Genomic DNA, 57,500 nt, shown 5'->3' with positions numbered 1-57,500 from the left:
TTTTCCATCTTAAAAATATATCTAAATTATGCCATATGCTCTCATTGATAAATGCGGAACAGTTAGTTCATGCGTTCATGAGCTCAAGGCTAGATTACTGTAATGCTCTACTGGGTGGTTGCCCTGCACGCTTAATAAACAAACTACAGCTGGTTCAAAACGCAGCAGCTCGAGTTCTAACTAGAACCAGGAAGTATGACCATATTAGCCCAGTTCTGTCAACACTGCACTGGCTCCCTATTAAACATCGTATACATTTTAAAATATTGCTGATTACTTACAAAGCACTAAATGGTTTAGCTCCGCAGTGCTTGAGCGAGCTCTTAACGCATTATAGTCCTTCACGTCTATTGCGATCTCAAAATTCGGGGCGGATGTAGTCAGCCGGATCCGGGCCGTATCCAGATCATATGATGGACCTGACACGCCCACAACGCATCCCTGAAGTGTCAGCAGAGATTGTGTCTACTAGACTGTCCCCTGTGAAGGCCTCGTCGACACAACAGCCATCAGCACTGATCCTCAACAAACCAGTCTCCATACTGGCGTGACTCCGGTCTTCAACCAGAGGAAATGGATAATATTCTGATTGTTCCAAACCAATCTGACTTCTGACCTGTAATGCTGCCTGGATCATAATCATACACTGTTCATTCATTGGCCAGAGGAGAACTGAGCGACTGAGCCTGGGTTCTCCAAATGTTTTTTCTCTCCATTCTGTCACTGATGGAGTTTTGGTTCCTGTCACTGTCGCCTTTTTCCACCTTTGTTGCCACTGGCTTGCTTAGTTGGGTACATTAAATTTAACATTTAATTTAATATTCAACAATATTATTGGTCTCCTGCATTGACACCATTATATGAGAACTGAACTGAGCTGGACGATGACATCACGGTTTTCTCCAGAGCGGCTATATATATAAATGAACTAAATTTAAAAACATTTTAAACAAAAATGAAACATCACTGAACTTACTTAAGCTGGACTATGACGCTATTTTCTTCTAGAAACAAACTTTTTTTGTATTATTTTCCGGTTATCTCTGTAAAGCTGCTTTGAAACACTCTGTGTAGTAAAAAGCGCTGTATAAATAAAGGTGACATGACACACACACACACTGCTCGAGTTCATGAGGAACTGTGTGTGTTAGTGAATCTGCAGGGCTGATAGCGCCACCTGCCAGAGAACACACGAACACACGAACACACACACACACACACACACACACACACACACACACACACACACACACACACACACACACACACACACAGGTCTGTTTTTAGGACTGATCAAATTTTTTGCACAATATTTCCAAGAGAATGAGGCACATTTGCCTCCTATATTCCCATCATCAAGCTCTAATATAAGTGTTGTCATTTCATTAAAATATAATAATATGATCAGATATAGGCCATATATTTAGTTAGTTTTTTGTCATTTTTGAAATGTAAGAAAAGTAAGAAACTTTAAAATCAGTTATGAAGTTGCTGTACACTATTTATCAGGGTTTATTATCGTTAACTAAACCTATATGGGCCCAGGACACTAGGCGGCCCTTCATAACGTAATTTATCAAGAGATTTGAAAGGAAGTCCATAAAACAAAGCATTACAATAGTCGATTACAATAGGGGCTCTATGTTCTATAGGGGGCTGTATATTCTATAGGAGCTGTATATTCTATAGGGGCTGTATATTCTAAAGGGGCTCTATGTTCTATAGGGGCTGTATATTCTATAGGGGCTGTGTATTGTATAGGGGCTGTATATTGTATAGGGGCTGTATATTCTATAGGGGCTCTATATTCTATAGGGGCTGTATATTCTATAGGGGCTCTATGTTCTATAGGGGCTGTATATTCTATAGGGGCTGTGTATTGTATAGGGGCTGTGTATTGTATAGGGGCTGTATATTGTATAGGGGCTGTATATTCTATAGGGGCTCTATATTCTATAGGGGCTGTATATTCTATAGGGGCTGTATATTCTATAGGGCTGTATATTCTATAGGGGCTGTATATTCTATAGGGGCTCTATATTCTATAGGGGCTGTATATTCTATAGGGGCTCTATGTTCTATAGGGGCTGTGTATTCTATAGGGGCTGTGTATTCTATAGGGGCTCTATGTTCTATAGGGGCTGTATATTCTATAGGGGCTCTATATTCTATAAAGGCTGTATATTCTATAGGGGCTCTATGTTCTATAGGGGCTGTATATTCTATAGGGGCTGTATATTCTATAGGGGCTGTATATTCTATAGGGGCTGTGTATTGTATAGGGGCTGTATATTCTATAGGGGCTCTATGTTCTATAGGGGCTGTATATTCTATAGGGGCTGTATATTCTATAGGGGCTGTATATTCTATAGGGTCTCTATGTTCTATAGGGGCTGTATATTCTATAGGGGCTGTATATTCTATAGGGGCTCTATGTTCTATAGGGGCTGTATATTCTATAGGGGCTGTATATTGTATAGGGGCTGTATATTCTATAGGGGCTGTATATTGTATAGGGGCTGTATATTCTATAGGGGCTCTATGTTCTATAGGGGCTGTATATTCTATAGGGGCTGTATATTCTATAGGGGCTGTATATTGTATAGGGGCTGTATATTCTATAGGGGCTCTATGTTCTATAGGGGCTCTATGTTCTATAGGGGCTGTATATTCTATAGGGGCTGTATATTCTATAGGGGCTGTATATTCTATAGGGACTCTATGTTCTATATGGGCTGTATATTCTATAGGGGCTCTATGTTCTATAGGGGCTGTATATTCTATAGGGGCTGTATATTCTATAGGGGCTCTATGTTCTATAGGGGCTGTGTATTCTATAGGGGCTGTATATTCTATAGGGGCTCTATGTTCTATAGGGGCTGTATATTCTATAGGGGCTGTATATTCTATAGGGGCTGTATATTCTATAGGGTCTGTATATTCTATAGGGGCTCTATGTTCTATAGGGGCTGTATATTCTATAGGGGGCTGTATATTCTATAGGGGCTGTATATTCTATAGGGGGCTGTATATTCTATAGGGGCTGTGTATTCTATAGGGGCTGTGTATTCTATAGGGGCTGTGTATTCTATAGGGGCTGTATATTCTATAGGGGCTCTATGTTCTATAGGGGCTGTGTACTCTATAGGGGCTGTATATTCTATAGGGGCTCTATGTTCTATAGGGGGCTGTATATTCTATAGGGGCTGTATGTTCTATAGGGGGCTGTATGTTCTATAGGGGCTGTATATTCTATAGGGGCTGTATATTCTATAGGGCTGTATATTCTATAGGGGCTGTATATTCTATAGGGGCTGTATATTTTATTAGGGCTGTATATTCTATAGGGTCTCTATGTTCTATAGGGTCTCTATGTTCTATAGGGGGCTGTATATTCTATAGGGGCTGTGTATTCTATAGGGGCTGTATATTATATAGGGACTGTGTATTCTATAGGGGCTATGTATTCTATAGGGGCTGTATATTGTATAGGGGCTGTATATTGTACAGGGACTGTATATTCTATAGGGACTGTGTATTCTATAGGGGCTGTATATTCTATAGGGGCTGTATATTCTATAGGGGCTGTATATTCTATAGGGGCTGTATGTTCTATAGGGGGCTGTATGTTCTATAGGGGCTGTATATTCTATAGGGGCTGTATATTCTATAGGGGCTGTATATTCTATAGGGGCTGTATATTCTATAGGGCTGTATATTCTATAGGGGCTGTATATTCTATAGGGGCTGTATATTTTATAAGGGCTGTATATTCTATAGGGTCTCTATGTTCTATAGGGTCTCTATGTTCTATAGGGGGCTGTATATTCTATAGGGGCTGTGTATTCTATAGGGGCTGTATATTATATAGGGACTGTGTATTCTATAGGCGCTGTGTATTCTATAGGGGCTGTATATTGTATAGGGGCTGTATATTCTATAGGGGCTCTATGTTCTATAGGGGCTCTATGTTCTATAGGGGCTGTATATTCTATAGGGGCTGTATATTCTATAGGGGCTGTATATTCTATAGGGACTCTATGTTCTATATGGGCTGTATATTCTATAGGGGCTCTATGTTCTATAGGGGCTGTATATTCTATAGGGGCTGTATATTCTATAGGGGCTCTATGTTCTATAGGGGCTGTGTATTCTATAGGGGCTGTATATTCTATAGGGGCTCTATGTTCTATAGGGGCTGTATATTCTATAGGGGCTGTATATTCTATAGGGGCTGTATATTCTATAGGGTCTGTATATTCTATAGGGGCTCTATGTTCTATAGGGGCTGTATATTCTATAGGGGGCTGTATATTCTATAGGGGCTGTGTATTCTATAGGGGCTGTGTATTCTATAGGGGCTGTGTATTCTATAGGGGCTGTATATTCTATAGGGGCTCTATGTTCTATAGGGGCTGTGTACTCTATAGGGGCTGTATATTCTATAGGGGCTCTATGTTCTATAGGGGGCTGTATATTCTATAGGGGCTGTATATTCTATAGGGGCTGTATGTTCTATAGGGGGCTGTATGTTCTATAGGGGCTGTATATTCTATAGGGGCTGTATATTCTATAGGGCTGTATATTCTATAGGGGCTGTATATTCTATAGGGGGTGTATATTTTATAAGGGCTGTATATTCTATAGGGTCTCTATGTTCTATAGGGTCTCTATGTTCTATAGGGGGCTGTATATTCTATAGGGGCTGTGTATTCTATAGGGGCTGTATATTATATAGGGACTGTGTATTCTATAGGCGCTGTGTATTCTATAGGGGCTATGTATTCTATAGGGGCTGTATATTGTATAGGGGCTGTATATTGTACATGGACTGTATATTCTATAGGGACTGTGTATTCTATAGGGGCTGTATATTCTATAGGGGCTGTATATTGTATAGGGACTGTATATTCTATAGGGGCTGTATATTCTATAGGGGCTGTATATTCTATAGGGGCTGTATATTGTATAGGGGCTGTATATTCTATAGGGGCTGTATATTGTATAGGGGCTGTGTATTCTACAGGGGCTGTGTATTCTATAGGGGCTGTATATTATATAGGGACTGTATATTCTATAGGGGCTGTGTATTCTATAGGGGCTCTATATTCTATAGGGGCTGTGTATTGTATAGGGGCTGTATATTGTATAGGGGCTGTATATTCTATAGGGGCTGTATATTCTATAGGGGCTGTATATTCTATAGGGGGCTGTATATTCTATAGGGGCTGTATATTCTATAGGGGCTCTATATTCTAGTACCCAGCTTGAGTTTTCTGAGGTGAAATACAGAAGAAATACAGTAGTTTGGGTTTAGAGCAGGGGTCGGCAACAGGCAATATTTTCTGGCCCGCCGGATTATTTTGGAAGTCCGTTTTTTTTTTTTTTTATCAGCCTATTTTTATTTTACAATAACGGTTTACAAATAGGCCCCGTGTATCATTCAAAAATGAAAAAACGAATAACGACTCGTTTTCCAATTTTCTGATTGTGCGCACAGATCAAAAATAGAAAAAAATGAATAACGGGTTTAGACAAATTATAATTTTGAATTTTAATTTAACACCTTAGCAGACATATACCAATGAAATCATTTTAAACAGATCAAGTACTATTGTGGTAACAGATTACAGCCATTTTAATAAGGGTGTGAATAGCAATCATGCTCTCCTGTAAGTCTCATTCGCTTACAGTCCGACTTTTGAACTTCTTTTTTATTATTATTTATTCGGGTATAACACACTGATAAATAATATGTATTACCTGATAAAAAAATATTTGCATTAAATGCTGCACAAAACTCTTCCACTACTTGAGAAAAGCTGCTGCCGTATACTGTGTGAAACTCTCATAAGGAATCATGCGCCGCGGGATTAAATTTTAAAGTATAAAGTCGGAACTCTGGTGTACCTAAACTTTGGACGGAGCGTGCGGTCTGACTGACAATAGCCCACTCCCGACATCTTTTGACAGCGTATCCGCACTTCATCATTCTGACCACCTGTACACCAGCTCTGAGGAGCTGTTTGGTACTAAACCCATTGTCAGTCAACAACATTCTTTTTTTGCAAGGATGTTTGAAATAGTTCGGCAGAAAATAGCCCACTTCATTAGTCAGTAGGGCAATATGGTTTTCGTTTATGTTGCTAAGAAATTTGAGTGATAAGCTTTGTCCTATTTAATTTATGTTATTTCTATTTCATAAATTTTTTCTGTGACATTTTTTTCTCTGCAATTTTTGTATAGCATTTATAATTGTTATAGGCTACTTAATCTCTGTCTTTCCGTTAGAGACATTTGAATGTGAGATTCTGGAAACGAGATCTACATTTTGCGGACCCGTCAGGTCGGGAAATAAAGCGAGTGAACACAGAGCACAGAACACCGCTTGTATTTTAAGCGGTTGCTGAATAGAACCTTGTGGGAGCGGGACAGGGAAAAAAAAAAACCAGTCCCGCGCAGACCTTAAACCTCAGGTGTGTGTGTCCCAAATAAATAATAACAATAAAAAAGGAATAAAGTTCAAAAGTCAGACTGTAAGCGAATGAGGCATGATTGCTATTGCCAAAATATTGTAAGCTACACATTTATTATTCACAACATTGAAATGGAAAGTGAGACAGAGTTCATTAAGAGTATTTAATTTGCATCCACAGGCCTACTCCGTGTAGCTGGCCCGCCATCTACTGGCTAAAAATAATAGTCGAAGTTACTTGCCGACCCCTGGTTTAGAGAGTAAACGATGACAGAATGTTCATTCTTAAGGATTAACAGGTTCATGGATACAGTATGACAGTGTTTTAATCGCAGTATATTTGATTTCCTTTACTGGTATTATTGATATGAAGACGAAGCAAAGCTCTTCGGTGTTGTGCAGATTATTCCAGACCATGCAAGGGTTAATCATTCAGATCAGTACTCAGGAGACATATAATTTAATCATTTTATTATCTTTGATTTAAAAGACCATTTATTATAGTGATTTTACATGCATTTACAATCTTTTAAACAGTGTTTTATTATATTATTTGTCTTATTCTATTTTTAATCTCATTTAAAAAACCCACGATACAGTATAAGGAAGTGTAAAAGTCTCTCTTCTGAGTTATTTGCACAGATAATCGATTCCAATCATTAGTGTTTTATTCACTCGTCATAATTCTGTCATGATGATGATGTGCAAATAAATGATTTTCATTAAGATCAAGATCACATTTGTTCATAATTCACCTCAAAATCCAAAGAATGAACAGCTACTGATCATTAAACCCATTTCAGGACCATTAAAGTAGTGAGCTGCACTGTAATATTAAAAAAATATTATATACCATCAAATAATTATTGTACATGCTTTAGTTAACATTAGTGTTGTTCATTGATATCAGATGAAACATTATTGTAAACCGTTACTCTATGTGCTTTAATGTTTTACAGGAATGAGAAGCTAATAAGACTCAACTTTGAGAAAAATCAGAATTCAATAATAACTTTGAGAGTAAAATGTCAATAAATCTGTTTGGTCCTAAAACAAGCTTCATATTCTTATTTTGAGGAGAAAAAAACAATATGAAGCCAAATCAGCGTCTCACAGGAATAGTTGTTAAAAATTAAAATTCTGCCATCATTTACTCGCCCTCAAGTTGTTTCAAACCTGTATGAATTTCTTTCTTCTGTTGAACACAAAATAATATATTGAGTATTGAGTTCTATAGCAGGAAAAAATACTATGGAGGTCAATGGGGTCCAACTCTCTGGTTACCGACATCCTTCAAAACATCTTCATTTGTGTTCAGCAGAAGAAATTCAGACAGGTTTGAAACGACTTGAGGGCGAGAAAATTACAGAATTTTCATTTTTAAGTGAACTATTCCTTTAACATCCGTCTGAATGTAGGATGTATTGATTTCAGGACAAAGCGAAGCTACACTGCAAAAAATGCTTTTCTTTCTTAGTATTTTTGTCTTGTTTCCAGTCCAAATATCTAAAAATTCTTAAATCAAGAAGCATTTACTAGATGAGTAAAATGAAATAAGAAATTCTCTTGTTTTCCGCTAAATATGTTTTTTTAATTAAGTGAGTGTTTGCTTAAAACATTTTTTAAAGATTTTTTTCCTTGCCCCATTGGCAGATAATTTAGCTTGTTTTGCGCAAAAACTCTTTATTTATTTATTTATTTATTTTTTATCAGAAAACGATACAATTACATAATTTAACTTCTCTAGTAAATGCTTCTTGATTTAACAATTTCTGGATATTTGGAAACCAGACAAAAATACTAAGTAAGAAAAGTAAGAAATGTTTGACCTGTCACTTTTTGTAGTGACAGGTCAAACATTTTCGTATGCATTTTATCGTATTCGTCATTCGGTGGCTGTGAATTGTCAAAGCGTCTCTCAAAATAGTGGCTACGGATGCGGAAAACACAGAAAATCTAACCTGATCCGAATTTCTTTATAACGGATGAAAGTTTCGGAGGCAGTGTGTAAACGTGATTGACGCAAAGTGAGGTCCTATTTATTTTTTGACGTAAGAAAATTTCGGAATCAGTGTGCAAGAATCTTAAGAGTTTAAAACCTGAAATAAGAGCATCTTCCCGAGTGTTACTGGACTGATCTCAGATCAGCGTGTGGATGTTATTGGTCTGATGATGTTATTGGTCTGATGACGTCATCTCTGCGTGTGGATGTTATTGGTCTGATGATGTTATTGGTCTGATGAGGTCATCTCTGGGTCTGATGAGGTCATCTCTGGGTCTGATGAGGTCATCTCTGCGTCTGATGATGTCATCTCTGCGTCTGATGACGTCATCTCTGGGTCTGATGACGTCATCTCTGGGTCTGATGACGTCATCTCTGCGTGTGGAGACTGGCGGGCCGGTACACAGGAACCCCCGGGTCGTGGAGCGAGGGAAGGCCTTTAATGGCGTCCGCTGCCTTCTCCGCGATCATGATGGTGGGGGCGTTGAGGTTCCCGCTGACCACGCTGGGCATGACGGAGGCGTCCACCACCCGAAGGCCCTGGACCCCGTGCACCCGCAGGTCCGGCCCCACCACCGCCCCCCCGTCCCCCGGGCCGCCCATCTTACAGGTGCAGGACGGGTGGTAGGCACTGTCCGCTTTACGCCGCACGAACGCGTCGATCTCGGCGTCGGACTGGACCCCGGGGCCCGGCAGAACCTCGGGGCCCCGGAACGCATCGAAGGCTTCCTGAGCGAAGATTTCCCTCGTCAGCTTAACGCTTTCTCTGAACTCCCACACGTCAGCGTCTGTGGGACGGAGGACCTTTATTAGTATCTGGTGATTTGTAGGGGTGACACAATATATCGCAATATGAAAATGCAACATTATGTATCGTGGATAGTGACAATGTGTATTGTGGATAGATAGTGTGTATTGTGGATAGATAGTGTGTATTGTGGATAGATAGTGTGTATCGTGGATAGATAGTTTGGATTGTGGATAGATAGTGTGGATTGTGGATAGATAGTGTGGATTGTGGATAGATAGTGTGGATTGTGGATAGATAGTGTGGATAGTGGATAGATAGTGTGGATCGTGGATAGATAGTGTGGATTGTGGATAGATAGTGTGGATTGTTGATAGATAGTGTGGATTGTTGATAGATAGTGTGGATTGTGGATAGATAGTGTGGATAGTGGATAGATAGTGTGGATCGTGGATAGATAGTGTGGATTGTGGATAGATAGTGTGTATCGTGGATAGATAATGTGGATTGTGGATAGATAGTGTGGATTGTGGATAGATAGTGTGGATAGTGGATAGATAGTGTGGATTGTTGATAGATAGTGTGGATTGTTGATGGATAGTGTGGATTGTGGATAGATAATGTGGATAGTGGATAGATAGTGTGTATCGTGGATAGATAGTGTGGATAGTGGATAGATAGTGTGGATCGTGGATAGATAGTGTGTATTGTGGATAGATAGTGTGTATCGCGGATAGATAGTGTGGATTGTGGATAGATAGTGTGTATTGTGGATAGATAGTGTGAATTGTGGTGTGGATTGTGGATAGATAGTGTGGATCGTGGATAGATAGTGTGGATTGTGGATAGATAGTGTGGATAGTGTGTATTGTTGATAGATAGTGTGGATTGTTGATAGATAGTGTGGATTGTGGATAGTGTGGATTGTGGATAGATAGTGTGGATTGTGGCTAGATAGTGTGTATTGTGGATAGATAGTGTGGATTGTGGATAGATAGTGTGGATTGTCGATAGATAGTGTGGATAGTGGATAGATAGTGTGGATCGTGGATAGATAGTGTGTATTGTGGATAGATAGTGTGTATCGCGGATAGATAGTGTGGATTGTGGATAGATAGTGTGTATTGTGGATAGATAGTGTGAATTGTGGTGTGGATTGTGGATAGATAGTGTGGATCGTGGATAGATAGTGTGGATTGTGGATAGATAGTGTGGATAGTGTGTATTGTTGATAGATAGTGTGGATTGTTGATAGATAGTGTGGATTGTGGATAGTGTGGATTGTGGATAGATAGTGTGGATTGTGGATAGATAGTGTGGATTGTGGATAGATAGTGTGGATTGTGGATAGATAGTGTGGATTGTGGATAGATAGTGTGGATTGTGGATAGATAGTGTGGATCGTGGATAGATAGTGTGGATCGTGGATAGATAGTGTGGATTGTGGATATATAGTGTGCATCGTGGATAGATAGTGTGGATTGTGGATAGATAGTGTGTATTGTGGATAGATAGTGTGGATTGTGGATAGATAGTGTGGATTGTGGATAGATAGTGTGGATTGTGGATAGATAGTGTGGATTGTGGATAAATAGTGTGAATTGTGGTGTGGATTGTGGATAGATAGTGTGGATTGTGGATAGATAGTGTGAATTGTGGTGTGGATTGTGGATAGATAGTGTGGATTGTGGATAGATAGTGTGGATTGTGGATAGATAGTGTGAATTGTGGTGTGGATTGTGGATAGATAGTGTGTATTGTGGATAGATAGTGTGTATGGTGGATAGATAGTGTGGATTGTGGATAGATAGTGTGGATTGTGGATAGATAGTGTGGATCGTGGATAGATTGTGTGGATTGTGGATAGATAGTGTGTATCGTGGATAGATAGTGTGAATTGTGGTGTGGATTGTGGATAGATAGTGTGGATTGTGGATAGATAGTGTGAATTGTGGATAGATAGTGTGAATTGTGGATAGATAGTGTGGATTGTGGATAGATAGTGTGAATTGTGGTGTGGATTGTGGATAGATAGTGTGGATTGTGGATAGATAGTGTGAATTGTGGTGTGGATTGTGGATAGATAGTGTGTATTGTGGATAGATAGTGTGTATTGTGGATAGATAGTGTGTATTGTGGATAGATAGTGTGGATTGTGGATAGATAGTGTGGATTGTGGATAGATAGTGTGTATCGTGGATAGATAGTGTGGATTGTGGATAGATAGTGTGGATTGTGGATAGATAGTGTGGATTGTGGATAGATAGTGTGAATTGTGGTGTGGATTGTGGATAGATAGTGTGGATTGTGGATAGATAGTGTGAATTGTGGTGTGGATTGTGGATAGATAGTGTGAATTGTGGTGTGGATTGCTGATAGATAGTGTGGATTGTGGATAGATAGTGTGAATTGTGGTGTGGATTGTGGATAGATAGTGTGTATTGTGGATAGATAGTGTGGATTGTGGATAGATAGTGTGGATTGTGGATAGATAGTGTGGATTGTGGATAGATAGTGTTGATAGTGGATAGATAGTGTGGATAGTGGATAGATAGTGTGGATTGTGGATAGATAGTGTGGATTGTGGATAGATAGTGTGTATCGTGGATAGATAGTGTGGATTGTGGATAGATAGTGTGGATAGTGGATAGATAGTGTGGATTGTGGATAGTGTGGATTGTTGATAGATAGTGTGGATTGTGGATAGATAGTGTGGATTGTGGATAGATAGTGCGTATTGTGGATAGATAGTGTGTATCGTGGATAGATAGTGTGGATTGTGGATAAATAGTGTGGATTGTGGATAGATAGTGTGGATTGTGGATAGATAGTGTGAATTGTGGTGTGGATTGTGGATAGATAGTGTGTATTGTGGATAGATAGTGTGTATGGTGGATAGATAGTGTGTATGGTGGATAGATAGTGTGGATTGTGGATAGATAGTGTGGATTGTGGATAGATAGTGTGGATAGTGGATAGATAGTGTGGTTTGTGGATAGATAGTGTGGATTGTGGATAGATAGTGTGTATCGTGGATAGATAGTGTGGATTGTGGATAGATAGTGTGGATTGTGGATAGATAGTGTGAATTGTGGATAGATAGTGTGAATTGTGGTGTGGATTGTGGATAGATAGTGTGGATTGTGGATAGTGTGAATTGTGGTGTGGATTGTGGATAGATAGTGTGAATTGTGGTGTGGATTGTGGATAGATAGTGTGGATTGTGGATAGATAGTGTGGATTGTGGATAGATAGTGTGTATCGTTGATAGATAGTGTGGATTGTGGATAGTGTGGATTGTTGATAGATAGTGTGGATTGTTGATAGATAGTGTGTACTGTGGATAGATAGTGTGTATTGTGGATAGATAGTGTGGATTGTGGATAGATAGTGTGTATCGTTGATAGATAGTGTGGATTGTGGATAGTGTGGATTGTTGATAGATAGTGTGAATTGTGGTGTGGATTGTGGATAGATAGTGTGTACTGTGGATAGATAGTGTGTATTGTGGATAGATAGTGTGGATTGTGGATAGATAGTGTGTATCGTTGATAGATAGTGTGGATTGTGGATAGTGTGGATTGTTGATAGATAGTGTGGATTGTTGATAGATAGTGTGGATTGTGGATAGATAGTGTGTATTGTGGATAGATAGTGTGTATTGTGGTGTGGATTGTGGATAGATAGTGTGTATGGTGGATAGATAGTGTGGATTGTGGATAGATAGTGTGGATTGTGGATAGATAGTGTGGATAGTGGATAGATAGTGTGGATCGTGGATAGATAGTGTGGATTGTGGATAGATAGTGTGTATCGTGGATAGATAGTGTGGATTGTGGATAGATAGTGTGTATCGTGGATAGATAGTGTGGATTGTGGATAGATAGTGTGTATCGTGGATAGATAGTGTGTATCGTGGATAGATAGTGTGTATTGTGGATAGATAGTGTGAATTGTGGTGTGGATTGTGGATAGATAGTGTGGATTGTGGATAGATAGTGTGAATTGTGGTGTGGATTGCTGATAGATAGTGTGGATTGTGGATAGATAGTGTGAATTGTGGTGTGGATTGCTGATAGATAGTGTGGATTGTGGATAGATAGTGTGAATTGTGGTGTGGATTGTGGATAGATAGTGTGGATTGTGGATTGATAGTGTGAATTGTGGATAGATAGTGTTGATCGTGGATAGATAGTGTGGATTGTGGATTGATAGTGTGAATTGTGGATAGATAGTGTTGATCGTGGATAGATAGATGTGAATTGTGGTGTGGTGTTTTAGTGTCAGTACTGCATTAAACTGCTATATATAATGTTGAATATAATGTATAATAATGCAGTGGGGGAATATTTCTGTCCTGATAAAGCCAAATGTCTGATGTTACCAGTAAAAAGTGTCCAACACTATATTAAATATATCTAGTCAGTGACAGATTAAGCGTATCCCTCTATAATAATGCTGTATTTTCAGCCTCAGAATCATGGATATGTTTATTCTGGTTTCTCTATTGTCCTGCTTTGGGTTTCCAGCATTAAGTCCAAGCCTGTTCATTTACACACACAATGTAATACCAAAAGTAACATTTTAATCATAGTACACTTTTTAATAACCTTTTTCCATATGTCTTGGAGTATGGCAATAATATGGGATCGTGACACAAGGGTCTCATTACACCCCTAGCTTTCTGCGTAACTTGGAAATGATCAACATTTCAGAACCTTTTTCTCCACTAGGGGATGAAGAGTGATGAGATTCCCTACTGTGTGAATCAACTCTAACCCGGACAGCAACATAGAGTCGGCCCAGATCCGGCCCACATGGATTCCACACGGCCCGGATGTGGGCCGGATGTGGGCCGACACTGTGTTGCTGTCCGGGAGTAAACGCACCGGTGGAGAGGTAGTTCGGCTGGATGATCGGGTGAGCCTTCGGGTCTTTACTCTTCAGCTTGATCCACCCGACACTCGTGCTCCTCATGGGTCCAACGTGAACCTACACACACACACACACACACACACACACACACACACACACACACACACACACACACACACACACACACACACACACACACACACACACACACACACATGTCTGATTCATTAGAATGATGAAGTCTGTCAGGAGATGACATCACTTCCTCAGCTGAAGGTGTTCACACATTACTGTTCATTTCCTGAACGAAATCTGTGACGGATAATGTTTGTGTATGACCTAAGATGAGGCGATAAGGTCAATAAACGATAACTGTGACTATATTAACATGCAATATTGATAAAAAATAATTAGAAAAAAGACTAAAATATACACTACCGTTCAAAAGCCAAGTGGGGTCAGTAAGATTTTTTAATGTTGTCTGCTCACCAAGGCTGCATTTATTTGATAAAAAAAAACAAAAACAAAACAAAAACAGTAATATTGTGAAATATTATGACAATTTGATGACTATGACTTTTGTGATTTTAATGACTTTTCTATTTTAATATATTTTAAACTGTAATTTATTCCTGTGATCAAAGCTGAATTTTCAACATCATTACTTGAAGAAACATTTATGATTATTATCAGTGTTGAAAACAGTTCTGTACAATTTTGTTTCAAAATTCTTTGATGAATAGAAAGTTCAAAAGAACAGCATTTATTTCAAATAGAATATTTTCTAACATTATAAATACTTTTGATCAGTTTAACTCATCCTTGATGAATAAAAGTATTGATTTATTTTATTTCTTTCCCCCCAAAAAATGTAAATTCTTACTTCAAACTTTTGAAGGGTAGTGTTTAATGTTACAAAAGCTTTAGATTTCAGATAAATGCTGTTCTTTTGACTTTCTATTCATCATAGCATCATTAAATAAAAATGTAAAAAACTGTTTTCAACACTGATAATAATCATAAATGTTTCTTGAGGATCAAATCCTGAAGGGTCCTGATCATGTGACACTGAAGACTGGAGTAATGATGCTGAACATTCAACTTTGATCACAGGAATAAATTACACTTTACTGTATATTCACATAGACAACAGCTGATTTACATTATAATAATATTTCACTGTTTCTACTGTATTTGTTTGTATTTTTAATCAAATAAATGCAGCCTTGGTGAGCAGAAGAGACTTCTTTTAAAAACATTTAAAATCTTACCGACCCCAAACTTTTAAAGGTAGTGTAGTTCAAACATTTCTTGAAGTTAAATCCCCCAATCGGAGCTTTCCTGTTAAAAAACATGTTTTCTACCCAGTGTGTTACTTAATATTAGTAATCTGGCAACCCTGTGCTCTCTCTACACTGCTGTGCCGATCGTCTGAAAACACACACACACACACACACACACACACACCACACACACACACACACACACACACACACACACACACACACAAGCTGCAGTTCAGTGATCTCCATTAGAGAAATTCTGTGGAAGCGTCGTTCAGTCGTTCTGTTCCTTCACACACACACACACACACACACACACACACACACACACACACACACACACACACACACACACACAAGCTGCAGTTCTGTGGAAGCGTCGTTCAGTCGTTCTGTTCCTTCACACACGCACACACACACACACACAAGCTGCAGTTCTGTGGAAGCGTCGTTCAGTCGTTCTGTTCCTTCACACACACACACACACACACACACACACACACACACACACACAAGCTGCAGTTCTGTGGAAGCGTCGTTCAGTCGTTCTGTTCCTTCACACACACACACACACACACACACACACACACACACACACACACACACACACACACACACACACACACACACAATCTGCAGTTCAGTGATCGCGTCGTTCAGTCGTTCTGTTCCTTCACACGCACACACACACACACACACACACACACACACACGCTGCAGTTCAGTGATCGCGTCGTTCAGTCGTTCTGTTCCTTCACACGCACACGCGCACACACACACACACACGCACACACGCACACACACACACACACACACACACACGCTGCAGTTCAGTGATCGCGTCGTTCAGTCGTTCTGTTCCTTCACACACACACACACATATGAGGTGTGATTTGTGCACTTTTTGGCGATCGCGAAGCAAACTGAGAGGTGAACTAACGTGTATACGCTCGCCAGTCGTCTGGCCAAAATCCCATAGTAATCAGGCGTCAGATGTAAGATATGAGACGTTAGACGTCACGGCCACGTGTTGGAGCTGCGTTCAAAGTGCGCGGTGACGTGGCGGCGACGTAGCTGTGTAAGGAATTTTTTTACTTTGCGTGTGGATAACGTACGTGTGGATAAACGCCTGGATAACGTACGTGTGGATAAACGCCTGGATAACGTACGTGTGGATAAACGTCTGGATAAAACTGGCTAAATTCTATTTTCTTTAATATTGTACCTTTTTAATTTGGGATATGATCATTCATAACACACTGTTTTCATGTTTTTATGAGTTGTACAAAAGTGTAGGCCTACACACTATTAGTAATATATCTCATGTATATATGTTTATATATTTATTTATGTGTATGTTTAAAGGTAATATTGTAAATAAAAAACAGAAGTAAGGTTAAAAAAATAAAGGTAGCCTATTAATTTATTTTTTAACTGGTCATTGACTGATTTTAATTTACCTGTTAAACGTAATGTTTTATGGGTTTCTCTGTCTGTTCTGTATGCATGTCTCCTCAGCTCATTAATAGGGACTTTATACAAAAAGAACATGTTTTTCTCGTAATAACGAGATGTTATGTCATTAAAACGACATATTTTCTTGACCTTATAAGGACATATGTAGTCATGTACAAAATATGCCTTTATCCACATAAGATTGAAAGCCTATCACGCCTTTATCACACTTCTACATTCAAAAAGCTTAAGCAAATAATAGCAGCCCCCAATCAGAGGCGAACAATTAATCAAATTAAACAAATTAATCAATGAGGCCCTTTTTAAAAAATATATTTTATATAGCCTAGGCCTATAAGTTTTTTTATATAATATATAATATATAATATTTATTTTTGTTAATAGGCTATACCTTTATTACCTAGAGATATAATTAAACAAAAAGTAGTCATCTAACAGAACATAGCCTAAGTTGTTTATTTTTTACAACATTATGTTCTTATTTTGTTTAATTAACGAAATGTCAATATTCGTCTTTATAACAGAAAATACAATACAAAAATCTTTAAGATACAGCCTACAGTCTTCACATGCCGGATTGTCACCTTCTAAACAGTCCTTTGTGTGGTGGAATAAGCAATGCTATAGAAATATATTGTTAGTTTCTTAATTTAAACTTTATTTTATTATTTTATTAGTTCATTAACTAATTATGCTAACTCAACTAATTTAATGTAAATAGCTGGATACTAATTACCTACTAATTAAATAATGTCAAATAGTAGGCTATTGATTAGAGTTGCCATAGACTTGTCTAGACTAGTCATTCATTTAAGCAATTAGGACTAATCGCACGTTTATATTCAATCCTGGCTGCATAGGCTATAGCCTTCCGCGCTCAAGCGCATGCATAAAACTTGCCGCAAAGCACCGGCAAAAGTAGGCTAATGATAATAAATGTGTCTGAAAAAAATAACGAAGCATTTTAACTGTTTATTAATAAACTAGTCTTTTCTAAATCAATGTAGGCTGCCAGCAAACATATCAAACAGGGCGCGCTTTCATGATCTCCGTGAATTGGAGCGCGTCTCAAAAATAAACTGAAAAACAGTGTATAGACAAGCCTCACAGACATGAGAAATATAGCTATCTATATAAAGCTTATAAAAAATGTCCACCAACGAAAAAAATACGGTACCATCTGATTATGTAATCCTGTCCGTATGAAAGGCGCATCTAGGCTACAGCGGAGATGTATGGAGTTTTATTTTATTTTACAAAAGCGCAACGTTTTCTTCTTGTTGTGAGTTTACACAAATAAAAGTAGTGGCGACTGATGTATTATTCTTTTCTGTATGACCAGAAATGATGGAGTATTTTAAGTTGTTTCCACTGTTGATAGGAAAATGCGAGTGATGGCACCGGCGCCTCTATGTCATGCAGCGCGCGCTCCACACTCCGCACAAACACTGGATATGCGCTTTATAATAGCGAACATTTATCTAGGTTAACGTTAGAGCGAGCGGCCATGCCAGACGGATAATCCTCTTCATGTTTAACAAATCAAATTATGTTGCATTTTCTTGCGCCAGTTTGAAAAGGGCGGCTGAAACACTTAGCCTATACAGATAAACGCCAAACGCTGGTGTTTTTCTTTAAACAAATTCGTTTAGGCTTTAAAATAAATATTGTTTGAGGGCTAATAAATGCCACAATAATTTGTTTATTTTATTGCCTACTTATGTTTTTCATTTTTCTTTTACATTGAATACCATTTAAAGGATTTGCTGTGCACCGGCTTCGAAAGACACGTTAAGAGACACCTTTATTTTCTTTATAATAAAAGGTTTCTATGGAAGGGAAACGCTTAACTTGTAATTAAATGCGTTGCGTTCATATTCGGGCTCATCTGCTTTTCTGTAGGATAGTATGGTTTATTAATAAGGTGTGTGCAGAATTTGATATTTTAACATTGTCCATTAGGGGCTGCTATTGCTTCAGATTTTTGAACGTTGAAGTGATAAAAAATGATTGGCTATAAATTGTATGTGGATAAAGGCATATTTTGTACATGACTACACATGTCCTTATAAGGCCAAGAAAATATGTCGTACATAAGATCTCGTTATTACGAGAAGAGATAAAACGACATAAGATCTCGTTATTACGACATAATTGAGTGGAAAAAAATAATATTTGTTGCAGCAATGCGTCACCGTACTAACAAGCCCAATTAAAGACTGCTACCTGTTCTTTTGCCTTGTTACATTGTGGGCGTTCATCCTGTGTTTGTTTGTTCCTGGAGGTGTTCAACACACTGTCAGCTTATGAGAGTTTGTATGTAATTACATTTACTTGACTTCAGCGTGTTTCTTTTTGTGTCTTCATTGCTTGGTTTGTAAATTAAAACAAATGCAACCAATACATTTAAAAAAAAAAAAAAAAAAAAAAAAAAAAAAGGTTTACTACTTCTAACTGAATGTAAATATTGTCAGTGCACTGAACTTGAAAAGTATTTGCACGACTATAATAACAACAACAACAACAACAACAACATATGGTTAATGCAAAATTTTAGCCAAATAATCCAACGATTTATATTTGTGTTAAATTTATTGGTCAAAACTATACTAACACAATAACATATCAATAGTTCAATATTAACACATCACTGTTAGTTTCTGGGTAATTTTTAACAATTTTTTTTAACCTAGGCATTTTATTTAGACATGTTTACTAAATGTTTAGTTTTATAAAATTGCTGTAGGCAATAAAATCTGTCAAATACCAACTGCAAGATTTAATTAATTGATTTACCTTTTTCTAACTGGCAGCCTTAAGTAATATAGCTAACACTTGTTGCAGTCCTACTATATTAAATCTTGGGTAAATATAATTATACTAATTATTATTATACTGATTACTAATAGTGTCTACACTGTTGCCCAACCCACAAAAGCACGAAAACGTGTGTGTTTGATCATATCCTAAATTAAAAAGGTACAATAGTAAAGATAATAGAATATAGCCTAAGTATTAATCCAGACGTTTATCCACACGTTCATCCACACGTACGTTATCCAGGCGTTCATCCACACGTTTATCCACACGTACGTTATCCAGGCGTTCATCCACACGTTTATCCACACGTACGTTATCCAGACGTTCATCCACACGTTTATCCACACGTACGTTATCCAGACGTTCATCCACACGCACGATATCATACGTCATTGTTCACGGCAAGGTACGCGACGATTGACACGGTGATTGCTTAGTTTGCAAAGTAAATGCACAAATCACACCTCATACACACACACACACACACACACACACACACACACACACACACACACACACACACACACACACACACACACACACACACACTCGAGATCAAACCTTCAGTGATGAACTGGAATAAATCCAAACATGAGTCTCCACTATATTTGTGACTGTGTTTGCTGAATAAATGCACTTATGAATCCTCTGTGTGACGACAGTCTTTTTGCTGTTGTTTTAATAGAAAAACAATGTAATTTGGAATTACTGGATTATTAGGAATTTTACTGTTTTAATTTCTGAGAAAGGTTTCTTATTTTAACAGTATTTGATAAACTGCCAGTAATAAATCGGGAAACTAGATGTGTATTATTCCACATTCTCTTGATTTGTGTTTATAGGTGAAAGAGCAATAATTCTGATGAAATATAAAAATATATTTCAATTTATTATAATTTTGAGCAAAATAATCGTGATTATCAATTTAACCATTATTCAAATGTGATTAAGTTTTCGTTTTCGTTGACTAAACAAAAAACGGACAAGGTTGACTAAATATGATAAAAACTAAAAAGTACATTTTACACAGGACTAAGGCTCACACTTTAGATTATGGTCCAATTCTCACTATAAACTAACTATTAACTACGACTTTTGCCTTAATAAACCCCTTATTACTGCTTATTAATAGTTAGAAAGGTAGTTGTTAAGTTTAAGGGATGTAGTAGTGCTGGGCGGTTTGACCAAAAATCAACATCACGGTTTTTTTCTAAATTATACCGGTTTCACGGTTTTTACCGTTTTTTTTTTTTTTTTTAAGCATGATGGGTGTTAACCACATTTTCTACTGAGTGAGAGAGGAAATACTGGAGTATATTTACTTATAATGCCCTATTTTATTGTCATAAGTGAATATTATAGAAAAAATCCACACTAATATTAATAATAGGGGTTTGCAAGGCTGTTTACAAAGAGGTGTCAGCAGGACGCGCTTTAGGAGCGGCAGAAACAGTGGTTTCCCCGGTAACGGCTGTACACAAAGCAGCAACGCTCATAAACACTGCTTTATCAGGAAAGATAAAGAAAGATTCAATCGTAATAACAAATAAACTTTTCTAAAGACCGTTAGTTCACTTCAGATACGTTAATACAGTATAAAAACACGCACGCCGCGAGAAAAAAAGACACTCTCACCCCCACACGTCTCGTGCCCATTCTAGTCAATGCTTGTGTTTCAGATCGAAGCTTCCCAGAAGCGGCTCTCCGCGCCGCTTCGCTAAATATAGACGCCTAGTCTATTTTGACGCACCGCGTGGAGAACGGAATAAAACCTTGTCGCAGCCGTAATGCGCCGCAGACGTGTGTTGTAAATGAGGGGTGAGACTGTGTCGCGCAGCGCCGCGTTCCGATTAAAGCGACATACACCGGTATTGCGGTATATTAAAAATTCATATCGTAACAAAAATAAACACCGGTATTCGGTATGAACCGGTAAACCGCCCAGCACTAGGATGTAGAATATGATCATGCAGAATAAGGCATTAATATGTGCTTTATAAGTACTAATAAACAGCCGATATCCTAGTAATATGCATGATAATTAGCAACTAGTTCACAGTGAGAATTGGACCTTAAACTAAAGTGCTACTATACTTAGACTAAGACTAAATGAAAAAGTAGCTGACAAAATGAACACTATCGCACATACAGTCAAACCTCATTGCAAGGGGATCAAGTTCATGTTACTAAGAGTCATTTATATGATTTTACTCTCACCGTGGGCTAGTTTAGTCTGGGTTTAAAAGAGCCTTAATATTCAGTAATATTATTGATTTGACCAGATGAGCCGAATAACGACACTATAGTCTTCTGTAGAGCGGTCTTTATAGTTGATGAGGTTTGCGTCATTGACTGTCCTGTTTATCACTGTCTCTGAAAGCATCTGTGCTGTAGAAATAAAGCTGTAGAAATAAAGCTGTAGAAATAAAGCTGTAGATATAAAGCTGTAGATATAAAGCTGTAGAAATAAAGCTGTAGAAATAAAGCTGTAGAAATAAAGCTGTAGATATAAAGCTGTAGAAATAAAGCTGTAGAAATAAAGCTGTAGATATAAAGCTGTAGAAATAAAGCTGTAGATATAAAGCTGTAGAAATAAAGCTGTAGAAATAAAGCTGTAGAAATAAAGCTGTAGAAATAAAGCTGTAGATATAAAGCTGTAGAAATAAAGCTGTAGAAATAAAGCTGTAGATATAAAGCTGTAGAAATAAAGCTGTAGAAATAAAGCTGTAGATATAAAGCTGTAGAAATAAAGCTGTAGAAATAAAGCTGTAGAAATAAAGCTGTAGATATAAAGCTGTAGAAATAAAGCAGTAGATATAAAGCTGTAGAAATAAAGCTGTAGAAATAAAGCTGTAGAAATAAAGCTGTAGATATAAAGCTGTAGAAATAAAGCTGTAGAAATAAAGCTGTAGAAATAAAGCTGTAGAAATAAAGCTGTAGAAATAAAGCTGTAGATATAAAGCTGTAGAAATAAAGCTGTAGAAATAAAGCTGTAGAAATAAAGCTGTAGAAATAAAGCTGTAGAAATAAAGCTGTAGAAATAAAGCTGTAGATATAAAGCTGTAGAAATAAAGCTGTAGAAATAAAGCTGTAGAAATAAAGCTGTAGAAATAAAGCTGTAGATATAAAGCTGTAGAAATAAAGCTGTAGAAATAAAGCTGTAGATATAAAGCTGTAGAAATAAAGCTGTAGAAATAAAGCTGTAGAAATAAAGCTGTAGAAATAAAGCTGTAGATATAAAGCTGTAGAAATAAAGCTGTAGAAATAAAGCTGTAGATATAAAGCTGTAGAAATAAAGCTGTAGAAATAAAGCTGTAGAAATAAAGCTGTAGAAATAAAGCTGTAGAAATAAAGCTGTAGAAATAAAGCTGTAGAAATAAAGCTGTAGATATAAAGCTGTAGAAATAAAGCTGTAGAAATAAAGCTGTAGAAATAAAGCTGTAGATATAAAGCTGTAGAAATAAAGCTGTAGAAATAAAGCTGTAGAAATAAAGCTGTAGAAATAAAGCTGTAGAAATAAAGCTGTAGAAATAAAGCTGTAGAAATAAAGCTGTAGAAATAAAGCTGTAGAAATAAAGCTGTAGAAATAAAGCTGTAGATATAAAGCTGTAGAAATAAAGCTGTAGAAATAAAGCTGTAGAAATAAAGCTGTAGAAATAAAGCTGTAGAAATAAAGCTGTAGAAATAAAGCTGTAGAAATAAAGCTGGCTAAACTGGAAATCAGCAGCATTGTGACTCACTAATAATCCTGTTGTTGATATGATTCATAACGCACTGTGGTTTATGTACAGTCTGTTCTCCAGAATGTGAATGCTAGGTTACACCCGCTACTCAAAGATGCAGGCGTGGCGTGAACACTCATCTTTAGGCTTGAGTATCACAGGCAGGATTGAATGAAACAGACCTGGAAGGCCTCGATCTGGGAATTCACGCGTCCGTGATCGATGACCTGAGAGGGTAGGAAATGAAACTGGATGTCAGGATGAGGAACGCCGGGACGACTGCGGATGAATCCGCCGCTCTCCAGATGAGCCGTAGCGCCGTAACCTACAGCAAAACACAGGAAGAGTTCAGCCAAACGGGGGAAACCTCCTGATTGTTTACTCACTCCAAGGCCATCCCAGATGCACATGACTTTCTATCCTCAGCCCAAGAGAAATTCATGTTTTTGAGGCGCAGATTCTAGGATTTTTCTCCATCTAATGCAAGTGAATGGTGCCCAAAGTGCCCAACCGTCCTGTGTACGCTCTTCACAGAGCTGGACCGAGGCGAGCGTTTCTAGTTAAAGCATGTGTAAGAATTGATAAATTAGGAAATTCCAAACAGTCTGTTTTGGGGGTGACCAGGCCCTGAGAGGACAAAAGGACCTCTCTGGAGATTAGCATTTGAACTGGCTCTCATGCACCATCGAGACGAAAGTCTCACCTCCGAGTCATCTAATCTACATCCTTTTCCCTCTCCCCTCACCCCTGTCTCTCTTATGCTCAGACGATCAGCTGAAATCACCCAAGAAAATGTATAGTTTAATGTGAATGATTATCACAGAGTATTTTCATGTTTGGTATCATTTAAAATGTCACAGTGCGACTGGTACAGATATCTCATATCCAGATAGATAAAACAAAAGGTAATAAGGTTTTTAAGAGCTTATGGATAACTGATTTACAAAGGAAGGTGGTCTCTAAGCAAATGGTCCCACACCCCCATGAAGATGCGACCACTGCATGCAAATTTCTATTGATACATGTTTCCAGGTAAAAGGTTTGTCTATTTAAGGAATTGCAGCAGGGAGATCGAGGCCTTTTCTGTATTTCAGATCGGTCCGTTAGGCTGAGAGATATAGATCTCTCAGCCTAATGTATTTCTTAAATGTTGGGTTTGCATCTCTTTTCTTTATTCCAGAGAATTTGATGTTTTGTATCGATTATCTTTGAATTGATTATGAAATTGGCATGATACATTTACCTGACATAATAAATTGTTACATTTGATTATTCTAACTGACTTTGATATTATTTCCATTGAAGAGATAAACGGAATAGTCAAATGTTCACTCACTTTTAGTGAGGCACAGATATTATTAAAACACTTTCATTTATGGAGTCAGATGAATTAACGAGAGAATACATAACTAAATGTATTGTAAATTTAACCAACAAATACTTTGCATGGGTAAGGACAGAGCACGTGATAACCTTCCCTGTGTTATTGGTGAACCGGCAATTGGACCAATTTCACGGGCTTTACACATGTAATCTTTGATGTTATTCTGATGTTATTTGCTAGAGCACACGTGCCCTTTAAAGCTGCCCAACTATGGATTTTGGACCATCAAACATGCTCTACGTTGAGCAACGTTCAGTTTCATTAGATGGAGAAAAATACTGGAATGTTTTCCTCCAAAACCTTCATTTCTCTTCTGCTGAAGAAAGAAAATGGCCATGGGGTGAGTAAACCATCATTATCCTCAAATGTCTGAGGACGCTTCCATTAGAACTGGACTCACCGAAACCCTTCAGTGTAACCGAGTGAGTCTCATGAACACATGCTGACGTCACAGCAGAAATCAGGACTGTTGACTGTCATTAGATCTTCCTGAGGTTTTATTCGTTTGGCAGATGTTTGTATCCAACGTGACTTGGATTGCATTGAAGACACGCATTTAATTCTAATTTCTATTTCTATTGTTTGAGCCACGTTTATTTATACATGAATGGGTCAAACTTTACATGAGGTGTCTTTACTACATACTTACCGTTGTAATCAAAATGATTCAACACCCACTGCAAATCAGGTTTATTGGCAAAATTTTAAGACTGTCGGCTGTTTGCAACGAACAAATCAAACTAAAGTAATTAAAATAGCTCAACAAAACAAATGTTTCAAGTGGTTTCCCCAAATTCAACTGAAAACGCAACTTCTAATGACTTCTGCAGTCTCAGAAAGATTCAGCCCCTTCATGGTAAGCATCTTTAGCTCTCAGTAGAACAGCCTTTTGCTGATATGATGATATGAGCTGAAGACGAGATGTATAACAGCAGATTCTGTTTCTCAGGAATCTGAGCAACTATATTCCAGTTCAGGAATATTCCTGGGTTTGCGTTCTGCAACCGCCTTCAAATCCCAGCAGAGATGTTCTCTGGGGTTCGAGTCATGTGACTGTGATGTGACTGTATCTCCCAGGACTTCTTCTGCAACCAAGCCTTGCTGGACTCTGAGGAATGCTTGGGATCATTGTCCTGTTGAAGGTCCAAGCTTCATCTTCCTCACTGACAGCATGATGTTCTCTCCCAGGTTCTCCTGATACTTCAGTGACTCCATCTCTCCTTCCTCACGCTGCAGGTTTCCAGAGCCGGAGGACATCCATCATCCGAGAGCATCAGGAGCTCCTCACGCTGAACTGTAGACAGAGTTCTCCACAGCGTACGCCTCATTCCTCCTCAGGACACACCGATGATCCACAGGGACGAACAGCTCCAGTTCCGTTTCATCACTTCACTTCCCAGAATCCCAAAACTCACTTTTCTTCTTCTTTAGGGTCAGTAGCGGTGTAGTCCTGGAGTTCTGGCATGTGTTCAGTACGCGCTGTACTGTGCATCTGAAACCTCAGGTCTTCTGCAGCCACTCCAGGGCTTCCCTGAACCGGTGACCGTTCCTCCTTCTGCCCCGTCCAGGGAGTGCAACCACTGTTCCTCTAACTTTGAACTTGCAAACTATGTCTAGGTGTCTCTAGGAACATTTAGTGCCTTCGCTATCTTTCTGTATCCTGTTCCTTGTTTGTGAATGGCGATGAAATCTTCTCTTAACTTTTTAGACCATTCTTTTGACTCAACAAACCTCGCCAGTTCAGATGTGTCATGTGTTCTAGCTCAAGCACACCTGGTGCCGCTAATGAAGCCCTTGATTAGCGAGAAAACACCTGTTCTGCAGATCTGGGCTGTTTGTGCTGTATTCAGGGGCTGAATCATTCTGAGACTGCAGACGTCATTAAAAGCTGCATTTTCAGTTGAATTTGGGGAAACCACTTGAATCATCTGTTGTGTAGAGCTATTTCAGTTACTTTTGTTTGATTTGTTCATTGCAAACAGCTGAAAGTCAACCTGTCAAACCTGTTTTGCAATGGGGGTTGAAAAATTTTGATTACAATTGTACGTTAAATAAAATAATAGTTATGGACACAGTGTGCTTATGTGTTGATGTTGTATTGTAAACACATGTGCTGCTCTTGAGGGTGTATCCGGGTCAGGTTAGGACAGGTTTGGTGGCTTAAGGGTGGGTAAACAGTGTAATTATAGATGGAATTACAGAAACGCAGGTGTTTTAAATATAAGAATGATGTAAAAACATGCATGTACATCAGTGCTGTCCTCCCTGTTGCCTACAGCAAGATAGAAAGGCCCAATGATTTTTCAAGTTGATTGTGATTAACTGGACTAAAATGTATATTTATTATAAGTCATAATATTACATTACTTTTCCAGGTCGATTTTTAATTGTTTTTTAATCTTATTTTCAATTCTTTCTTTTGAGTGTTTTGTCTCATTGTTAATTATTTAAGTCACAATGAGGCACCAGGTTGAGATAAACACAATACGTGCATTAATTTAAATACATAGTAGTTAAAGACACCTAATATAAAGTGACCCATTTATAAAAGCTTTTAGAACTAAACACAATTTAAGCTCAGTAATGAGAAGATTGTATTATGGTAATAAAAATGTCTCTTTTGTTAGGGTGGGTGTTGTGTGTAACTCATTACAAGTACCTTGAGTTATGTAATCAGATTACTTTTTCAAGTAACTAGTAAAGTAACATTACTTTTAAAATTTATAACAAAATATCTGAGTTACTTTTTCAAATAAAGAACGCAAGTTACTTTGTTTTCCCATTTATTGACTGACAGCTCTCCTGTCCACATGTTGAGACAAATCAAAGTGTGTGTGTGTGTGTGTGTAAACATGATGGTTATTGTAGTTCTAGACTAAATGTGAGCATTTACTCATCTCACTTGCACAAAAAGATTCAATATTCCTCAAAATGAATATAATCAGTGAAATGCAGAATCAGAATTCTATGCAAATCTCCAATAACTAAATATGTTAGATAAAACATACATTTTTATGCATTTAATCTCACTTTATTGACCAATGCACTTCCCTCTGACCTTCGATGATTCAGTTAAACCATTAGCAAAAATGACTATAGATTTTTTTTGTTTTTATTGGTAAAGTAAGTGTTAAAACTTCTTTCAGCCTGAGACTTATTATTCACTTTTGGTGAGAAAGGGTCTTTACATTTGCCCATAAATATACCTTTTTTGTTATAAAAAAAACAATCCCATCAGCCCAGGTGGAAAAAAATAATAATGCAAAAGTAATGCAAATGTAACATAGCACATTACTTTTCTAAAAAAGTAACGCAATTGGTTACTTTTTAAGAGAGTAATGAAATATTGTAATGTAACTTTCCCCAACACTTGATATGACACACACATATGGGACGTTCAGATATACCTGTGAATTTGAGCAGCCACTCCAGGCCGATCTTCAGCATGTGCAGGGGCTTCTGGGCTTTGTAGAGAGTGATGGGTTGAGTACAGCGATGCTGCACGTACAGCTCCAGATGGTCCTGAAGATTACAGCCCACACCTGGACACACACCACAAGACCAAATCCCAACATCAGCAGAGGTCATGGCCAGAAACCCCCGTCAGAGCCAGCATGGACTCACATTCGGAGCATACAGTGTGATCTGTGGAGAGGGGAGATCTTGGAGGACATAAAGGAGGAAATGAGGTCACCTGGCAGATGCTGTGTCACCGGAATATCGTTTTTGCGAAGCTCATCTGCGTTTCCCACTCCAGACAGCAGGAGGAGCTGTGGAGAGTTAATGGCTCCGCCGCTGAGAATGACCTCCTTATCAGCAAACACCTGAAGCAAACATGAGAAACGCTCACGCCTCAACCATAGACTGTAGAAAAGAATGGGCGTAGTGTCCGTGAGTCACCCGTAGTGTTTCTGAAGAGCGTTTCTGAAGCCCAAAGTGGGCGGAGCCGGCCGTCGCCATCTTGGCCGCGTCACTCCCGGATAAACGAAAATGTGCAGCGAGGCGGATTAGCTGAGGTGACGCTAACAGACAGCAGACAAACGGCAAGCAGTGACATCAGCGCAGTCCACCTGTCACTCAAGTGGCCACGCCCTTAATTATGCAGAACTGTAAGGCTTTATATTAAACAGATGAGTAATAAAAAAATAAAAATTCACCCCCCTCACAGTTTTCATGAAGGGCAACATTAGCTATATAGACCAAAACCACTTTTACACCAGACGGTAAACGTGTTTTTTTCTGCTGTAAAGTTGGGCATTTTAACATGCAGGTTTATGGGATTGACTCTCTTCTGGAGTCTGTCTCTAGTGGCCAGTCGATGAACTGCAGTTTAAGTCACTTCAGTGTTGGATTCAAGAGAGAGAGGAAGGTTGCTGCTCACGCCTCAACAAACCACTCACTTCTTCATATATAACATCAGAGGAAATGAGCGAGACTGAAAGAGTGACGAGTGAAGATAAGCCACAGGAAGAGGAACATTACGCCGCTTATCAGCAGTCTGCCATTTCCAGAGCGGCCGGGAAGAAAGACCCAAAACCGCAACTGTGACTTATGTAGGTCGATCAGATTAATCAGATCAAGATTAAACAAACTGCTGACCTTTCTCTCAGTCACCAGATGCTTCTGATTCTGCAGGTGCTGAGAGTGAACTGAATTATCCAGGAGAACACCAGTGGTGGACAGTAGCAAAGTAGTTTTTCAAATATCTATTCTTTATCTGAGTGTTTTTCTTTTGGGAAACTACATTACAAAGCATAATATCGCACTTTTTACTTGCTCCTCATTATTTTGAGCTGAAGAAATCGTCACCCGATTCCCAAGCCTAGACGCGACAGCATGTCCGATTCATGAATGAGTCGATTCTTTCCAGTGAACCTGTTGAACTGGTTCACAAACCGCCCTGAACGAGTCATTGACGAATCGAACGGATCTGATTGCAGCTGCTCTGGAGTCAGCGATGATCCGGTCAAAACCAACCGGGATATTGGCGGATCTTAAATGGGGTGAGAAGTACGTTATCAGTGCCAAATATTAGCATTGATTAAGTAAATGAAAATCATAATTAGATCAGTTATTTGTGATCTAAATCTGCTGTAAAATTTTATAATAAGTATAATGTACAACAGGTTTTGGTTAAGAATTAAAGGTTTAATTATTTGCAGACATCTGCACTAATTGTTCTTATAACTGCTGATAATGAAAGTTAATTAAAAATCAATCACTTTTGTACTTTTACTCAAGTAATAATTTAATAGGGTGTCTGTACTTTAACTCGAGTGTTTGATCAAGTGTACAGATCAAACATGTCGTCTACTGAGGGTCCTTCATTACAGACGCCTTTACTGTCCCACAGTCTCGTCTGAGGGCTTTCTGGAGGGTTGAAGGAGTAGAAACAGCAAACAGTTAAGTGTTAACTCATGGCAAGACTGGGCAGCGAAGACACTTGTTTGGAATATTTAAACAAGTTTAAATTCACCATGAAATCAAATTGGACATTTCTTTTTTTGTGGAATATTGCAGTGTTTATCGTAAATGATTTATGGGTGCACATCATCATTACTGTTTTAATGATCTTGAATCAGAATAACTCCCTCTTGCAGCATCTCTCCTCTTCTCTGGTGACGAGGGCGGAGCAACCTGTCACTCACATGAGATCAGCCAATAGCAAACTACAACCATCCAATCAATTCCCCAAAGACAGAATCAAGCCCCGCCCACATGTGTTCTTCTTCCAGAAGCGTTTCACTCGATATACGACACAATAGAGAAGAAAAGACCAGCGCAACTTCAGTTTCATGATCATTTTAAAGGTAAAAAGTGATACAGCTCAACACTACAAACACAAGACTTTACTACTTACAAACAAACCCATCCATACCAACCTTCCACAATACGTGTAAATCACTCACATATGCAACTACAGTGCGCTAAATAATGTCTGCTAAAACTGAGTTGTACAAACATTAAACTGCACACAAGGAACTTTTTAATATCAGAATTATTTCTACTCTAGTTTTTTGGTGAGATATAAACATTTAATAAATAAATTTAATAACTGAGATTTATACAAAAATACATTACCTAATAAAAACATCATCAAAATGTTCAGTAAAAAAATAATGACCAGTAATATAGTGCATATATGTATCAGTACGCTCCTCTCTAGAGTTGTTTTATGAGTTTATGGTCAATGAATGAGGTAAACGTGACATTACTGTTCTCATATTGAGGTCTTTCTGCGGTTGACACACTGATTGATGGATTACATGAGACATGATTGATTTCAGTGAGTTGTTCTGTATCCTTCAACATTCCTTCTGATGTTCACTGATGTTTATTTGCTGCTATAACTAGTAAACATTAAATACACACAAACACACATTTATTGACTGATTCAGTAGCAGAATTTAAAAGTTGAGTGTTTGTTTCATATCAGAAGTTACAAAGCACAAAGATAATGAGGCAATGCTACAAAGTTTTGTTCACTGATTAACTGAAAACAGCACAGACTATAAGATCGATTCTTGGGACTTAAGAATCGATGCGGGTTCGTAAAAAAATAAAAAAATCGTAATTTTTTACCCAGCTCTACTAAGCGACACACAGACTGAAGCCAGCCAGGAGCCGAGTATGTCCTAAACATGAGCGCAGTGTGAAAAGATCATCTGAGGTGTTCACCTGTTTGGTGTGTCCGTCCTGCTGGTACTCGACCCCTCGCGCGCGGGTCCCGTCGAACAGGACTCGGGTCGCCATACAGCGCACTTCTGTGCTCAGGTTGGGTCTGGCCAGCGCGGGCCGAAGATAAGCGCTCGCTGTGCTCCATCGCTGACCTGTGCCAGAACACAGAGAAGGTTCAGGAGACTCTAGCACAGAATTAATAACAATACATTTTATTTGTAATGTGCTTTTCTAAAACAGTACAACAGTACAGTACAACACAATAAAATACTAATCAGGACAGTCTATGTAAGCAATTTTAGAAAGATGAGTTAACAACTTCTTGAAACTGGCTCATGTGGGAGCATCTCTAGCAATAAGAGGAAGTGATTCCATAACCTGTGTGCAGCGCCAGAGACAGCTCTCTCCCCCACAGGGAGGCTGAAGAGTCAGCGAGTCGACCGAAGGGGACGGGAAGGCGCGTACAGGCTGACAAGTCAGATGACAGATATAAGAAGATCTATATGACAGATATAAGAAGGGGCTTTTTCGTGCATAGTTAGTGTGAGAGTTTTAAAAGCAATACGCGACTGAACAGGAAGCCAATGCAAGCTATCAAGCCCGTCTGTGATGTGCTGACGTGGTGAAGTGTATGTGCTGCTGAATTCTGGATGTACTGCAGCAGTTTTATAGATTTAGCAGGTAAACCAACAAATAGTGCATTATAATAATCAATTCTGGAAGTAACAAATGCATGAATAAGCCTTTCAGCGTCAGGTGGAGTAAGATAGGGCCTAGTTCCTGCAATGTTTCTGAGATGATGGAATGCAGATTTTGTAATGCTCTTAATATGAGAGTCTAGTGTTAGGTAAGCCTCAAAGACCACACCAAGGTTACGAGCATACGAAGATGGAAATAAAACACTATCATCCATAATCACATTCAAATTTCTCCCTTTGTGAGTAGCCACAGGTGTGCCAATGAGTAGAATCTCTGTCTTGGAAGAATTCAATTTAAAAAAAATGATGTTGCATCCACGTTTTTATTTCCTGCACACACTCTTTTCAGAGTTTTAGAGGTGACAGTAGGATCAGATTTGGAGCTGATGTAAATTTGAGTATCATCAGCCTTAAAGTGATACCCCAAAACCATATTTCCTAATTATATAAACACTAAACAATATGGGACCCAGGACAGATCCCTGAGGAACACCACGGTGGACTTGTCCAATTTCAGATTTGTTGTTTTCCCAAGACAACAAACTGGAAACGATCAGTGAGGTAAGAATTGAACCAGTTAAGCACAGTTCCAGTGATAGCAAGCCAGCTCTCCAGCCTATTTAGCAGGATAGAACGGCACAGTGTGTCAAAATCTGCACTGAGATCTAGCAAGACCAAGACGGTAGCTGGCTCCAGCTGAGATAAGCAGGTCATTCATAACACGAACCAAGGCTGTCTCTGTACTGTGTCCCTTTCTAAACCCAGACTGAAAAGGTTCGAAAAGCTTGTTGGATGACAAGTGTGAGTGGAGTCGTGTCACAACAACACGTTCCAAAACCTTATCAAGAAAGGGCAGATTTGAGATAGGCCTATAATTTGATCGGTCTGACTTATCACATCCAGGCTTTTTAAGGACTGGTGTAATAGCTCCAACCTTTAGGGCTTTTGGAACAATACCAGTTGTAAGAAAGGTGTTCACAAGGCTACAGATGAGGGGACTGATTGAAGAGAGACACCCTTAAGAACAGACGTTGGGATTGGGTCGAGGGTACTTGTAGTTGCATTCGTTGCCATCACTAATTTTGAAATACAATCAGTAGTGACTATGTTAAAACTGGAGAATGCAGTTTAAGGAAAACTAACTGGATACGTCTCAAGAGTAAGGTACCAAACTGAAAGGCTTATAGATGCTTATAAGCTTGCTTAGTTGGGGACATTTAATATGCAACAATATTATTGGTCTGCCTTTCTTCAGGTGGACGAAAAGTGAGAAGCTTATGATCACTAATACACAAGTCACTGCTGTCTAGCTGGTCAATGTCCACCCCGACAGAACACACCAGATAGAGTGTGTGACCTTTATTATGAGTGGGAATTTGACATGCTGAGTCATGTTAACACAGTCTAATACCTCCATGAATTCAACAGTTAGATTACTATTAAAGTTATCCACATGGATATTAACATCTACAGTGAGAATCACTGATGGACAGACAGAGCTAACAGACGTAAGTAGTTCTGTGAGCTCACTGAAAAACAAAGAATTAGGTTTTGGAGGTCGATAGATGAGTACAAGAAGAACAGGAGGAGTACCGTTCATTCTGAACGCAACACACTCAAATGATGATACGCAGGGAATGGTCATTTCCGGAACCGATATATATCATCTTTGTAGATAACAGCAAGACCGCCACCTTTACCACTTTACCTCTGGATATATGTGTATCCCGGTGGAGTACTCGTATTTAAGTTTATCAAGTCATTTGGTTGGTGCCAAGTCTCACAGATACAAAACAAATCCAGTGCATTGTTCAATATGGTATCGTAGAGTAGAGCAGTCTTATTGTTCAAAGAACGAACATTAGGGCGCAAGAGTTAGCGGTCATACTCTTGCCAAGTATTAACCCTTTGTCTCATACCTTGGGTCTTTATTGACCCGGCACATCATTCACTACCCTCATCATCATTCAGTTTACAGTTAAACATTAACCTTCTTAGTATTGCTCAATTTATTCACTATAAACAATATAACAATAACAAATTATAAAAGAATGTCTGTTTCGTAATTCATTTTTTTGTAAAAAGTGTATAGGGTTGCTTGTGACCCGAGGAATGTAATAGTGTAATTATAATTCTTTTGCGCAACAATAATCCATTCTGATGATCAAGGTTGCGATGTCTGATACATTTTGATAACGTGATATTCAGCCCTTCCAAGTTCCAAAAAGTATGAAATAATGATTTTTGTTCTTTTGTAATTGTTTTAAAATATCAGTAGAGTTTTATACTATTGTGGCAGTTAGAGCTCCATCCGTGTTAGATATAGATCCGGGTCTCTAAAGACCCAAACATATAATAATGATTGGCGAGTCATTCATACACTAAAGGGGTTAAACTGCTACAGACATTGATTATTCCTCAGATCATGTGTCGGGGAAAAGGTGTTCTGCTGCTCTGCTAAGTGACTAGTTCTGGGCGGAATGATGATGTGCATTGTGGCGATGGTATAAAGTGTCTATCGTCATATCCACGTAGCACAGTATTACTTAAAGTTATTGACTGATAAAGAAACATTCCTGAATGAGAATACTAAAATCAGGATGTGTATGATGTTAAAAACAGTTATTAAGCACAATAAGCCATGAAAAACAAATTCAACTATTGACTCGTGCGCTGACTGATACACACCCGATCCGCACAGCATGCAATCAAGAAATCAGTTCTCTTTCATGGCTTACTGCACTTGAATGGTCAATATACACACTTTGATTATGGCAAATGCCCATCATGTGGAGTATTCATGTAAGCACAGTCTGTTAGGTCTAAAGTGAACGTAAACAGCTGGATGAAAACCGGATGTATCAGTATATTGGATCAGTATATTGGTTAGTAAGTTTTAAAGTGACAGCAGCCTAATAAACCGGTCATTAATGTGAATCGAACGATAAAAGACCACTCTCTGCTCCTGACTGAATGACTTTTGTATCTTTAATAAGAATCAATTTATAATAAACTCATACAGTGAAGACTATGCAGTGTTTGATTATTCAATTTCTGTAGTATTTCTTATCACGTTTATTTAATTTGCATCTTTGTTCTGTTGTATTTGTCCTATTGTTTGCGATTTGCTTTGCTCTTGTTTTTAATTAAAAATCATAATCATTATCATTATCAAGAAATGAAATGTCACCTTTCGCCCATCCCTATAAGTGGCCAGACTTTCGTTCTTCTTCTGGCAGATGCTTAAAAATCGAGCTTCAATTTACCATATTTGAATGCTCTACTATACAGTATGTAGGTGATCTGATCAGTGTTTGTATGTGAATAAAACCCCAAACTAAATTATATAAAGTACGGATGCACAATATAATCCACCATACCGGTATCAGACGATCATTTTTAATGTTAACGTTATCGTCTAACAAAAATTCAGCCGAAATATTAAAGCCGATGAATAATGTATTGTCTCCTCCAGCTGAGACGCTTCAGATGCGCACTGGTCAACATGATGATTCTGCACTGCTTGAAATATGATTGGAATCACTTCAGAAAAGGAAAACACAGTTCAGTGCAACAAGTGCAGCGCAAGTCCGTCATATCGGCTACATAACATTATAATGAGAAGGTTAAAATTGTGTGTGACGAGGTTTTGTAATCAGACTCTCCAAAATTATATAAAAATTTGAATTTAGATTTATCGGCCAATATATCAGTTATCGACTAAATTTGATGATGAACTAGAGTCTTTGTTTTGGAAGGTTTGGAACGACGTGAGGGTGAGGAAATGCCTTTTTTTTTTTTACATTTTTGGGTGAACTAATTCGCAAGGCCCTGACGTTTACCTCTGTGTACGGTCATGTCCATCCAGCCCACTCCTTATATAAAAAAATTGGATATGGATTTATCGGCCAATATATCGGTAATCGGCTTTCAAATATAAAGAATTATCGGTTATCGGTATCGGCCAAAATGATCATTCCGGTGCATCCCTAATATAACCAATCGTGTCTGTTCAGAAGACTTGGATTAAACAGCTCGCTTAATTTGGATTTATTTACTTTATGAACGTTTTGAACAAACTTTCAATGGAGGTTCAGAAATCGCTCAGATTTCATTAAAACCGTTTTGAAGATGAATGAAAGTCTTATAGGTTTGGAACGACGTGAGGGTGAGTAAATTACTTTTTTTTTTTACATTTTTGGGTGAACTCATTCGCAAGGCCCTGACGTTTACCTCTGTGTACGGTCATGTCCATCCAGCCCACTCCCTCCTGCTGGAACCCGTTCATGTCCTCGGTGAAGGGGTATCCGGCCTGCTGGCCCGCTGAGATGAACGCGTGGTGTAGAGGGTGGTCAGTCTTCCCTCGGGTCACGTGCAGCGGGCCGTCTCCTCCCCGGTACCGGTCCGGCCCGAGCTCGTGAGCCTGAGCCTTACGGAAGTACGGCAGACAGTGGTCGTAGTCCCAGCCCTCGGCTCCCTCGCTCTGCCAGCGGTTGTAGTCCTCGGCGTGGCCCCTGATGTACACCATGGCATTGAGCGAGGACGACCCGCCCCAAACCCGACCCCGGGGCCAGTACATCACCCTGTCCTCCATGTGTGCCTGAGGTAACGTGTGGTAGAACCAGTTGTACCTGTCGTCGCAGAGGTTATAGGTCAGGGCGGCGGGCATGTGGATCTTCCAGGACAGGCGAGTGCTTCCCAGACGCTTGTCTTTGGGTCCGGCTTCCAGGAGCAGCACCGACTCCGACGGGTTCTCCGACAGACGGTTGGCCAGAACACAGCCTGCGGATCCGGCTCCGACGATCACATAACTGTAGGACTCGGTGCTCTTCCTCACGGCCGTACTGCCGGACCTGTGCTGATGGACGTGGGTTTGCTTCAGCGCCGCACATGTGTGTGAGACGGCGACGCTCCTGCGAAGAGACGAGAGCCTCGTGGACGACGAGAAACACCACATACTGACGGAGATCGCAGATCGCTGATGCTCATCTGAGGCTGGAGCACAGGCAGAGAACACTGGGTTAGACACACACAACGGGATACAGTCGCTGTTGGGTTCCCACACTTTCCTTATTAAAAAACATGTGTGTAAAATCTTCCTGCCTTAAAATATCTTGAATGTAACTCGACACCCTTGCCTCATTTAGTATTCACGGTGAATATATCGATTCGCAATGAATAATTTAGTATTCTTTGAATATGCAAATGAGCCCCGCCTCAAGCTCAGAGATCCACTGGTTGACGATCACATGTTGATCTGATTGGTTACAAGGTAGTTTGTGACGTCAGAAACACCAGCGATTTCAAAGCGTGTTTTTGAGACTGTCTTTGGTTCACTGCAGTTTTAAGGAGGAAATACTCAGCAATGCTGTCGACTTATGAATTTACACATGGTTTGAGTTAAAGCAGATTAAAAACACCACATAGACTAGGGCTGGGCGATATATCGAATGACATTGTCAGGCGTATCTCGTCAGTAAAGCCGGTTCCTTGATTAGTAGTAAATCGCCATCTCCTGCTTTCAGATGGAGCGGCATTCACTACAAAGAGCCGTAGTTCACTGACAAGCTGAGCCATATCGCATTAATCATCACAGGCGATACGTCCACGATATTAATGCGATATGGCTCAGCTTGTCAGTGAACAACGGCTCTGTGTAGTGAATGCCGCTCCATCTGAAAGCAGGAGATGGCGATTTACTACTAATCAAGGAACCGGCTTTACTGACGAGATACGCCTGACAATGTCATTCGATATATCGCCCAGCCCTAACATAGACACATAAACAACATTAAAAGCTGGATTTACACCACAGGGGGACTTTAATGACTCTTTCTGCAGGTTACATTGCTATGGCAGATACGCAACAAATTAACAGGTTAACTGGCAATATTGGGTCTCATTCACTAAGCATGCGTACGCACAAATTTGTGCGTGAAATGTGCGTACGATTTTAAGCCCAAATCACGATTCACCAAAATTTTCATAATAAAATTCATTCTAAATTTACGAAAAAAATATAGGAACAACTAAAACCACACGTACACAAAAAGCCATTACTGTGTAGGCCTATGGCCTTATAATCATGTTAAGAAGTTATATTTCACCCTAACATGACTACCAGTTGCATTAATTGTATTATAATCCATATAAAATTATATAATAAAATAATACAATTTACTTTGATCTTAAATACTTTCCACCATAGGCCTATATCACAGTTAAAGAGTAAGAAAAGCTGCGTTATAGCTTCAGCTGCGATGTTTCTCTGAATAATGCAGATTAACGCGTGTGTACAGCTGCTAATGAGAGCGCTGTGATCTGGGTCTGTGTAAAGATGTTTATTGTGAGAACTGGAGAGAATGGCACACTTAGCATTCCTCAAGGATCGACAGACAGCACGTCTAAAAACAGCGAGTTTGACGAGCGTGACGTACGTAAGGCTTTACGAGAGCGTGAGCGGAAAGCCCTTATATGGAGATGTTTTATGCAAATGACTAACCTTGTAGGGGAGAGTGGGGTGATTTGTGCCGGGGGGGCAGTAGTTCCACCCCTTGTTCTGGAAAACCATAGAATAATTTGGTCATGTGACCACATAATTTTGAAAAGCAATCAATTTTACTCATCCTCCAAAGAAGAGAGACACATGGCATGAGAGTTAAGCATATTTTAGTGCAAAAAACAGTTTTTTCCCCTTCAAAGTAAATTTTCTATGATTAAGGTTTTTTGATTGTAGTGTCTGGACAATTATAGACAAGTTTGAAACCATTTCACACATGTTTTAGTGCTTTAGTAGGCTACACAATGAGTCTATTCAGTTAGCATGATGTTAGCTCTTAACTGCTGGATCATGCTAATTATTCAAACTTGTGGGTCTGGGGTGATCCGTGCCAAAGGGCCTGGGGTAAGTTGTGCCAGATCCAGACCACCTAGAGACCTACATACTCACAGGGGATAATCTTGAGAAGTGAGGAGATGGGCAGGCCTCATCATTGTTTGACTTGGGCCTGCCTGCTATTTGTTTAATTTAGCTAACACTGATTTCAGTTTTGAGTTTGCACTATGTTAATAAAGAGAAGTTTTATTCAGTTTTTAAGTGGCCTAAGTCACAATAGGATGTTTAGAAATTAGCCTAGTCACTTTATTCTTATGTTACATAATTGACAGACAGCGTTCTGTCAACAGGCATCTATTGCCAAAGCCTTTTTTGCCTGAAATGAATCACAATTATCATATATTGTGTTGCTATGGTGCTCTAAATGGTTGCTAGGGCGTAGCTTGATAGCTTCACAATGATCCTGAGAGACTGATTGGTCGTCTGAGTAAAATGAGCCCGCCCCCTTGTCTCTGTGACACTGTGATCCAGAGTTGTGTTCAATACAAAATCCCTATGCAATTGACCATAGTAGGAAAACGCATGCTATGGTATTCCAGGGTGACAATATCTAAATAAACCTTAAATGAGTCATTTTGTATTGAATTTGTCTTGCTTTCATATAGCATACGGTTCATAACAGTAAAATGTTCTGTTTTACTTCAGTAAGCACTGGCACAATTTACCCCAACATATTTCCCCAAAAGGCACAACTTCCCCCGCACCAGGGGCAAGTTGTGCCATGAGACCACTTTTTTCCCAAAAGCTATATTTCTGAAACTATTTATTTCAGATCCAAAGTTATTGTTCTCAGGGATGCACAACATCCTAAAATACATGTACATCCTTAAGTTGAAGGCATTACTGTCATGGCCTCACTTTAAAGTCACTTTGAGTAAAAACTGGCACAACTCACCCCTACACGTGACCGCTCATTTACAAATTACAACACTCCACATTCACGAACATCAGAGCGAGATTCAGAACAAATTCTTTGCACACTAATTAGCCGGAGGGTTTCCGTGAGAAGTTCTCCTGTTCGCACAAATACACGCAATTATTAATGAAGGAAACCCATCGTTTCTAAAATGTCCGTTTCTTAATATTAACTCCACTGACCTGTTGTAGGCTATAAAAGTAATATAACACTCACACAGTCGTGTTGTTGTTCTGGATATCGATCCAATCACAGCGTGCAAACATTCAGGACAGCATGATTGTGTGATTCTGATTAATTATGAAACACAGAGTCGTGGTTTCTGATTTGCCAATGCAATGTTCATCATATCACTGCACAGTGTTTATGTTTAGATTCTATACATTCAAAACAGCAGCATCCCTTTTATATATTGGATATTATAATATAGTGATTATTACAATAAGGATCAATAATAGTTAATTTAGGCAAGGCTAACGCAAGCAAACTTCTAGTATTTGAATGAGAACACTAGAACTGAAGAATGTAGTGTCGACGGTTAATGATTTATTCGGAAAGGTTTAATGTGAAAGAGAGTAATGTGACTGTTCTGATCTGATCAGAATATGATATTTAAGAATACGATTGCGCCAAATAATCTAGAATTCTCAAAATGAAATTTCACAAGTTCACATCCAAATGTCCATTAGTGTATAATGTTCATCAGAACTCTACTTGTTCCTCGTCGGCCTACAAACAATCAAACAACAAACAAGCCCAGCGTTTGTTCTGTGAGACTCGATCCTTCAGGACTTGATGAGATTCCAGCAGCGATCCTGTCCAGACTCCTGTAGGATTGTTTGACTTGTTGAAATCTGTCATCAATGATTCACGAGACAAGTCCAGGCATTCGCTCACTCTAAATAGTTTTTATTGATAAATGTTCTGCTTTCTGTCGATGTTTTGAGTTGTTTAGTGAGAGATTCCACGCGTGAGTGTGAAAACATTAGTTTCAATAGGCGTTGATTCGCAACTTTCCCTTAAAACATCAGACTTTGAGTTGATGATCCAGCGAGACTGCTTTGTAAGCGAGGCATGCACAGTTAGAAACATCAAGTTACAAGTAACTAGACAAAAAAAAAAAACAGCTTACCGTGCAGTCAGTGCTCTCTCCACCGACACACATACACAGCTGACCTGCAGCGAAGGGATGGACTCCGACTGAAGCCCCGCCCACTCACTGTCACCGCTCGCGCTGTGGGCGGAGTCTGAGCGTGATGGGCGTGGCGTGTAGCCCCTCCCACACTCGGCTGTCCTCCTCCTCAGTGCGTCCATCCATCAACTCATGTATTTTCGAACAGATAAGCTGGTCTGGATGATTGTTTAATAACCTTTACCCACTGTTGTCCAAGAATTACAGTATTATAATACGAAAATGAAAAGTGTATAATTTACTGCAGCAAAGCCATTTTAAAAATAATAATAATTAAAAAAATTAAGTATAAATGTGAACTAAATTTGTCATAAAATCTGACAAATGTCTTTACTCAAGAGCTAAAACAGGCAAAAGTGCAATAAATTATAGGCCACTTACAGCAGAATCAGGACTTGTGGGTGTTCAACATAGATATCTACACTAGATGTCGCCTGGGCTAAGGCAGTTCATTGGAACGAATGCGCGAATGCGTCAATAGAGCCGCCATCTTGGAACAGGGGAGCCCCTCCTCTTTAATGCATCAGCGTTAATGTAGGCAACGGTCTAACGGAAATAAAATCACCATAAATCGTCATGAATGCGATTTTCTAGTTTTTATAGTTCGTTCCAACGGTCAGACATGTATTTATCATTGAGTCCAGAGGAAATTTAAGGTTTTGATATTAAGATAATTACTTATTTTTCAAAATATAATGCATAGTGCTAGTAGGCCTAAGTTTATTAGTCACATTCTTCCACTTGAGTAAACTTAGAATAAACTATCGCTATATAATATATATATATATATATATATATATATATATAAAAATGAGCAAAACTTGGCCACTAAATATTTAATATTCAATTATTTGAATGATCACAATTAAAGTTTTAATTTTATTAAATTGAACAAGCGCAACATTCAGCATTCAATCAAATATTCTAAAAGATGTTTTATTAATAATAATGTTATTTCAACATAATATCTCATTATTTCGATATAATATGTGTGTGTGCAACAAGCAAGAAGTGCATTTGTAAATCTGGTGATGCGTTCATTGATTTTTGTTAATAAACTTCTGACAGTGTCGACTCGGCTGCAGAGATGAAGTTGACGATCGCCATCTCCGTAGTGAACGCGCCTATAGAGAGAAATGCACATAATGGATTACATAATCAGAGAGTAGCCTTTTTCTTACGTTTTGAATTATTTTGTTTAAAGACTATTCAAGCTTTGTGTATTTGATTTATTTCTCATGTCTGTGTGAGGCATAGGCTGAGTTTCGTTAAGTTAGGATGAGATGCGCTCCAGTTAACGTGCAATGCAAGTGACCGCGCGGGCGCCTCCATGATTATATTAACAGACAACTTGTTGATGAATAAAATTGATTAAAATTAAGATACAATTTATACAAAACGAAATTCACTTTAAAGAAAGGCTTTGAACAGTTGACATTTTCACAAATTCTAGTGTCGTTCCACACCTCCATCCCCAGTTTGTAATGAAGAAACAAGCCCTTCCGTGTGCAAAACTCACACATACAGTCAATTGCTGTCCATCGTATCCGATGACTTCCTTCGAATTAGATTTCTCCACAGAGTCCTGTTTTTTGCTTGGCGATCCCAGCTGCCTAGTGGGATCTGTTTATGCTTGAGATTTCGTTTAACTGTGTCTTTAAAGCGCAGCTTTGGCCTGCCTATGCCCCGGTGCCCCTCTTTGAGCTGAGAGTAGATTATCTGTTTTGGTAGTCGACTATTGTCCAGTCTGCTCAGATGGCCAACCCATTTCAGATTTCGCTGGATTAGTGTTTCGTACATACTAGGTAAGTTGGTTTGATCTAGTAACTCTTTGTTGGATATATGGTGCCACCATTTAATGCCTAGAATTTGTCTCAGATGTCTCATCATGTAGGCATTTAGGTTGTGTGCTTGGGTCATATAAACTGTCCAAGATTCTGCTCCATATAGAAGAGCTGGGAGAACAATTGCACGATACACTGCACATTTTGTCTTTATGGTGAGGTCTTTGTTGGACCAGACTCTTTCTTTTAGTCGGCCAAATATCTACGAAGCTTTAGATTTACGTAGATTTAATTCGGCATCAAGTTTGTTATTGTGGGTGACTATTGCCCCGAGGTATTTAAACTCTTTGACCGTGGCTAGATTTTCGCCTCCGATCTGGATGTTTTGGCTCCTTTTTTCTGTGCCAGGGGGTGGCTGAAAGATTATCTCTGTCTTCTTTATGTTTATCTTGAGTCCATAGGCCGTTGCTGCGGTGGCAAAGCAGGTGATCATTTCCTGTATATCCTGGTGTGAGTGGGCGACAAAGGCAATGTCGTCGGCGAACATAAGTTCCCGGACAAGGAGAGGTTTAGTTCTACTTGATGATTTGAACTGATTGACGTTGAAGAGGTCAGCTCCTGGCCTTGTCTGTATCATCACACCTTTATCACAGTCTACAAAAGCATGATCTAGGACTGCGGTAAGGAAGAGGGAAAACAAGGTTGGCGCTAGAACACATCCTTGTTTCACTCCATTTAGCACATCGAAGTTGTCAGATAGTTCCCCCTTCATGCTTACTGAAGCCTTCATGCCATTGTGGAGGGAGGCGATCAGGTCAGTGAACAGGTCAGGGCAACCGATTTTACGCAGGATCTTCCATAATGTCTCTCTGTGCACTGTATCGAAGGCTTTAGTAAAGTCTACAAATACCATGAAGAGGGGCTTGTTCTGCTCAATGCACTTTTCCTGTATCTGTTTTAGGGAGAAAATCATGTCTACTGTTCCTCTGCCTGGTCAAAAACCACATTGGGCCTCAGGGAGGATTGTTTCAGCATGGGTTGCTAGTCTGTTGAGGAGAATTCTGGCAAATACTTTTCCTGGGATAGAAAGAAGTGAGATGCCTCGATAGTTCCCACATACACGTCTGTCGCCTTGAACAGGGTAATCAGTTGTGCGTCCCTCTAGTCTTGTGGGACAGATCGGGAGTCCCATGCTGCAGTGCATCTAGTAGTTTAATGCCACCTTGCTGGATTATCTCTGGATGGATTCTGTCCGCACCTGGGGCCTTACCACTACTTAGCAAATTCACAGCTTTATGGACTTCATCAATGGTAGGGTGGGCATCCATCCATTGCTGAGTAGGTGCTTGGGGGAGAGTATCCGTCACATGTTGGTCGACATCTGTGCGGACATTTAATAGACTGCTAAAGTGTTCAGTCCATCTGTTTAGTAGGCCCTGCTTTTCACTTAGTAAGGTTGTATTATCACTAGCGAGAAGTTGATCTGGGTAGTTGACCCGCGGACGCCATACTGCTTTCATGCTCTGGTAGACTTCTTTTGTATAATTCATCATGTCAGCCAGTTGTTGTAGCTCCGCTGCCTTGTTCGACCACCAGTCATTTTTCAGCTCTCTGCATCTTCTCTGCACTAGCTTAGAGCGCTTCATGAGTTCTGCTTTGGCCGATCTGGAGCTTCTATTCAGCACTTCGTTCCTTGCCTCATTTCTCTTTTTTATGAGTTTGCTGAGCTCCTCGCCATTCTCATCGAACCGGTCTTCATTTCTCCGGTGTGCGATCCCAAGTGTCATCTTTGCTGTCTCATAGACGACAGATTTGAATGAGTTCCAACTTTCGTCCATAGAGACTGTGACGGTTGGGTCCATCAGTCTTTCATTTAGATCAGCTTCAAGAACTTCCCTTACATTTTTACGCTTTAGTTTGAGGACATCCAGCTTTTTTATTGGCTGTTTTCCGTTATTTATCATCTTCCTTATCTTTAGACGAGTTGTCGACATTATCAATATGTGGTCCTCCATGTCACGCTGTCGAGTGACAATGAAGTCAATCAGGTGCCAGTGGTGTGAGCGCGGGTGCATCCATGAGTTCTTGTGCGCCGCTTTGTGTTTGAAGATGGTATTGGTGATGGCAAGTTTAAACTCTGTGCATAGTGAGAAGAAAAGCTCACCATTTGAGTTCACCTTACCTGTGCCAAACTTCCCAAGGACTTTAAGCCATGTGGTGCTGTCTTGGCCTACCCTGGCACTCAAATCACCTAGTAGGATGATCTTATCAGAGTTTGGGATGGCCCTTAGAACTTGGTGCAGTTGGCCATAGAAAGCTTCGATTGTCTCCGGACTGTTCATCATTGTTGGTGGTTTGTAGATTAGGTAAAGGCAATAGGCAATACCCCATCCAACCGCCCTCACAGGCTGACAACACACCTGTTTTTTCTTTTAGGGTTGACTCCCTTAGCCTTTGTCTTTACAGGGACATAGCAGGGTACCGGCTTGGTAGATGGACGCAAGACCCTAGGTGCATGCGCCCTTAAAGACAGGTATTGTGTTTGTCCTGCCAGGGTGTCTACCCACCCTCCCACTCCCTATGCGGGCCAGTGGGTTCACCAGATTAGTCGCCGGTGGCTCGACCATGGAACAGGTGGTACTGGTTTACATGTTACCAGTAGCAAGCTTTCAACAAGCATGACCTGACCGCAATCATGGGGCTTCATGATTCACACATACAGTAGTAGGCTACATAAGATTTGTGAAATTCTATGTATAACTAGATGTACAAAATATGACCGCCGCTCAGGCCTGCACTGGCTTTCCACAAAAAGAAATGACGTGGAGCAATTTGGCTGTATTGCGTGTTTATGTATATACCTAAAAAAAGTAGTAGTATGTGCATGTCTGTCTGTGTGTGTGTGTTTGTGTATGTGTGTGTCTGTGTGTGTGTGTGTGTGTGTGTGTGTGTCTGTGCGTGTATGTATGCGTGCGTACATGTGTGTGCGTGTGTGTGTTTGTGTGTGTGTGTCTGTGCAGGTGGATTTGTATGTGTGTGTATGGGTGTGTGTCTGTGCGTGTGGATATCAGTGTGTGTGCATGCTTGCGTTTGTTTGTATTCCTGCATGTGTGTGTGTGACAGTTAGGGTTGCCAACTTCAGAAAAGGAAAATGCGGGACAATCGTGGTTATTTATAGGAAAATGAGGGACACTCAAAATATTTGTACTGTATCACACAGTGTACGTCATTTCAGTGTCTGCAGTTAAGTTTGTGTTTAAAAGGTTATCAGACATAAACACATGTGTATTGCTTAACCTATTTATGTATTTAATTCTAAAAATAATTTTAATGTCATACATGAAACAAGTCACATTACAAACAAACCATAGTTCTAAATAACAGCATTTATCTAAAATAGAAAGCTTTTTTAACATTATACACTAGGCTTACAGTTCAAAAGTTTGGGGTTAGTAAGATTATTTTTTGGGAAAAAAAATGAAGAAAGTAATTGCCTACTTTTATTCAGCAAGGATGCATTACATTAATCAAAAGTGACAGTTAAGATAATGTTACAAAAGCTTTCTATGTACTTTCTAAAAGCTTTAAAACATTAATAATAATCAGAAATGTTTTTTGAGCATATTATTCCCTCAGGTAGATTACATGTTTTCTTGCGTGGCTGGATGTTAGACTCATGAACAATAATCACGTTGTTTGCATTCGCCAAAATTGATTAGCCGAAATCAAAGCGTGGACAGTGAAAGGAAATTACCGTTAGCGCGAGACGAGTCCGGCTTGAAGCGGAAGCGACCAGACGGCAGAGGATGTTCGCAAATCAAACAATGATTTGTCTCAAAACAGTGATTAAAAAAAGCTGTGATTGGATGATGACAGGTGTCGGTGATCATTCTCAAGTGTCGTGGTCAGCACTGCTGCTGTTGCTGTTGTATCAGTCAGTGGTTTATCAGCTTGTCAAAAAACGGGACACGGGAGGTCACGCACGGGACAAATAAATTAGGTCCAAAATACGGGACGTCTAATTCGGGACAGTTGGCAGCCTTAGTGACAGTATCATCCTAAACCAGCAACCCTTCGCTCAACACCACCATTTGTGCACATAAATGAATTTATTTTAGACCCCCCCATGGATGAAATTCTACCAAACTTAGCAGAGGATACCCCCAGAGGATGTCAAGTTAATCATACACATGAAATATGGTGCAGTTCTGAACATCTCCACTGAAGATAGGGGCGATTAAAGCAGAATAATATTGCATTTTCATTTTTTATGGGAGGGGCGTAAATCACAAATGAGTGATTATGGGCTAGGTTGATGTGGGCCCTTAAGAGCAACATACCATAAAAATGTCTTCATCCTCGGTGCCACGGTTCAGGTAGTTATTTAGGAAAAACTGCATTTTTTGGGTATGGGGGGGCCCAGCGGGGGGGGGGCCCAGCGGGGGGGGGGGGGGGGGGGGGGGGGGGAGTGGCCCCCGGGGACCAAACGAAATTTTTCCGTAAAAGTCTAGTGGGGCTACATGCCCACCAAATTTCATGTTCCCCGGTGTTTCGGTGTCCCTGGTATCGTTGACGAAAAAATCAGTTAGATGACGAAAAAAACAAAAAAAAACTTTGACAATCCCCATATGACCGCTTTCGCTATAGCTACGCTAGCGGCGGTCATAATAATCACGGATGTACTGTTTGAAGATTGACAGGGAGAGGACAAGCATACTATTAGGACTGTACTTACAGGTTACAAGTGTCACACTGTTTTTTTTTTTGTTTGTTTTTTTTTTTCATTAAAAGGTTTGAGTACAATCGTCAAAAAATCTAAAGTTAGGAACAACACAGTACATCACAGCCAACAGTGGGTATTGAGGATCAACTTATTGTACATTTTAAACACAAGGGTTATTTCAAATAATATCTAAAGAGTACAGCACATTCACAGTTCATTAGCTGTGCGAGAATCACAGTTCATTTTCTTCCTCCAAGCCGAGAAATGCACACTTAACTTATAAAAAAACAACTTGACTACTACCATCCACAGAGTAAATGTAATCCCTTGCTGTCTGGTTTAGATTTCGTTCGTGTGAACATCCATACACAGCACAAAAGTCCGGCATCATCCAAGAACTCGAAGTGCAGGCGGAGATAGCAGCGTTACCTAGCTACTTCCTATGACAAGTCCCCTGTTCCAAGATGGCGGCGCTTTTGACGCATGTTTAGAACCCCAAGGCGACATCTAGTGTATATATCTATGGGTGTTCAACAGCATTTGACATCACAATAATCAAATGAATGGCGGATACAATATGGCGGAATAAGTCTAAATAAATAAAAGAGCCAATCGCTGATTTGGTAGGGTTTAAACCAGGTACGGTTGAAATGGCGTTTTTTCCACGGCGTGGCATGATTCGACTTTGGCTCGGTCTGCTTTTCCACCGCAGTTTAGTACCACGGTTATTTTCGTAAACGAAAACTGAAACTAAGACTAAAACTATTAAACATATTTTCGTAAACTGAAATAAATCGGGAATTTCAACATAAATGAAAAACTAAAACTAAATGAAACTACCAGCAGTTACTGAAAAAATAACCGAAATAAAATAATAATTAGCAAAAATAAATAATCGTTTATGCAATTAATCGTTTTCATTCTCACCCTGTACTGGAAAATAACGTTTTTCCATTCCACTGCCCGTGTCTTTTTTCCATTTTTCAAAGCAAAACTGCTTTCTGTGTGAACCAGCCCAAAGACGCAGACATGGCCAAATCATATTTCATCAAAACTTTCAACACCAAACTTCAACAACATAAGGGCAGATCCGCTGAGCGCTGCTGATAACGCTGTGAAGTGACGCTTGAGTGATCAAGTATTCCAATGTATAAATAAACTTTCCTTTGATTCCACCATCCTCCTTTTCTTTGGAAAGGAAGAATAGAGCGCTTCCATTATTTTCCATCATGTCTACACCTTGTGCAAATACAGCTGTACCTGAATTCCAGGTAAGATAACCATCTCATGTGAGACTAAACAAGATAACATCGTTATTAGACGAGTCAGAGTAGAAGTAAACTAAATGTCTGGACTGAATAGATACACATGAATATGATATTAAAAGATGCAATAGACAAAAAGCATAAATGGATCAATACAAGAATAATCAGTTTGAAAGGATTAATCATTGTTGTATTTTTTCATTTTTTTATTTTTTATTATTATTACTTAGTGTTTGTATAGTGCTATGGACCATTTTTTATGCATGTCCTGAAAAAAGAATATGATGATGATGATAATCATAGTAATAACCATACAAGAATAATCATAATAATCATGCGCATATTTTTTCTTTTTCTTACACACCACATGCTTAACAAGATTTCATTTTTAATATGAATGAGTATGAATGAATCATTTTTACTAAAATAGGATCGTGATTTTAACGGTAAAAGACTAGGGTTACTGTGAGGTGCCACGGTGGAACTATACATGGTGAATAACTGTAATAGATCTAACCGTACATATAATGTAATGTATACAGTAAAATACCATTCAATTTACAGCTTTTGGATGTGAAAAACAAGTCATTGTATAATTTACAGTGAAAAACCATAAATTGACATTTCCACTGAGATTGATAATATCATTTATTTCTTTTAATTCGGAAGCGAGGAGCGAGGAAAGGAAACGAGGATGCCCCAATGAGAAGCTCCCTCGGTGAACTGGGACACAGCTTTGGTGTCTCGTGTCGTAAATCCACTGACGCTGCAGTGTTTCCTCGCCACGCTTTAGTCTCGGCACGGCTCGCTCGGAACCTCAGCTGAGGTGGAACTAAAACAAGTACCAGGAACTGCACACAGTGGAAACCCCCAAGAGAGATCACTTATCACTTTTTGCTTCAGCATCTCTAAGCTATAGAGTGCTCAAACTTTTATACAAACCATCCACATCTGTTTACAACAAAAGCCTCGCTGAAACCACAGCTGTTATGAGTTGATGTCATGTACATGTTGTGCCTTTGTTATAATCCACATATTACTGAGGTCAGGAACACGTTGATATCTCCATATCTATTATATAGATTTGCAATTCTGACTTTTTTCTCAGAATTGTGAGATAAAAGTGCAGGTATCTGAGATTGCATAAGTGTAGCCAGGAACCTGCTGATGTGTGTGTGTGTGTGTGTGTGTGTGTGTGTGTGTGTGTGTGTGGGTGTTTCAGGGAAGAGATAAAGCTGTTCAACATTAGCTTTGTTTTCACAGTGAGGAAGGCATCCGCTGCAGAAACGGGACGGTTAGAAGCATTCTTTAAGCTTTCTACGTGAGTTAGACAGTTGAATTAAGGCTTTTTAATACTTAGAATCTTGGACAATCGTTGTTTGGATTGTTTAAGTCTGTGGAGATGGATCTTCTGAACCTCATGAGGGAAATCGCTGCTTTTATTTTATTAATCCAGTGGAAAACTTCTGACAGCACTTCTCACAGTATCGTAAGTGACATAATCTCATAACAGAAATCATTTGACAATCTTCTGATCAGTAATTTACTAAATCATTGATTCCAGGTTGCAACGTGTCAACAAGGTAAGTGTTAAAGAACAAACTTTCTTTCTTTCTTTCTTTCTTTCTTTCTTTCTTTCTTTCTTTCTTTCTTTCAAGAACAAACTTTCTTTCTTTCTTTTTTCTTTCTTTCTTTCTTTCTTTCTTTCTTTCTTTCTTTCTTTCAAGAACAAACTTTCTTTCTTTCTTTTTTCTTTCTTTCTTTCTTTCTTTCTTTCTTTCTTTCAAGAACAAACTTTCTTTCTTTCTTTTTTCTTTCTTTCTTTCTTTCTTTCTTTCTTTCTTTCTTTCTTTCAAGAACAAACTTTCTTTCTTTCTTTTTTCTTTCTTTCTTTCTTTCTTTCTTTCTTTCTTTCAAGAACAAACTTTCTTTCTTTCTTTCTTTCTTTCTTTCTTTCTTTCTTTCAAGAACAAACTTTCTTTCTTTCTTTCTTTCTTTTTTTTTTCTTTCAAGAACAAACTTTCTTTCTTTCTTTCTTTCTTTCTTTCTTTCTTTCTTTCTTTCTTTCTTTCTTTCTTTCAAGAACAAACTTTCTTTCTTTCTTTCTTTCTTTCTTTCTTTCTTTCTTTCAAGAACAAACTTTCTTTCTTTCTTTCTTTCTTTCTTTCTTTCTTTCTTTCTTTCTTTCTTTCTTTCTTTCTTTCTTTCAAGAACAAACTTTCTTTCTTTCTTTCTTTCTTTCTTTCAAGAACAAACTTTCTTTCTTTCTTTCTTTCTTTCTTTCTTTCTTTCTTTCTTTCAAGAACAAACTTTCTTTCTTTCTTTCTTTCTTTCTTTCTTTCTTTCTTTCTTTCTTTCTTTCTTTCTTTTTTCTTTCTTTCAAGAACAAACTTTCTTTCTTTCTTTCTTTCTTTCTTTCTTTCTTTCTTTCTTTCTTTCTTTCTTTCTTTCTTTCTTTCAAGAACAAACTTTCTTTCTTTCTTTCTTTCTTTCAAGAACAAACTTTCTTTCTTTCTTTCTTTCTTTCTTTCTTTCTTTCTTTCTTTCTTTTTTCTTTCTTTCAAGAACAAACTTTCTTTCTTTCTTTCTTTCTTTCTTTCTTTCTTTCTTTCTTTCTTTCAAGAACAAACTTTCTTTCTTTCTTTCTTTCAAGAACAAACTTTCTTTCTTTCTTTCTTTCTTTCTTTCTTTTTTCTTTCTTTCAAGAACAAACTTTCTTTCTTTCTTTCTTTCTTTCTTTCTTTTTTCTTTCTTTCAAGAACAAACTTTCTTTCTTTCTTTTTTCTTTCTTTCAAGAACAAACTTTCTTTCTTTCTTTCTTTCTTTCTTTTTTCTTTCTTTCAAGAACAAACTTTCTTTCTTTCTTTCTTTCTTTCTTTCTTTCTTTCTTTCTTTCTTTCTTTCAAGAACAAACTTTCTTTCTTTCTTTCTTTCTTTCAAGAACAAACTTTCTTTCTTTCTTTCTTTCTTTCTTTCTTTCTTTCTTTCTTTCTTTTTTCTTTCTTTCAAGAACAAACTTTCTTTCTTTCTTTCTTTCTTTCTTTCTTTCTTTCTTTCAAGAACAAACTTTCTTTCTTTCTTTCTTTCAAGAACAAACTTTCTTTCTTTCTTTCTTTCTTTCTTTCTTTTTTCTTTCTTTCAAGAACAAACTTTCTTTCTTTCTTTCTTTCTTTCTTTCTTTCTTTTTTCTTTCTTTCAAGAACAAACTTTCTTTCTTTCTTTTTTCTTTCTTTCAAGAACAAACTTTCTTTCTTTCTTTCTTTCTTTCTTTTTTCTTTCTTTCAAGAACAAACTTTCTTTCTTTCTTTCTTTCTTTCTTTCTTTCTTTCTTTCTTTCTTTCTTTCTTTCTTTCTTTCTTTCTTTCTTTCTTTCTTTCTTTCTTCATTTCAATGCTGTAAATTATAAAAACTTCCAGAGTTTAAAGAAGGCCCTGAAGAGTTGTACAGACATCATGACCGGAACCCTTCACCCGTACATGCTCTGACTGCAGAACTGAGTGAATCTCAGTCCTCTCTCACTTTAAGATGGGCCATTAATGTCGACAGTAAGTCACAGCACATATTACACTATTACTATCATTTTAAATCAAGTATTTTTTATTTAGTTTTGTGTGTGTGTGTGTTTTTTTTTGGGGGGGGGGGCTCACAAGAAATTATAATTGTTGGAAATATGGACAATTAAAAAAAAATGAAACCCAAATATAATAGACTATACTCAACTGTGGGACATTAAACAAAACCTGGAAATTAAGATTTATTTGATGTAGTAGCTTACCAATAATAATTAACCTTTTAGGGCCCTATCTTGCACCCAACGCAAATGATTTTGTACACAACGCATCTATCATTCCTATTTTGCACTGGTGCTATTTTACAGTTTCAGAAAACAATCCCGCCACTGACCAGGAGAAACCTCGTCTAAAGTCAGCGGCGCGTTCAGAGGCTGTTTTAAGGGCGCATGCTCGGCCATAATGTAGCGTGTGCACAACACACACACACTTTACTTCTCTCATCTACACAGACGCAGCAGTTTTCATTTTTGCAAACCATCCATTACAGTTTTTCTGAATTGCTAAAACACTAAACCCCATTCTCTGAACCAAATTCTCAATAGTCTAAACTAATTTGTCGAATAAATCACTCTTTCTGTTAAAGGGGTGGTTTACTGCCTTTTTTCTTTGCTTGATTGTGTTTATGGGCTGCAATATAACATGTCTTCGTGTTTCGTTTGTTAAAAAACGCCTTATTTTTCATAAATTTCACCTTTATTGTAAGCCGCTTCCTCCTCTGTCATTTGAACGACCGGTTGACTTCCTGAGTCTATGAAACCACTCCCTCAGAAAGAGGCAATGGGCTCAGATTGGTTAGTTCGGCCGGTGTGTTGTAATTGGCTAAACTGCGTCCGGAATCTTCACGCCCATTACCTTTACGGGCGACAGTTGCATGTGCTCCGAACCCGGTCAAATGTAATGGTGTCAATATTGCCTCATCAGTTTGAGCCAGAATCAGACCCAGAGAGCGGTGATGAAGAGAGTCAAGCAGAACCTCCGCAAACACGGCCCTTACTAAACGTTTCTGAATGATAATTTTTTTTAATTATTATTATTTTCTCAAAGAATTTCCACACGCTGTTACTTGAAAATGCTACTGCTGTTTGTTAGCTTTTGAGATACGCTTTCCCCCTGATTAAACATTTAATATAACTGAATACATGACTGAGTAATACCGTTTTTTAAAGATATTGTTTTATTGATAGAATGAACAACCGTTTAACTATTAACAAAACTTACCGGTAGTTTACTCAGTTTGTCGTTTTCGTATGTGATAACAGCAGCTGAAGTTCGCTGTTGCGATAATTTTTTGAAGTTTGTACACGTTTCTTATACACACAAAATAACATCGAACTAACTAGCTACTATAACCAAACAGCTTTGGCATTGGTTTGCGTTCTTGATCAAATCAAAAAATTACGTCATAAAGTAAACATGGAAAATACGTTTACAAAATTTGTACATATTACAAATTCGGGTCCAAAATGTTTGTACGCATCTGTCATATACTAAAGCCAGCGCTGGCATTTTTTTACATCCTTGATAAAACTAAAACATTACGTCTTAAATTATACAGGCAAATACATTTAAAATGATTAAACCTTACTTGCAGGTTGTGGCCCAACAACTGCTGCCTCTGGTTTTAAAGCTGTAACTGCTTCATGTTGGAGTAATAGTTTCTTGTTGAATCCGGCATTGAACTCGTGTAGATTCTGGAAGCTGTCTTCCGTAAAATGTTCAGCACAGAGAGCTAAACTACGATTGTAATTGTCAGGAACATAACCAAACTTAAATTTTAACCATTGTTGACGAACTACAGCGTCTGTAGGAAGCCTGAACACAGAAGACCTGACGGCTACAGCTCTCCACTATAACTCCTCCTCTTCGACAGCAGAACATGTTCCGGAGGGAGGGTGGATGTAAATGTATGGGTTAGTTACGTATAAAACCCGGGAAGTATCTCGTTGTAGTCCCATTCGAGTCGTTTTTGTAGGCATTAAACTTCCTGATTTTTAAAAGACGATATCTCCGCTTGCGTTGAACTTTCAGCACAGCAACTTTGCAGATACTGTTCATGCACCAACAGCAACATTACACAGTATTTAAAATGAAAAAAGTGAAATAGCAATCAACCACCCCTTTAAACATTAAACAAGTTCAGATAGTTACAACACTGTTTGCAAATCTCATTCACTTTTTTTTTCAAAACTCTAAACACATTCTCACTTACTAAAACACATTTTGTACTGTGATGCACTTATGTTTCAAAATGCTAAACACAGGTAGGCGAAAGTTAAACACAGCTGCAACACAATTGTCATCATTTACACACAACGACTCAAAATTGTTCACACTTATTTCTAATGATGTGACCAAACCAGCTGTGTATCATACAAGTCAGTTCAGAGTCCCAACATTTACTCAAAATGTTGCACTGAATGTTGATACCAACAATGAGGGCTGTATTCCTCGATTAAAGTCGAGTACTCGATTTTTAAAAATCCTCGATTGCAATTTACCCGTGTCGAGTAACCGGCAAAATACCGGAAGTGGCGCGTTCCATAGATGAGAATCCATGAACTGCATTATTACACCGTTTTCTAAGGCTATGTACGGTGACCGGGAGGGGACATGTTCGGTTCACTTATTTTTGTCGTGGCCACAACATATAAACTCGTGGGAACGTGATATTAAGTCGTGGGAACGTCATAATATCTCGTGGGAACGTCATATTAAGTCGTGGCCACGAGATCATTTTGTTGAGGTAACGACATCATTATGTCGTGGCCACGCGATGCAAAGTCGTGGCCTCGAGATCATATGTTGAGGGAACGATATATTTTTCTCGTGGCCACGAGATCATTTTGTTGAGGTAACGACATCATTATGTCGTGGCCACGCGTTGAGGGAGCCACAGCGGCCAATACACCGTACCATAGACTGGGCTACAGCAGAGATGGAGATGACAGAAGAAATAACATTTTACTTTAAATTAGGAATGTCATATAAAGATATAGTGCGGTCTTTGGCATTAAGACATGGGTACGTTATAAAGATAAGCGCATTCTTAGACTTTTTTTGTCGCACGCATATTTAGGGACCGTCTCAAAATTACATGCGACATTGGCATAAACGTTTCTAACTTCAATAGCATTTGAAGACAATGACTTACAGTCATAAAACCAATTGTACATTGTTCACCCAGGTCTCATGTATGATGCACACCTTTTAGATTTTTAATATTTATTACAATAAACTGCTAAATCATATGCAAATATTGTAGGCCTATTTCACATACTGTATGGGATCATACACAAAATATGACAATATTTAAAGCTCAATATCATTTGAAGACAATGACTTAGTCATAAAACCAACTGTATATTGTTCATATAGGTCTCATGTATGATGCACACCTTTAATATTTTTGATATTTATGACAATAAACTGCTAAATCATATGCAAATATTGCTATGAATTTCACTACTGTATGGGATCATATACAGAATATGACAATATTTAAAGCTCAATAACATTTGAAGACAGTGACTTACAGTCATAAAACCAACTGTACATTGTTCATATCTCATGTATGATGCACACCTTTAATATTTTTGATATGTATGACAGTAAACTGCTAAATCATATGCAAATAATGCTATGTATTTCACTACTGTGTGGGATCATATACAGAATATGACCACATTTAAAGGTCAATAGCATTTGAAGACAATGACTTACAGTCATAAAACCAACTGTACATTGTTCATCTAGGTGTCAGGTATGTGGCAGTAGTGAAATATGCCTACAATATTTGCATATGATTTAGCAGTTTGTTGTCATAAAAATCTAAAAGGTGTGCATCATACATGAGACCTGGGTGAACAGTGTACAGTTGGTTTTATGACTGTAAGTCGTTGTCTTCAAATGCTATTGAAGTTAGAAATGTTTATGCCAATGTCGCATGTAATTTTGAGACGGTCCCTAAATATGCGTGCGGCAAAGTCTAAGAATGCGCTTCATGTGTCTTTCACTTATAACGTACCCATGTCTTAATGCCAAAGACCGCACTATATCTTTATATGACATTCCTAATTTAAAGTAAAATGTTATTTCTTCTGTCATCTCCATCTCTGCTGTAGCCCAGTCTATGGTACGGTTACAGTATTGGCCGCTGTGGCTCCCTCAACGCGTGGCCACGACATAATGATGTCGTTACCTCAACAAAATGATCTCGTGGCCACGAGAAAAATATATCGTTCCCTCAACATATGATCTCGAGGCCACGACTTTGCATCGCGTGGCCACGACATAATGATGTCGTTACCTCAACAAAATGATCTCGTGGCCACGACTTAATATGACGTTCCCACGAGATATTATGACGTTCCCACGACTTAATATCACGTTCCCACGAGTTTATATGTTGTGGCCACGACAAAAATAAGTGAACCGAACATGTCCCCTCCCGGTCACCGTAGCTATGCGGTATATTTACAATTATAATATTGTGAAATCAGTTAAATAAATCAGTTTAACTGGCTTTGATTCAGTTAAAAAAATATATGCGCTGTTTTTTTCTCCCACAGAGAAGCACGACGCTTTAATTATTTACATGCGTGCAGATTGTGTTAAAGTACCTCAGCTCCGTTCACAGTAAATGCTGCTCCACACACACACACACTCAGTCTCTGCATGTGCTGTTTGTTTAGGTTTTTTCCAATAATGTGCATTTGGGAACGCAAAACATCGGACGCGTGTTTCATAGTTGCAATGTCATAATTTATGCGTGGAGAATCTCGGGTTTCTCAAACTCCATCTCTGCGTGCTGTGAGTTTGTGTGGCTTATATTGTTCATCTGCACGCAGGGTGCGCCGTTTCACAAGATTCGAAACGCAGCTCATTTATAAATCTACGTCAAAACAGGAGACCACATAAGTATGTTTCTGAATATATTCAGAAATACATTCGCATATATTCTCATATGCGAATTGTTGTTCATCGCAATTTCAA

The 57,500-nt window shown here is 38.7% G+C and overlaps 2 protein-coding genes across 3 annotated transcripts in view; one reads left to right on the top strand and one right to left on the bottom strand.

Annotated features, from left to right (window-relative positions):
- Positions 1-6,936: 6,936 nt before the first annotated feature.
- Positions 6,937-41,172, bottom strand: chdh (choline dehydrogenase). Of its 2 annotated transcripts, XM_081349017.1 has the most exons (9): positions 41,105-41,131; positions 38,664-38,720; positions 36,395-37,156; positions 31,464-31,615; positions 28,480-28,609; positions 28,193-28,327; positions 23,584-23,726; positions 14,115-14,217; positions 6,937-9,265 (listed from the first exon to the last, which is right to left on the bottom strand). In XM_081349017.1, exons 3-9 carry the CDS (start codon positions 37,116-37,118, stop codon positions 8,847-8,849), a joined length of 1,806 nt encoding a protein of 601 aa, XP_081205143.1. In that variant the 5' UTR covers positions 37,119-37,156; positions 38,664-38,720; positions 41,105-41,131; the 3' UTR covers positions 6,937-8,846. The 2 variants fall into 2 exon arrangements, with proteins under 2 accessions (XP_081205143.1, XP_081205142.1); XM_081349016.1 differs by lacking the exon at positions 38,664-38,720 and having other exon boundaries at positions 41,105-41,172.
- Positions 41,173-50,263: 9,091 nt separating this feature from the next.
- Positions 50,264-57,500, top strand: part of il17rb (interleukin 17 receptor B) — a gene marked incomplete at its 3' end in the record, with an annotated part of 18,014 nt that continues 10,777 nt past the window's right edge. The window contains exons 1-3 of the mRNA XM_081349566.1: positions 50,264-50,425; positions 50,501-50,519; positions 52,353-52,481. Coding sequence (XP_081205692.1) covers positions 50,339-50,425; positions 50,501-50,519; positions 52,353-52,481 — 235 coding nt within the window. The 5' untranslated portion in view covers positions 50,264-50,338. The remainder of the gene's footprint in view (positions 50,426-50,500; positions 50,520-52,352; positions 52,482-57,500) is intronic.

The sequence above is a fragment of the Scardinius erythrophthalmus genome, assembly GCF_964197995.2.
Source record: "Scardinius erythrophthalmus genome assembly, chromosome: 20".
Classification (NCBI taxonomy): Eukaryota; Metazoa; Chordata; class Actinopteri; order Cypriniformes; family Leuciscidae; genus Scardinius; species Scardinius erythrophthalmus.
This window is presented reverse-complemented; position numbering and strand designations above follow the sequence as displayed.

Excerpts from the sequence above, each read along its gene's own strand:
- chdh (XM_081349016.1), bottom strand. The coding sequence starts at position 37,118 with ATGTGGTGTTTCTCGTCGTCCACGAGGCTCTCGTCTCTTCGCAGGAGC. Across the intron at positions 14,218-23,583 it reads CCCAGATCGAGGCCTTCCAG|GTTCACGTTGGACCCATGAG; the intron begins GTCTGTTTCATT and ends GTGTGTGTGTAG. Across the intron at positions 9,266-14,114 it reads GCCGAACTACCTCTCCACCG|ACGCTGACGTGTGGGAGTTC; the intron begins GTGCGTTTACTC and ends TCCGTCCCACAG.